This window comes from Triticum urartu, chromosome 6 (genome assembly GCF_003073215.2).
Source record: "Triticum urartu cultivar G1812 chromosome 6, Tu2.1, whole genome shotgun sequence".
Classification (NCBI taxonomy): domain Eukaryota; kingdom Viridiplantae; phylum Streptophyta; class Magnoliopsida; order Poales; family Poaceae; genus Triticum; species Triticum urartu.
Window position 1 is genome coordinate 466711852 of NC_053027.1, and position 72089 is coordinate 466783940.

The 72089-nt window shown below is 45.4% G+C and overlaps 3 protein-coding genes and 1 pseudogene across 4 annotated transcripts; 2 read left to right on the plus strand and 2 right to left on the minus strand.

Moving 5' to 3' along the window:
- Positions 1–7799: 7799 nt before the first annotated feature.
- LOC125516852 lies at positions 7800–31537 on the minus strand (annotated as a pseudogene).
- An 11697-nt stretch (positions 31538–43234) lies between these two features.
- On the plus strand, positions 43235–45631 carry LOC125514259 (3-dehydrosphinganine reductase TSC10A-like). Its single transcript, XM_048679553.1, has 3 exons — positions 43235–44035; positions 44144–44291; positions 45119–45631. Exons 1-3 carry the CDS (start codon positions 43499–43501, stop codon positions 45418–45420), a joined length of 987 nt encoding a protein of 328 aa, XP_048535510.1. The 5' UTR covers positions 43235–43498; the 3' UTR covers positions 45421–45631.
- A 1462-nt stretch (positions 45632–47093) lies between these two features.
- Positions 47094–50353, plus strand: LOC125514260 (pentatricopeptide repeat-containing protein OTP51, chloroplastic). Of its 2 annotated transcripts, XM_048679555.1 has the most exons (4): positions 47094–47715; positions 47879–49883; positions 49974–50147; positions 50232–50353. In XM_048679555.1, the coding sequence occupies exons 1-2, from the start codon at positions 47224–47226 to the stop codon at positions 49742–49744; spliced, it is 2358 nt and encodes a 785-aa protein (XP_048535512.1). In that variant the 5' UTR covers positions 47094–47223; the 3' UTR covers positions 49745–49883; positions 49974–50147; positions 50232–50353. The 2 variants fall into 2 exon arrangements, with proteins under 2 accessions (XP_048535512.1, XP_048535511.1); XM_048679554.1 differs by having other exon boundaries at positions 49974–50353.
- Positions 50354–50480: 127 nt separating this feature from the next.
- LOC125514261 (trihelix transcription factor GT-3b-like) lies at positions 50481–51961 on the minus strand. The gene has a single exon (XM_048679556.1). It carries the CDS (start codon positions 51525–51527, stop codon positions 50721–50723), a length of 807 nt encoding a protein of 268 aa, XP_048535513.1. The 5' UTR covers positions 51528–51961; the 3' UTR covers positions 50481–50720.
- Between the last annotated feature and the right edge of the window lie 20128 nt (positions 51962–72089).

Sequence of the window (72089 nt, forward strand, 5' to 3'; positions counted from 1 at the left end):
TTGGAAGATAGGTGACTCCATCAACTCCAACGGCATCACTGAGTATAGAACCACGGATAAAGGGTTTCGAGACGAAACTCTAGGTGCTTGAATCGCCTGATTCCGATAAACGAGCGAAAAGTTAAACTAAAACGAAAATCGAATCAGGAATCACGATCAGAAAAAAATCGCGGATTTAATCCAAGAAAAAGAAAAACGACGAATGCCGATTTTTTTCTCTCTTTTTTTTGGCAGGGAAATCGAGGCGCGACGAACCTCGGACGGCGGGATCGTCGGTGGCGGCAGCGGCGGCTCCGGCGGCGCGCGCGGATCGAGGCGGGGCTGATGGGCTGGGGCGGCTCGAGGCGGCGCTATTTAAAGGCTGCCCCCGGGCGGTGTCCCGCTCGGGTACGGCCCGAAGTCGGTTCGTTTTTTTTTAATTATTCCGCTCGGAAGAAAAATAAAAAGAAATACTAAACGGACTCCAAAAATTCCAAAATAAATTTTCACGGGCTTCTAAAATCAAGCCGCACAAGGTGAACATTTATTTGGGCCCTAAATGCAATTTTGAAAAACACACATTTTTCCTAAAATTCAAATAAAACACCGAAAAACTACGAAATAAAATCTTATTTGATTTTATTATTAAATCCTCAATATTTCTTTATTTTGGGAAGTCATTTTATTCCCTCTCTCATATTTTTGTAATAGAAATAATTGATGGTAAAATAAATAAAATCAAACGATCCTATTCTCAAAATTTGAGAAAACTCAAATATGAAAATAACGAAATCCCCAACTCTCTCCGTGGGTCACTGAGTTGCGTAGAATTTCTAGGATCAACCAAAATGCAAAATAAAATATGATATGCATGATGATCTAATGTATAACATTCCAAATTGAAAATTTGGGATGTTACATGCATACAGCATAGAGGCACGGGCGTTTACTCTGTGTTTTAGTGTCAAGGGTCACAAGCACGGGCATACAGCCCTCAAAGGTCTTCTAATTACATAGAGTCACGCACAGAGGTTTTCTAATTGTATTCACAATGAGTCGGTGGAGAGGCATGGTTTATTCTTACCCGGAGTCACGATTGTGCGATTATTACGGAAACCTAATAGAATCGGACGACTGTCCGTGTTACAATTGTTTTCGTTGTAAGATTTTAACTCAAATGCACGAACCATCAAGTGTGTCGGTGTTTCAAGTCAGAGGTCACCTTCGTGTCTCTTTGTGCTCCAAATGCATCCGTTGATCTATAACCAGGAGTGGCACGGTAAAGATGCTCGGGGAGGCATGCTTGTGTTTTACGTGGAGTCACGTTCATGCGTTAATTGCGGAAACCCAACGTGCGTGTTACAATTAAGTCACTAGAAGATTCAAGGCTGTGCCTCTGCTTTGCAGATGATTCTGCTAAAACGCGGACAAAACCAAGTGAATTAAGTGATGGCAGAACCACATCTTTTCAAGAACGAGACACACGGTCCTGCCTTCGGCATTGTAAAGCACTGTTCTACATGCCACACACAGGCACGGCCATGATTCCACGTGCGTTAGTAGCATGTAATGACGTGATTCTCTCACAGCAAACGCCGTGAACCTACTGCCAGGCACTATATCCATTCGTGGTATACAATCATGTTCACTTGATTCACTTGTGGTATTAAATAGAGTCATGTTCACTTGTGTTTGTGTTCTGAATGATTCACTCGACTCGTTCAGACGGAGAAGGACGGACGAGCAGCCCATGGAGGCACACTTTAGTATTAGGCAGGGTCACAATCATGCGTTTATTGCGCATGGTCGATGGTATTACACAGAGTCATGCTCGCCTGCGAGACTCGATCAGACAAAGATGCACTGGCGTCTAGCCCACGGAACTGAACCTTTATCTTACGCACAGCCACGGGCGTTTACTCTATGAAGCACAGAGTTGCCTATACGAGAGACGCTGATTTTAAAAGCTTATTTCCTTGTATTTAAAAGCACAGACATGAAGTCTATACAGACACGGTTCCGTACTGAGTTGCGTCACGCTTCTTTCTTGATAAAGTCTCTACAACCACGGTTATGTGCGTTTGTGACTTTTTGTATTTTAGTGATAAGGGTCGTAGACACGGGCATCAAATCCACAAAGGCATCATGTGGTATTATATAGAGTCATGTTCGCTTGTGTCTGTTTTCCGAATGATTGCGTCGAATCGTTTAGACGGAGAGGCACGGACGAGCAGCCCATGGAGGCATACTTGAGTATTAGGCAGAGTCACATTTGTGCGTTTACTACAAAAACATAACAGAATTGGATTCAAATGTGAACCCTCACTGTTTACTTTGTGAGGCATGTCCTTAAAAGCACGGGCAAGAACTCTCTGCAACCACGGTTCTGTACCAAAGAGCAACTGTCAAACGCATGGAAGTCATGCAACGAGGGCCGCACTTTTAGTAGTAGAAAAAGCACTTTATCAGCTGGCGTTGATCCTTTGCTACGCGCAAAGTAGGGTGGCTGTGGAAGGCACATTATACAAGCAGAGAACGAACATCACGATGCCAGGACAAGGTCAAAAGCATGGTTGTGAGTCTGCAGTGTCACGACTAGAATCCTCGAGACACATTTCGGTGTGGCCTGTTGAGTAGAAACTCGGTTGTGCGGTAACCAGAAGCACTAAGTAACGCCCCGCAAAACAGGTTTGGTTCACCATTGTGGTGGCTCTCTATGCTTTCAGCTCTTTTCATCTCTCCTGTGTCGCAGCAGAGACGCATGGTTGTATTGTTACACCATCCAACTTCATAAAGAAAGGGTTGCAAACATTTACAAACAAACCTATCACCCTTATAATATGTTCCCAGCTGAGTAATAAAAATACCTAAACAAGCAAAATCTGTTATGCTTACATTTGCTTTGTTTCTACAACTACACCAAATAAACTTACAAGCCGTTTTTTATAACCACAGTACGAGGACCAGAAACAGTGCAGCGGCTCAAATGCAGCTCTATTAGTGCAAGGCTCAACTGCAGCTCCTCAGTGTGTATGGCAGGTACATTAGAGAAGCACCGCTCTACCTGCAACACAGGCACGGTTGTGCATGCATTGTGTGCATGACAGGTACATATATAAGACAGGCACCGTCGTACATACAACACAGCACAGTTACACATGTAGCGCGCATCTCTCCACTGAAACATTAAATCTACTTTATGTCTCTTAACCTTGGTGCCACAGCATTTTATGGTCCTTCGGCCCGTACAAAGCCGCAAAGCCACACATTTCCTTCATGACTGCATGCAACACAAAAACAGACAAGCCTACACACGATGCAAAGACTACAACGGTTGTCTGATAAAGTTTACATAAAACCCAAGCTCAAAAGAACGCAACAACAAATAACTCCATACACCTGGACAACTAACACAAGGCCTGATTTCAGCATCCACACCTGAACAGAACCGTCAAATCCAGGTATTCAACACTCCTCTTTCTTAAATGCGGACGTGCGTGGCTGCAACTTGATGATAATCTTAGACGTGCACGTTTAGAAGCCCTTCTATGCCACTCCAGAGCCCTTTGTTGAATTTCGTAAAATAGTGCCGTGAACTCTGTGGGAGGGGAGGTAAACTTCATGGTCATGGTCTCGAGATCCTTTGCACTAAGAACAAAGAACATCGCAAATTCAGCGTAACTCCTGCAGCGAACATAATCTTCCAGCGTTACTGTCTTCAGACAAACGTCGTAATGTTTGAAAAACTGCCCGTACTTACGATGCCATTTGTTTTTTTCACCGTAAGAAATCAACGATCCCTAAAATATAAATGATAGGTTGAAAATACTTAGCGTCTATAAAAAGAGATACGGACCATCAAAAAACCAAATGAAACAATTAGTTCTACCACCTCTGTAACAAGAAGTTAGACATAGACTTGTCTATATATGGATGTATCCAACAATAAATCATGTGTAGATACGGGTGCATCAATTTCAGTCAAAATTAAGACAAGTATTTTGAAAAGGAACGAATACTACAGTATGCACATTTCTGAAGATCATCACCTCGACAAACAAGTTCTCCAGTTTTGGAAAGCATTGCAGCAAATCAACGACAATGTCCACCTTATAATCAATGTAGATAAGCAAGGTCTTGACAGATTGACGCATTGTTGTTAGACTGACTGCCTTAACACCCTTCATGAAAAATAGCAGAAGATGGATCACAAAACTAATAGAATAAAGGTTGGATGAAAAAAAACTTGTTTCCTCACAAACAAAGTGAGGCTAGAAGTATCGTGAAAACTCAATACCTCAAGACACGTGAGGCGACATGGATACGGTTCAGACGTAGAGACACCAGCTAACTCCAATTCCTGACTCTGCATGAATAATAGAACATAGACCATCAAATTAATAGAACAAACATCGGAACAAGTGCAGCTCTGTTCCAGTATGAAGGAAAGTTAGTACCTCAACACACGTCGAGGGAGACACGAACACGAATTCACCCAACGTCTCCAGTTTAGGTGCAGAGACAACGGTTATCGAACATTCATCAACCAGACAATCAACAATCAACCGTCGAAGCGAAGGGGCATCCTCAATAATGAGGTCTCCGTATGGACAACAAATGCCAATGCTTACAAGGTTACACGAGTTTATTGTGATGCGACGACCTCCTCTATTGCAAACAAGCAGGAGAGACTCAAGTGCAGGGCAACTAGAGTGGATTATGCTTTGCAGCGACGTGTCTGATATATCAACCTCCACAAGCGAGAGTCTTTTCACCAGTGTTAGCTTAAGTGTCCCTATGTAACTGTCTGATATTTGGCAAACAGCAAAGCCGAGGGTGTGGAGAGAGGAGGAAAACCGAAACACGGACTCCTGTGTACCTCTTGCGTCAAAAATCTTGGGAAGAGGTAGTAGAACTCAAGAACCTGGATATTGTCAAGCTTCCAGGATCGGAGCCAGGCATCAATGGTGGAGGGTCTGCACTGTAGGTTGCACGCCGGACATGGCCGGACAGAATGGATTTCGGAAGACTGACAACAGGATTTCGACAGATCCGCGTTCCTTAATAGCATTTGCGAGCGCGCTCCTTGGTGGAGGCGGACAGCTGAGGCATAGTCTCGATATGAACTGTTTCTAGGGCGTTAAAGAGATGTGGGACAGGGATCTCGCGGCAGTCAAGATTCAGAGGAGCGATGGGCCACAAAGGACGCCAGCGACGTGCGAGGATTCGAGTACGGATGCCATCCTTGATGGCAAGACAAGAGATGATCTCACCTAGGACGGCGTCGGAGAGATCGCCGGTGAGATCCGGACAACATCCCTCTTCTTCCTCCTCGGATCGAGAGGGAGCACGGTCGCCGCTTCCATCCCCTCCGACGACCAGCGCACCACCAGAAGGCGGCGTCGCCGGTGGCGCCACTCTTGACCTCTTGATGCTACGAGCAGCGCTTTCCATCTCCACCTCCGTTGCTGGGGTGGCGCCGCCCACGACCAGTGCTCACTGAGGTGGATCTGGAGAAATGGATTACAACCTGTCAATCCACGAGATGACTTAATTAAACACCCACAACGGGGAGCGGAGGGGTCCAGATTAATTACTTTCTGACAGGGGGGCCAGGTTAAGTACTACTCGTAGCAAGTCAATGGTAGGTGACTGCTTGAAACATTAAATAGAACCACGGCTTTCAAGGTATGAGATGCACTGTTGCACACGCAGACCAGGCACGGGGCGTGCCCGTCCGTGTATTAATTATTTATGGCACACATTCAATAGAAGAATCTGTTTGACGCCGGAAGCACGGTTCTACAGTCATCTTGCCTCTACGAGCAGCAAAATTTTCCACGGACACGTTCACATTTAAGTCAATAGAAGATTCAAGGCCATGCCTCTGCTTTGCAAATGATTCTGCTGAAACGCTCCTGTCACGGCTTATCACGTACCAGACACACGATCCGGCTTGGCATTGTCACGTACCAGACACACGGTCCTGCCTTTGGCATTGTGACGCACTGTTCTACATGCCACACAGGCATGTAGAATAATTCGTGTCTACTTTCGTGTCTCTTTGTGTTCCAGATGACTCCATTGACTCTAACACCAGGAGAGGCACGGTATGGAGGCCCAGAGAGGCATGCTTGCGTTTTACGCGGGATCACAATTATCACAGGCATGGGCATGAAGCGCGTAAAGGCATGGTTGGTGGTATTACATAGAGTCACGCTAACCTAAGTCTTACGCACAGCCACGGGTGTTTACTCTGTGAGGCACGGAATGGCCTATACGAGAGACCCTGTTTTTAAAAGCGTATTTCCTTGTACGGGCATAAGCACGTGCATACAGCATAGAGGCACGGGCGTTTACTCTGTGTTTTAGTGTCAAGGGTCACAAGCACGGGCATACAGCCCTCAAAGGTCTTCTAATTACATAGAGTCACGCATAGAGGTTTTCTAATTGTATTCACAATGAGTCGGTGGAGAGGCATGGTTTATTCTTACCCGGAGTCACGATTGTGCGATTATTACAGAAACCTAATAGAATCGGATGACTATCCGTGTTACAATTGTTTTCGTTGTAATATTTTAACTCAAATGCACGAACCGTCAAGTGTGTCAGTGTTTCAAGTCAGAGGTCACCTTCGTGTCTCTTTGTGCTCCAAATGCATCCGTTGATCTATAACCAGGAGTGGCACGGTAAAGATGCGGCATGCTTTTGTTTTACATGGAGCCACGTTCGTGCGTTAATTGCGGAAACCCAACATGCGTGTTAAAATTAATTCACTAGAAGATTCAAGGCCGTGCCTCTGCTTTGCAGATGATTCTGCTAAAACACGGACAAAACCAAGTGAATGAAGTGATGGCAGAACCACAGCTTTGCAAGAACGAGACACACGGTCCTGCCTTCGGCATTGTAAAGCACTGTTCTACATGCCACACACAGGCACAGCCGTGATTCCACGTGCCTTAGTAGCAACAGCAAACGCCGTGAACCTACTGCCAGGCACTATATCCATTTGTAACACAGAAACGCAAACACAACCGTGACCCGTTGTGTTTGAAATCTTTGCATCACAGAAGCACCGCGTGAAGGCACATGAGGCACGGTTGGACACGCATCGCAAGCACGGTTATTTGAACTACTTACAGTCATGCATTCATAACAGAAGAACATGCGTTAGAATAGGCAATGCACAGTTACCACGAAATCCACAGTTATGCAGCCCTAGAAGAACTACCCGGATTCTGTGCTTAAAAACGTTTTCGTTCCATAACGGCGGGCGTGACCATACAACCGTGAGAGTCATGGTTGAACACTCACCGGTGGCATGGCCGCGGCTGCCTGTGCCCTTAGGTTATTTTTATCTCTCTGTCGCGCAGCAGAGAAGCATGCTTGTATTCTTACAACATCCACGTTCAGAAACCGACGCGACTGCAGAAAATAACAAGGAAACCTGTGCCTCTGATATTTTCGTCCGCCGAGTAAAAAATACATAAAGAAGCTTTTGCGTTCTTATTTAAATTTGTTTTGTTTCTATAACTGCAGCAAATTAACTTACAAGCCATTCTTATAACCACAACACAAGAAAATAAACAATCCCCACCAATTTCTTGCTATTTCATCGCTCCACGTGCGGCCTTGTTTTTGAATGTTCAGCGATCCATTATTCCTTCTCGACCCTTGTGCAACCCCACCCTTCTGCGTAGCTATTCAACCTATTTACCTGTAAAATTAATATTCATACATAAAAACAAAGCAAAATATTGCGGTCATCACTATTTTTTGCTTACGTCCTGTTTAAGCCGCATTATTACCTTTTAACTTTTCTATTCGTACTGTTCTCCGGTACCAAAAAGTCTCCACTCAGACCTTTCCTTTCTGAAAATGGACTGCGCAGATTCCGTGCCTTGTCCCGGGCTTCCCTGCACGCATTTTGTGTGCCTGGCTTGTGTGATGTTTGATTCTGGCCTAGATGCAAGACTTTGGTAAATGCTCCCTGCTGCCAGTGGGGTCGTCGGTATTGCTGGCGTCTGACGTCTTCCTCCTGGGCTTGGAGTGCATTGTCCTAAGCCGTTTGATGTCCTCGATGGTGTTGTCAGCCATTTCATTGACCTTGCCCTCTTCTCCTGCTGCGATTTCCTCTTTTCCTCTTCAATCCTCATCCTCTCCTGCACTTCTGGGTTATCCGGGCAGTTTGTTTTCATGTGACCCTTTTCTCCACAACGGTCGCACTTGGTTGCGGCTTTGTAGCCTTTTCCTTTCTTCTCAGAACCAGCTTTGATTCGATCTCCTTTTTTCGTACCCTTTGAGCCACTCATGGGAGGGTTCTTGAGAGTTTCGACAAGAATGCCTGTGTCTGGTTCCTCGGCAAGTTCCGCCATGACTTTTATTTTCATATCTACCGTACACTCACGCAGCACACGGTATGCCTTCTCTTTTCTGCATGCATTTGAACAGATATCCGGCAACTCAGCGTAAGCGAGGCCGAATCTCATAGTTTCGTCGTCTTGTATGGTCATGCTATCACCTTGACTTGTAGACAGAACTTTTAGACTCTCTGATAGATTCCTGGTCCATCTGGGGATGACAAAGGATTTTGGAAGTTGATCGATCATGCTTGTTTGGTCCATCACCTTAAGCACATGGCGGCACTGAATGCCATCCATACTCATTTTCTTGCAGCTGCAACTGTATATTTCTTTTTGCTCATCCACATCTACCCTGAACTCAGACCTGTCAAATTCCTCGCCGGGATATGGTCTCCACACTTTATCTCCAGGATCAATAATCTTTTTAAAAAAATACTGCCTCCCCTTTGCCAGATCAGAGCACTTGAAGTAAGTCCGGTTCCGTAGTTCCAGCTGGAATTTCCTGAAAATTTCATTCGTGTATACTTGACTTGCTTGTCTTTCAATCGGAAAACCCATCTCTAGTGATGGCGCCTTCTCTTCTGTTCGGTATCTTTTCTTGTCAAGCGTGGCGAGGCAATTTTGCTGAATTGTGTGATACGCATCGACAAACCTTTTTATAGTGTCCTTGTGGTCGACGTAATTCTTCCACATCGAATTCTTGCTCTCACTGTGAGTGGTTGTTGACGAGAAAGGACAGAAATAGTCCTTGAAGTAGGCCGGCACCCAAAAATTTCAGAGTTCCCATAGCATGTTCAGATGTTTGTTGCCTTCCGCCTTGTGCAGAGAAATTGCTGCTTTCCAGGCACGCTCAAACTCGTCTTGATCTAGTGAGTTTTTGACGATTCAAAATATATCATCAGACATCCCTGGGTGCTGCGCAAACACTGCTGCGTTATTTTCCTTCAGGTTCTTCCTAATATGCCACCAGCAGAACATGTGCCTCGTCCTCGAAAGAGCTTCCTTTATTGCAGTCTTCATCGCCTGGTCCTGGTCTGTTATTATGTATTTCGGCTCTTTACCTCCCATTGCCTCGACAAACATGCTTAGGAGCCACTTGAATGACCCTATTTTCTCATCCTTCAAAAGGCCTACTCCAAATAGGACGGTCGACCTGTGGTTGTCGACACCTATAATTGGTGCAAATGGCAAGCCATATATATTCATAGAGAATGTGGTGTCAAAAGACACGAAATCTCCATATAGATCATAATTCATCTTACACAAGGAGTCTGTCCAGAACAGGCTGCGCACTACATTGTTCTCTGTCTCTTCCACATGGTGGAATCCCGGCCTCCGCCTCTACATATCAGCAAACAGTTTTATGGTGTCTGCGATATCAGTGCCGCGCTCTCCAGCCCTGTCCCGGCATGCAATGTTGCTTATGTCAATCGTGTCGAACATAATTTCTCGCCTCGATTTCCCCATGGCAGCAAAAATCTGCATGACCTTCCTTGGTTCTAACCTCGTCTTCTGCAGCACTTGTATAAAGAATTTCTCCTGAGGTGTCATCTTCTTATAGCATCTCATGAACTTCAGCATCCAATCAGATGGGTGAAGCTCGTGGTTGTGCTCTAGACGCACGTTCTTCAGATACCATTTCCTCCTATCTGTATCCCTCTTGGCTGTTATTTGGACTGGGCAGCTTGTCCGGATCAAGCAGTTGCTCCTTCTCTCCTTAACATGTCTCCTAGTTATTTTATTCTGCCCTTCCTTGGTGCACTGAAGAACCTGCTTGTCAAGCTGCTGATCATATGTCGATCTTCTGCTCGTTGATCGCTTGGTAGAAAAATCAACCTTTCTAGCATATCTGCAGAAAAAGGAAAAACACTCATCCAATGATCCGAATACCATACCACCTTCTGGTTCGACCGCTTCGGTGACCTCCTGAATCGTTGGGTATCTGCCTTCTTTAAACATGTCATCCATTTCTTTCTCTACAATGGTCGGCAGCGCCATGATGATTCTGTCTACCGTGTCTTCATTCGTCTGATCGCATTCACTTCTGACGACATCAGTCTCATCACCAGCCACAGGTCCACTTACAGCGGAGCTGCTGCTGCTCTCTTGTTTGTCACACGCAGCGGCATCGTTTCTGCATGACACGGACAAATCCATAAATGAGTTTGCCTCTCCAATGTTGCATTGTGCAATGTTGCTCCCTGTTTCTCCGGCACTCGTGCAACCAAGGGATTGTGCTACTTCTACCATGCAATCCGTGTTGGCGCTGTACGCTACTTGCTCCTGTGAACATTGCATTTACTTCGAAATGGGTGGAGAACTATGATATTTCTTTCCCTCATCTGCTATCCCCTCCACCAAATCCTGAACACATGGCAAGAAACAGAATTAGATGTCCAGAGCAGCATATGCATTTTTTAATTTCTAAACAAAAGATTTATATGACTCATCAGGGCTCATCTGGTATACCAAAACCAGACCGTGCCTCTTCACCGAGTATAAGCGGTACACCAGAGGCATTGTTCACATCACGAATGTGACCATGCTACACACATCTGCACAAAGAGGCACATATGTGCTTCTGTTTACACCATACAATCGGAGACGCATAACAACATCCTATATAAAAGAACACAACTGCACATACAGCCGTACAAGACGGACAGCCGTCCTCCTGTTTTCCACTTTACCTTGTTCTCCCATAAAACTGTTTGTGTGTTGAATTGAAAAGCATAGTTCCGACGTCACCTTTGTTTTCCCATGCCTCTCTTGTCCAGCAAATCTTGCAACAACCTCCGTGCATTGATGATTTCGCTGACGATTTTAAATGCCATCGGAGATTCTTTGGAAGGACCCCTCATGTTGAACGCCATAGGTGATCCTTTCAAAGGACCTTGCCTTATGTTTTCATCGATTCGTGGACTACCGGGATACTTGCTTCCTTCCTCATACACCTGCGTGTGGAAGATACTGCAATTTAAATATACCAGACGAAGACAAAGAAAAAATTGCTCACAAAAAAATATACATTTACTTTAAATGTTGTTGCACGTTCGTATATGTTGTCACCTGTATTGCTTTCTGATGCTGCTGTATGGTAGAGCTTATTGCTCCTATGTTTGATTTTGTCGTTGGGCTCTTCTTGCTTGTGCAAACCGTTTCGAATCCTTGAACACCAATGCTTTTGTTGCCAATGATCCTTCTGCTTGCATCAAAGGAAATCCTGTTACCCTGCACCTCTTCATTATGACCGCCTACAAACGCTGGGCCGTCACAACGCCCGCTCTGCGCCTTTGTGGGCATCTGTGTCTTCAAACCAAAAAATAATTAGAGGCACGTGCGACTAAAACTTCCACATACGTTAAAACCAGCGTTTGAAATTTTTGTCGTTACCTGCACAATCTGCTTAGTGGAGTCTCTGCTGCTTAGAATGCTCCTCTTGGCAGGTGTCTGTTGCACACCATGCTCCTAGTTGGGGCGTTTGCCAAGAACTTGTATCTCACTCTTGACTCCAATTATTCCAGCCCGCATAGCATGTGCGTGTTTGACAGCATCTGCATCCTTGATCTTCCTCTCGTTTTGTAGTAATTTTTTTCTTCCACCTCTCGATACTCAACTGCAGAGTAGATGCACATGATAAATAGATATTATAGCATTCATCCAGGATATATAAATCATTTTTGTTGTTGTTAATGATCTACTATTTCGTGTTCTCAGTGGTGACACCTTGACAGCAAACGTCCCAGAAATAAAAGACCAAACACTAATGTTCAACTACCTTACTATTACCTGCCTCCCATAATCCTTGTCGATGTCGTTCAAAGACCGACCGTCCCTGTTGTCCTGACCAGATGATGCACTCCTGAACATCTGCCCCGAAAAAGAGACGTAATAAATATAAAGGTTATAAACCTGCAGTATCAGTGTTGAAACTTTTCGAAGTCGATATCAATAGAGATATATTTTTAGTTCTATATAATTAACATATATAAATATATACATATATTAATTTTTCATTAAACTACAGCCTCAACCAAAGTGAGATCCTCTCATGCTAATTTGCTTGTGCAACACTTAACACAAAGATAACCATGAAACCTAACAAAAGTAACAACCTCGTATTACAAGGACGAGAGGATACAAAACAAAAAACAAATTCAAAACAAAGCTACAGTGTAAAACTAAACAGTTTTATTCTATGAAACCCGACCACAACAAATTCATCAATGAATTGAATCTCGTGTATCAGGAATCGCCGCGCAAAAGGTGCGTTGATATTTTTTTTTACTAACCTTTGATTGTCAAATCTTATGCGCTGATTGTTCGGAAGACACACCTTTCTAAATTGTGTGGGGGGGGGTCTCCTTCCCTGTAGTTTGTCAGCGATCCCCTTCAATGATTTTGAATATCGTAGAGAGAGAAAAGAGAAAGAGAGAGGGAGAGAGAGAGAAAGAAAGAGAGAGGCTACTTCGTTTTTTGCGTGCAGGAGAAGAATAACCTGATAGGTGGGGTGTGTTTTGCGACGCATGAAAGATGGGCATGTTTCTTGGGTGTGACGAGATGCGGTAGGTCTACTTCACTTGGTCGTCTATGACACTGACAAGTGGGCTCTCAGTTACTAATTCCTCTAAGTCTCTCACTAACTTGTGGGGTCGGCCTTATATGAGTCCTACGAGGAGTACCTCCATCTGAGGTGAGAAAATGTGGTAGGTGGACTTCAAACTCATACTGACATGTGGGCTCTCAAATAGTTCCTCCAAGTATTTGACTAACTTGTGGGGTCATCCGCAGATGAGTTCCAGATCTCTCTCCATCTAGCATCGGTGGCGACAGGCGAGCTCTCGAAAGGAAAGCCAACCCTGATCCCTCCGCAGAGTTCGCTCGTCACTGAAAAATTATCGGTCTCCTTCATCTCACTCACCGTGGATCTCCTGTTCAGGTAATCCATTGCATCCTCACCATGATTATGCCACCGATTCAACGTTTGAACAAAAAAAATACCAGTGCTAGCAATTTCGTGGGCTGCGTACACACCGCATGTACGCAACATAGCAGGTGGGGCGCAATTTGAATATCGGTTCCGCATCCAATTATCTTCAGCTGGTCCGTGCTCAAACTGTTGTGCCGTCTTAACAGCAGAGGGGTTATGGATTTAAAATTAGGACTCAGCTAACCTCACTTTAACCATGCCAACTTCATGCTTGCGTCGTGGTTTTGCTAACTTGAGTTATATCTCCAGCCATGCAAAACTTAACCACTCGTCTTAGCTAACCAACTAGAGACAGGTCAAATTATTTGTATAGATCCGCAATCTATAGCAGAGATCCAAAGGATTTACGTCTGTTTTTGCAAAACACTTACTAACTCAGAGTTAGAACCCGTCTTAGCTAACCAACCTGTTGATGATGGTCTCACATGGACTGCTAACAACTATCTTACATAGCTGGCCTGGTAACGATGATGTCTCATGACCTCTTATGTAGAGTTCAATGAGATGGATTCCACCCCACAGCTGTCGGAGACTCAGTCTCAGTCTGTCGATGGCACGGAGATTGTCACCCAAGATTTCATGGTTCATGACCAACTAGAGGTAGAGAGACTAAGGATCGAGTTAAAACATGCAGCGCACAAAAAGCTTGTTGAGGAGTACAGGACAAAGAAGCAGCTTGCTGCCTCGAAGTAGGTGTTTTTTATCATGCATCTCGCGTGTGTCGTTGAAATTTCTTTGGAAATCAATGCCTCTCATTCTAGCTGCATTTTTAATCACGGCTTAAATATTTATCTCTGTTTTGCTGACTCAGCGTTTATATGTAAGCTTCTGCCAGAAAAGCATGTGGTTCAACAATACATTTGCTAAAGGTCATTTCTTATCTTTGTCCATAGAGCTGCTGCAATGGGTGAATACGAAGAAGAGTTCAGCACAAAACTTAGCTTCCAAAAATTCATTTTTCATCTGTGAAAAGCTAACAGAACCACAAAAACAGCTAGTTAGAGATATTGGTTTTGGGTACCTTCTAGATCTATGTTGTCACGAGCTTCCAAGGTGTTTCATTCGCTGGCTTGTCCGCTATTTTGATTGCCCTTCCAGGTGTTTCATACTGCCTAGCGGATACAGATTCCTTATCAACTCATACACCGTGCACCGGATCTTAGGAATTCTACTGGGCGGGCACATTATCCCTAGAAAATGCTCAGAAGCTTTCAGATGTCAGGTTAAGTCTGAAATTCGGTGTGCTAGGCATGCTCCAAACATCAGAGAGTTAACTGATCTCATAACCCCAGAGCTGACAGGAGAAGTGTTTCAACGGGTTTTCGTGATGTTTGCAACAGCGGTATTTCTATGCCCAACGACATATGATTGCGTTAGCCTTGACTATTTAGCCGCTCTAGAAGGACCAGCAAGTAACATATCATCATATGATTGGTCCGATGTTGTCACAGAGAAACTGGTGACATCACTCCAGACCTTCAAGGACAAAGGATTCGCAAGCGCCCTGTGTGGCTGCCTTCTGATTCCAGTGGTTCGTTCACTAACTTGTACACTTCTTTATACCCACAAGCTACAAGAACATGATTAAATTTTACCTCTTCCTCACTTGTAGATAACGTATTTTGAGTACCTAGATACGGAGATTATGGACTTGGAACCTGACACTCCTGCAAGACTTGTCATGTGGGACACAGAGGCCATTAAGAATTATGCTAACATAGACAGCCTGTCAACAGAGGACGGAATTTTTGGGAAACACACGGTGAGTCAACTTTTCATCATTTTCCTTTGGTGAACTTTTCGACTCAACATAATGACTTAGCTGCCATATATTAATTTGACTTGACTGTAATTCTTTCCTTCCACATGGCAGCTGAAAGACATTAGGCGCACGCCTTTCCAACCATCGCCTGGCTTTCAGGCGCCATTTTTCCAAATGAGTCCCAGACTAGAAGCCTACATAGAAGAATTTGTGCCTCAATAAAAACTTTGTTCCGTAAGTGATTTCCAGCTTCTGCACCTGATTTTATGTTTGAAATGATGTTCCCTAAGTTTTTACGAAATAGATACATGTCCTACTGTGTTCATCCAGACAGTTTCCTATAGTACGTTAGTTGTGCTTTTGTGTTAAAACCAGAAGTGCTTCCTATAGGACGTTAGCTCTGCTTTTGTGTTAAAACAGAAGTGCTTCCTATAGGACGTTAGTTGTGCTTTTGTGTTAAAACCAGAAGTGCTTCCTATAGTACGTTAGATGTGCTTTTGTGTTAAAACTAGAAGTGCTTCCTACAGTACGTTAGTTGTGCTTTTGTGTTAAATATAAAAGTGCTTCCTATAGTACCTTAGCTGTGCCTTTATGTTAAAACCAGAAGTGCTTCCTATAGGACATTAGTCGTACTTTTGTGTTAAATATAGAAGTGCTTCCTATAGTACGTTAGCTGTGCTTTTGTGTTAAATATAAAAGTGCTTCCTATAGTACCTTAGCTGTGCCTTTATGTTAAAACCAGAAGTGCTTCCTATAGGACGTTAGCCGTACTTTTGTGTTAAATATAGAAGTGCTTCCTATACTACGTTAGCTGTGCTTTTGTGTTAAATATAAAAGTGCTTCCTATAGGACGTTATCTGTGCCTTTGTGTTAAAACCAGAAGTACTTCCTATAGGACGTTATCTGTGCTTTTGTGTTAAAACCAGAACTGCTTCCTATAATACGTTAGCCGTGCTTTTGTGTTAAATATAAAAGTGCTTCCTATAGTACATTAACTGCGCATTTGTGTTAGATATACAAGTGTCTCCTATAGTACATTAGCTGTGGTTTGGTGTTAAAACTATAAGTGCTTCCTATAATACGTTAGCCATGCCTTTGCGTTAAAACTAACAGTGCTTCGTAAAGTACGTTAGCTGTGCTTTTGTGTTAAAACAAGAAGTGCTTTCATATAATATGTTACCTGTGCCTTTGCGTTAAAACTAACAGTGCTTCCTATATATAGTACGCTAGCTGTAATTTTGTGTTAAAACTAGAAGTGCTTCCTATAATACGTTAGCTGTGCCTTTGCGTTAAATATAGAAGTGCTCCCTATAGTATGTTACCTGTGCTTTTCTGTTAAAAATACAGGTACTTCCTATAGAACGTTAACTGTGCCTTTGTGTTAAATATAGAAGTGCTCCCTATAGTATGTCATCAGTGCTTTTTGTGTTAAAACTACAAGTGCTTCCTATAGTACGTTAACTGTGCCTTTGTATTAAACATAGAAGTGCTTCATATAGTACGTTAGCTGTGCCTTTGTGTTAATTGTAACACTGCTTCCCTACGACGGTAGATCAACCATGCTTCGTAAGGTAGGTCGACTGCGCTCTTTCAAGGAATGTGTTCACCATGATTCATGTACTTTGTTAGCCGCGCTTCCCGCAACACACCATGTGTCCTTCTGCGCATATTATTCCATGCCCTTTCTGCAATTGTTGACACAACGTACAGTAGTTCACAAGATATTTTTCATTTTCGATATTAATAACTTCTTTCATTCTCGGTCTTAATAATATCTGATGGTTTTCTTTCAATTCCAATCCAAGATGAAAATTGCCAAAGTTATCAATGAAATGTACAAAGAACTTTTCTCGCAGTTTCAACCAGTTCTCGAGCAGAAATTGAAGAAGCTCCTTTCACTTGGTAGGGATCTTAGTGCAAAAGAAACCAAGACCAAAGACCAGGACGTTTATTGCAACTTGCAACATGACAACTCAAATGAAAAAGAAACTTTTTCATCACTCCCGTCAACATATTCTACGCTTCCAAGTTCTAGCACGACAAGCAGTCAAAGTTCTTCCAGCAGTGGCTCAACCAGTGTCCTTCACGCCACATCATACTCCCTGGAAAATTTAAAGGGTTGCTGCGATACCCCTGACCCAAAATCCCAGAATCCGTACGACAGAGAGCAGTCCCAAATTCATCTATCTTCACACGTAAAATATCAACCCAGATTAAGTTGCTACTGGAAGTGAACAGGATCGACCACAACAAAGAGGACATTGATGAACAAGCCAAGATTCATCTGGACAAAGTTCATAACCATCTGCACAACTGCCTTGATGGCTTGCCGGTCCATGAGCCCTCCGTGTCAACATCCGAGATGCTGGAGAGCGGGGCAATTATAATGACAGGTGAAAATTCATCTGAGTGTTCTGTACCGATTGAAACCCAAAATTCTGCTGGAGGATCTGCAGACCACAACTCTCTGACAAGCCCACTAGAAAAACTCTTGGAGGAAACAGCAAAACCTACTGCAACAGAAACATTAGCCTCGCACTCTGCGGTTGACAAACAATTACTGACTGATCCAATCTCAGCAGATACACTTGGAGCACCTGTTTATCACGTTGGGAAAACGTCACCAACTACTGCACGGTCCAGCGGTTCTGACAGCGCTCACAACAACTCTTCAACCAACACAAAAAGCCTCATTGTATCCCAGTCTGCACAAAAATCAAACAATGTCACTGGACAACGTTCTTCTTCGCTATAGGAATATAAGGTCCATCTTGTTTCAACTTTGAGTGACGAGAAGAACATTGCTGAAACAGAACGCACAAGAGCTACTTCCTCCCTTCCTCCTACAATAGAAGTCCCCAATGATTCTGCCAGCGGTTCTGGCTCAGTACTGGACACGGGAAAAGCAATTCCATCCACTAGTTATGCTCCACTGGTTGCTGCACCATCTGTCAATGCAGAAGACAATAACATTGCAGAAGAACATGAACAGTGTACGAAGCAACCACCTATTGATCCCACAGACAGCGTCCCTATTACCACAAGCGCACATCCGCCAGAACCGGAACCACAAATGGCACCTCACAAGAGGTCCTTAAAGCAGTCAGAAGATCCAGGTAACAAGTGTACAGTGCCTCCTATGAAAAGAGTTAGGATACTGGATCCTCCACATAATTCAACAGAAACTGCAAACAACCAGTCTCTACAAGCTGACAACCATAAAATCCTCCTTAATTGTGGATTCATTAATGATGATCAAATATGGTCTGACCCATCTATCTATGAACAACTTGACAGAGTCATTGAACAAAAAAAGAAACAACCCTTTCATAACCAAGTAACATCACAACAATGCCAACCTGATACTATCTCACACTTGGCCAATAATTCAAGCTCGTCAGCTAGATCTTCCCTTTCTAACTATTCAGAGCCACCTATACCTAGCAGATCAGGATCAATGTCAGGAGGTAGCCACCCCACACAGGCCTTTGATACGTCATACTCTATAGGTTTAACTCAAACTGTCTTGTCCCAAAGTTTACCAGCAACTCCCTTGTCCCAACACTACAACCAACCAGCTCCTAGTATCAAAAACCACTTCTACCGACATCCTGGTGCTCAGAATAATGACGGTTCAAACAAAATCCAGCGCTCACCATATGCGATGAACAACCAAAGTCACAAGCAGTACCAGCAACAAACCACTGTCCGTGATGCCCACTACCCCCAACACAATGATGCTCAGAACAACAGCACAACACGGTGCCAACAACGCCAACCTCAAGAGCAGAACAATCAGCAACCACACAGAGGTGGGTCTAATGGGCAAAGTTATAGTGCCTTGCAACAACAGTTCAACATCATGCAGTATTCCGGCCATCCTCTCCAGCATTTCCCAACAGATATTCTTTCAAGCTCAACCGGTAATCCAACTGTCAGAACATTAAAACTGCACATGCAACACCAACCACAACGCCTAATGTTCCAAAGAAACAACAATTATAATGAGGGTCGTCTGCAAATTAGTAATGGTCAATTGAACTCCGGTGGTCATGTCTTCCAGCCTCACCACATCATTCTGAGCTAGAACAGACTCTATTCACTGACCAAGGGAATGACCATCAAGATCACTGCCAACTTTTGGAAATAAGAGATTCCACAAACGAGGAGAAAGAAGTGTATGAAACAATCGTCGACAATACGCCAGGTATCAAGCAAAATGATAGGTAATGAATTCGTTGTTCCTGTTACAGTAAAGTTTTGGTCCCTTCGTTTAATAATGCTAATCGTTTCATCTTATGTTTAAAAAGAAATCCTACGATTTAAAATTCATTTGTTTTTTTATAGCAAGAGGATATTCTACGTCGATCGACGTTGGGCTGATCATCGAACTTTAGGTTTGTCAATGAAGGTATACGGATATATCCACTCATTCGTGGTCGATGCTTACTCAGCGTTGCTGATGAAAGAACAATTCTACGCAACGCCAACATTTGTGCACAAGCATATAATGTACATGGACGCTTCTGTAAGTTCTTGCTTCTCATAAATAATAATAACAAATCACAGTTACTACTACTACCACACTGAGTGACACAGCTACAATTTTCTGCAGGATAAATTTAAAGTTCTAGGAGCAAGCACAAAACTACTCAAGGAACAGATTGTGGAAAAAACTATTAGGTACAGGCTGCCCAAAAAATGTAACATCGTGAGTTCACCCTACTCACTCTATCTGCCCAGTGTTCATCTTTGATTCTACAAGTTTTTCTTGTTACAATGATATTATTCCCTGTCAATTGTTTTAGGTCTTAATACCTGTGAGAAAAGATCCACATTTTATCTACCTCATCATCGTGAATCTTGCAATGCGTCGCTTCGAAATTCTGTGTCCTTATATCAATTGCGATGGTATAAAGGAACACTCGGACATTGTCATCGAAAACTTCAAGAGAGCTTACCATTCTGCTTACAACAACTATCCTCACACCATGGCCTCCTTTCATGTCAAACATGTGCAGAGTGTATGTAACTCAGACAGTGAGTAAGTTTCTTTTAACTGTAGCTCTACCTCATTTAAACCATGCATCTTTTTGTTCCACTACACATCCCATACCTACTATTCACCTTCTAATCACAGACATTAATGCTCTCAATTTTCAAGGATGACAGTGCTATTTACACCATGCATTTGATGCCGCTCATTAATATGAATAATAATTCATTTTTTATCAATAATGTAAGTTCACTCTCATTGACAACACATCAACATACGTTCATCCAAGCCAGCTGAACATTAAGTTTTGCAATAAATTTTATTAATTTGCACGGTTATGTGTTTGCAGATCCATGTGAAACCAATGAGAGAACAACTAACTTACAAAATGATAACATCCAACCACAACACAGGCCATGTATTTGAGGCACTGAGCATCGTCCTCGACAAGTACAATATCCGGCGCGAAAGAAGAAGAGTTGGAAGAAGATGACTACTGCTTAAATTTGCATTAATTTAGCTGGAGCCATCCGAACATTGTTTCAGACAGCCATATCGACTCATATGTAATCACAACAACATTTCACCTATTTTTGTGTCCGTCCAAGATATCTGCTATGGATCCCGTTAAACACAGTTGTGCGTTCAAATGGTCAAGTCTTAAATTCCTGAACAACAAACATTTACAAATAAGAATCATATTTTTTCCAAAAGTTCTAAACATGATATTCAACACATCACTTCCTTGCACTAGAACACCACTCAATGACTCACCTCAATGACTCACCTCCAGTAATCCGGGTCACGGAGGCACTGTCGTGCCTCTTTCCACGTAGAACGTGCTTCTCTAACCACGGATTGTTGGAAATATGCCCTAGAGGCAATAATAAATTGATTATTATTATATTTCCTTGTTCATGATAATCGTTTATTATCCATGCTAGAATTGTATTGATAGGAAACTCAGATACATGTGTGGATACATACACAACACCATGTCCCTAGTAAGCCTCTAGTTGACTAGCTTGTTGATCAATAGATGGTTACGGTTTCCTAACCATGGACATTGGATGTCGTTGATAACGGGATCACATCATTAGGAGAATGATGTGATGGACAAGACCCAATCCTAAGCATAGCACTAGATCGTGTAGTTCGTATGCTAAAGCTTTTCTAATGTCAAGTATCAATTCCTTAGACCATGAGATTGTGCAACTCCCGGATACCGTAGGAGTGATTTGGGTGTGCCAAACGTCACAACGTAACTGGGTGACTATAAAGGTGCACTATGGGTATCTCCGAAAGTGTCTGTTGGGTTGGCACGAATCGAGACTGGGATTTGTCACTCCGTGTGACGGAGAGGTATCTCTGGGCCCACTCGGTAGGACATCATCATAATGTGCACAATGTGATCAAGGAGTTGATCACGGGATGATGTGTTACGGAACGAGTAAAGAGACTTGCCGGTAACGAGATTGAACAAGGTATCGGGATACCGACGATCGAATCTCGGGCAAGTATCGTACCGATAGACAAAGGGAATTGTATACGGGATTGATTAAGTCCTTGACATCGTGGTTCATCCGATGAGATCATCGTGGAACATGTGGGAGCCAACATGGGTATCCAGATCCCGCTGTTGGTTATTGACCGGAGAACGTCTCGATCATGTCTGCATGGTTCCCGAACCCGCAGGGTCTACACACTTAAGGTTCGATGACGCTAGGGTTATAAAGGAAGTTTGTATGTGGTTACCGAATGTTGTTCGGAGTCCCGGATGAGATCCCGGACGTCACGAGGAGTTCCGGAATGGTCCGGAGGTAAAGATTTATATATGGGAAGTCCTGTTTTGGTCCACCGGAAAAGTTTCGGGTTTTATCGGTAACGTACCGGGACCACCGGGAGGGTCCCGGGGGTCCACCAAGTGGGGCCACCAGCCCCGGAGGCTTGCATGGGCCAAGAGTGGTAAAGGACCAGCCCCTGAGTGGGCTGGTGCGCCTCCCACAAGGCCCAAGGTGCAAGGGAGTGGGAAGGGGGGGCAAACCCTAGGGCAGATGGGCCCTAAGGCCCACCCTGGTGCGCCTCCCCCTCTCCCCTCCCCTTGGCCGCCCCTAGATGGGATCTAGGGGGCTGCCGCCACCCCTAGGGAGGGAACCCTAGGTGGGGGCGCAGCCCCTCCCCTTCCCCTATATATAGTTGAGGTTTGGGCTGCCCAATACACACGAGTTCCTCTCCCCGTTGGTGCATCCCTACCTCTCTTTCTCCCCGTCTCTCGTAGTGCTTGGCGACGCCCTGCTGGAGTACCACGCTCCTCCACCACCACCACGCCGTTGTGCTGCTGTTGGATGGAGTCTTCCTCAACCTCTCCCTCTCTCCTTGCTGGATCAAGGCATGGGAGACGTCACCGGGCTGTACGTGTGTTGAACGCGGAGGTGTCGTCCGTTCGGCACTAGGATCTTCGGTGATTTGGATCATGACGAGTACGACTCCTTCAACCCCGTTCTCTTGAATGCTTCTGCGTAGCGATCTACAAGGGTATGTAGATGCACTCTCCTTCCCCTCGTTGCTAGTTTCTCCATAGATAGATCTTGGTGACACGTAGGAAAATTTTGAATTTCTGCTACGTTCCCCAACAGTGGCATCATGAGCTAGGTCTATGCGTAGTTTCTATGCACGAGTAGAACACAAAGTAGTTGTGGGCATTGATTTTGTTCAATATGCTTACCGTTACTAGTCCAATCTTGATTCGGCGGCATTGTGGGATGAAGCGGCCCGGACCAACCTTACACGTACGCTTACGTGAGACCGGTTCCACCAACAAACATGCACTAGTTGCATAAGGTGGCTGGCGGGTGTCTGTCTCTCCCACTTTACTCGGATCGGATTCGATGAAAAGGGTCCTTATGAAGGGTAAATAGCAATTGACATATCACATTGTGGTTTTGCGTAGGTAAGAAACGTTCTTGCTAGAAACCCATAGCAGCCACGTAAAACATGCAAACAATAATTAGAGGACGTCTAACTTGTTTTTGCAGGATATGCTATGTGATGTGATATGGCCAAAGGATGTGATGAATGATATATGTGATGTATGAGATGATCATGTTCTTGTAATAGGAATCACGACTTGCATGTCGATGAGTATGACAACCGGCAGGAGCCATAGGAGTTGTCTTTATTTATTTATGACCTGTGTGTCAACTTAAACGTCGTGTAATTACTTTACTTTATTGCTAACCGTTAGCTGTAGAAGTAGAAGTAATAGTTGGCGAGACAACTTCATGAAGACACGATGATGGAGATCATGATGATGGAGATCATGGTGTCATGCCGGTGACGATGATGATCATGGAGCCCCGAAGATGGAGATCAAAAGGAGCAATATGATATTGGCCATATCATGTCACCATTTGATTGCATGTGATGTTTATCATGTTTATACATCTTATTTGCTTAGAACGACGGTAGTAAATAAGATGATCCCTCATTAAAATTTCAAGAAAGTGTTCCCCCTAACTGTGCACCGTTGCGACAGTTCATTCGTTTCTAAGCACCACGTGATGATCGGGTGTGATAGATTCCAACGTTCACATACAACGGGTGTAAGACAGATTTACACATGCAAACACTTAGGTTGACTTGACGAGCCTAGCATGTACAGACATGGCCTCGGAACACAGAAGACCGAAAGGTCGAGCATGAGTCGTATAGAAGATACGATCAACATGAAGATGTTCACCGATGTTGACTAGTCCGTCTCACGTGATGATCGGACACGGCCTAGTTGACTCGGATCATGTAATCACTTAGATGACTAGAGGGATGTCTATTTGAGTGGGAGTTCATAAGATGAACTTAATTATCCTGGACATAGTCAAAAGGTCTTCGCAAATTATGTCATAGCTCGCGCTTTAGTTCTACTGTTTAGATATGTTCCTAGAGAAAAAATTAGTTGAAAGTTGATAGTAGCAATTATGCGGACTAGGTCCGTAAACTGAGGATTGTCCTCATTGCTTCTTAGAAGGCTTATGTCCTTAATGCATTGCTCAGTGTGCTGAACCTCGAACGTCGTCTGTGGATGTTGCGAACATCTGATATACACATTTTGATAACTACGTGATAGTTCAGTTAAACGGTTTAGAGTTGAGGCACCGAAGACGTTTTTGAAATGTCGCGAAACATATGAGATGTTTCGAGGGCTGAAATTGGGATTTCAGGCTTGTGCCCACGTCAAGAGGTATAAGACCTCCGACGATTTTCTTAACCTGCAAACTAAGGGAGAAAAGCTCAATTGTTGAACTTGTGCTCAGATTTTCTGAGTACAACAATCATTTGAATCAAGTGGGAGTTGATCTTCCAGATGAGATAGTGATGTTTCTCCGAAGTCATTACCACCAAGCTGCTAGAGCTTCGTGATGAACTATAATATATCAGGGACATATATGATGATCCTTGAGATATTCGCGATGTTTGACACCACAAAAGTAGAAATCAAGAAGGAGCATCAATTGTTGATGGTTGGTGAAACCACTAGTTTCAAGAAGGGCAAGGGCACGAAGGGATACTTCATGAAACGGCAATTCAGCTGCTGCTCTAGTGAAGAAACCCAAAGTTGAACCCAAACCCGAGACTAAGTGCTTCTGTAATAAGGGGAACAGCCACTGGAGCAAAATTACCCTAGATACTTGGTAGATTAGAAGGCTGGCAAGGTCGATAGAAGTATATTGGATATACATTGTGTTGATGTGTACTTTACTAGTACTCCTAGTAGCACCAGGGTATTAGATACCGGTTCGGTTGCTAAGTGTTAGTAACTCGAAATAAAAGCTACGGAATAAGCGGAGACTAGCTAAAGGTGAGCTGACGATATGTGTTGGAAGTGTTTCCAATGTTGATATGATCAAGCATCGCACGCTCCCTCTACCATCGAGATTGGTGTTAAACCTAAATAATTGTTATTTGGTGTTTGCGTTGAACATAGACATGATTGGATTATGTCTATCGCAATACGGTTATTCATTTAAGGAGAATAATGGTTACTTTGTTTATTTGAATAATACCTTCAATGGTCTTGCACCTAAAATGAATGGTTTATTGAATCTCGATCGTAGTGATACACATGTTCATGCCAAAAGATAGTAATGATAGTACCACCTACTTGTGGCACTGCCACGTAAGTCATATCGGTATAAAACGCATGAGGAAGCTCCATGTTGATGGATCTTTGGACTCACTCATTTTTGAAAAGTTTGAGACATGCGAACCATGTCTATTGGTGTATATGCATGAAGAAACTCCATGCAAATGGACCGTTTGGACTCACTTGATTTTGAATCACTTGAGACATGCAAATCATACCGCATGGGCAAGATGACTGAAAGCCTCGTTTTCAGTAAAATGGAACTAGAAAGCAACTTGTTGGAAGTAATACATTTTGATGTGTGCAGTCCAATGAGTGCTGAGGCATGTAGTGGATGTCGTTATGTTCTTACTTCACAGATGATTTGAGTAGATGTTGAGTATATTTACTTGATGAATCACGAGCCTGAATTATTGAAAGGTTCAAGTAATTTCAGGGTGAAGTTGAAAGATCGTCGTGACAAGAGGATAAAATATCTATGATATGATCATAGAGATGAATATCTGAATTACGAGTTTGGCACAGAATTAAGACATTGTGGAAATTGTTTCACAACTAATACATCCTGGAACACCATAGTGTGATGGTGTATCCGAACATCATAACTGCACCCTATTGGATATGATGCATACCATGATGTCTCTTATCGAATTACCACGATAGTTTATGGGTTAGGCATTAGAGACAACCACATTCACTTTAAATAGGGCACCACGAAGTTCCGATGAGATGACACCGTATGAACTATGGTTTAGAGAAACCTAAGCTGTCATTTCTTAAAAGTTTGGGGCTGCGACGCTTATGTGAAAAAGTTTCAGGCTGATCAGCTCGAACCCAAAGCGGATAAATGCATCTTCATAGGACACCCAAAACAGTTGGGTATACCTCCTGTCTCAGATCTAAAAGAAATAAGGGATTGTTTCTTGAATCAGGTCCTTTCTCGAGGAAAAGTTTCTCTCGGAAGAATTGAGTGGGAGGATGGTGGAGACTTGATGAGGTTATTGAACCGTCTCTTCAACTAGTGTGTGACAGGGCACAGGAAGTTGTTCCTGTGGCACCTACACCAATTGAAGTGGAAGCTTATGATAGTGATCATGAAACTTCAGATCAAGTCACTACCAAACCTCGTGGGATGACAAGGATGCGTGCTACTTCAGAGTGGTACGTAATCCTATCTTGGAAGTCATGTTGCTAGACAACAATGAACCTACGAGCTATGGAGAAGCGGTGGTGGGCCTGGATTCCAAAATGGCTCGAGGCCATATAATCCGAGAGAGGATCCATATATGAAAACAAAGTGTAGACTGTGGAAGAACTACTTGATGGTCGTAAGGCTATTAGGTACATATGGATTTTAAAAGGAAGACAGACAATGATGGTAAGTATCACCATTAAGAAAGCTTGACTTGTCGTTAAGATGTTTTCCGACAAGTTCAAGGAGTTGACTATGATGAGACTTTCTCACTCGTAGCGATGCTAAAAGTCTGTTGGAATTGTGTTAGTAGTTACTGCATTATTTATGAAATCTTGCAGATAGGATGTCAAAACATTGTTTCCTCGACGATTTTCTTGAGGAAAGGTTGTATGTGATACAACCGGAAGGTTTTGTCAATCCTGAAAGATGCTAATAAGTATGCAAAGCTCCAGCATCCTTCTGAGGACTGGAGTAAGCATCTCAGAGTTGGAATGTATGCTTTGATGAGATGATCAAAGTTTTGGGTGTATACAAAGTTTATGAGAAACCTGTATTTCCAAAGAAGTGAATGGGAGCACTATAGAATTTCTGATGAGTATATGTTGTTGACATATTGTTGATCAGAAATGATGTAGAATTTCTGGAAAGAATGCAGAGTTATTTGAAAAGTGTTTTTCGATGGAAAACCTGGATTAAGCTACTTGAGCATTGAGCATCAAGATCTATAAGGATAGATCAAAACGCTTAATGGTACTTTCAAATGAGCACATACCTTGACATGATCTTGAAGGTGTTCAAGGTGGACCAGTCAAAGAAGGAGTTCTTGCCTGAGTTGTAAGGTACGAAGTTAAGACTTAAAGCTCGACCACAGCAGAATAGAGAGAAAGGACGAAGGTCGTCCCCTATGCTTAAGACATAGGCTCTACAGTATGCTATGCTATGTACCACACCTGAAGTGTGCCTTGCCATGAGTCAGTCAAGGGGTACAAGAGTGATCCAAGAATGGATCACATGACAGCGGTCAAAGTTATCCTTAGTAACTAGTGGACTAAGGAATTTTCTCGATTATGGAGGTGGTAAAAGAGTTCGTCGTAAAGGGTTACGCCGATGCAAACTTTGACACTAATCCAGATTATTCTGAGTAGTAAACTGGATTCGTATAGTAGAACAGTTATTTGGAATAGCTCCAAATAGAGCGTGGTAGCTGCATCTAGGAGATGACATAGAGATTTGTAAAGCACACACGGATCTGAAAGGTTCAGACCCGTTGACTATAACCTCTCTCACAAGCATAACATGATCAAACCCAGAACTCATCGAGTGTTAATCACATGGTAAATGTGAACTAGATTATTGACTCTAGTAAACTCTTTGGGTGTTAGTCACATGGGGATGTGACCTTGAGTGTTAATCACATATCGACGTGAACTAGATTATTGACTCTAGTGCAAGTGGGAGACTGTTGGAAATATGCCCTAGAGGCAATAATAAATTGATTATTATTATATTTCCTTGTTCATGATAATCGTTTATTATCCATGCTAGAATTGTATTGTTAGGAAAGTCAGATACATGTGTGGATACATAGACAACACCATGTCCCTAGTAAGCCTCTAGTTGACTAGCTCGTTGATCAATAGATGGTTACGGTTTCCTAACCATGGACATTGGATGTCGTTGATAATGGGATCACATCATTAGGAGAATGATGTGATGGACAAGACCCAATCCTAAGCATAGCACTAGATCGTGTAGTTCGTATGCTAAAGCTTTTCTAATGTCAAGTATCATTTCCTTAGACCATGAGATTGTGCAACTCCCGGATACCGTAGGAGTGCTTTGGGTGTGCCAAATGTCACAACGTAACTGGGTGACTATAAAGGTGCACTACGGGTATCTCCGAAAGTGTCTGTTGGGTTGGCACGAATCGAGACTGGGATTTGTCACTCCGTGTGACGGAGAGGTATCTCTGGGCCCACTCGGTAGGACATCATCATAATGTGCACAATGTGATCAAGGAGTTGATCATGGGATGATGTGTTACGGAATGAGTAAAGAGACTTGCCGGTAACGAGATTGAACAAGGTATCGGGATACCGACGATCGAATCTCGGGCAAGTATCGTACCGATAGACAAAGGGAATTGTATACGGGATTGATTAAGTCCTTGACATCGTGGTTCATCCGATGAGATCATCGTGGAACATGTGGGAGCCAACATGGGTATCCAGATCCCGCTGTTGGTTATTGACCGGAGAACGTCTCGATCATGTCTGCATGGTTCCCGAACCCGCAGGGTCTACACACTTAAGGTTCGATGACGCTAGGGTTATAAAGGAAGCTTGTATGTGGTTACCGAATGTTGTTGGGAGTCCCGGATGAGATCTTGGACGTCACGAGGAGTTCCGGAATGGTCCGGAGGTAAAGATTTATATATGGGAAGTCCTGTTTTGGTCACCGGAAAAGTTTCGGGTTTTATCGGTAACGTACCGGGACCACCGGGAGGGTCCCGGGGGTCCACCAAGTGGGGCCACCAGCCCCGGAGGCTTGCATGGTCCAAGAGTGGTAAAGGACCAGCCCCTGAGTGGGCTGGTGCGCCTCCCACAAGGCCCAAGGCGCAAGGGAGTGGGAAGGGGGGGCAAACCCTAGGGCAGATGGGCCCTAAGGCCCACCCTGGTGCGCCTCCCCCTCTCCCCTCCCCTTGGCCGCCCCTAGATGGGATCTAGGGGGCTGCCGCCACCCCTAGGGAGGGAACCCTAGGTGGGGGCGCAGCCCCTCCCCTTCCCCTATATATAGTTGAGGTTTGGGCTGCCCAATACACACGAGTTCCTCTCCCCGTTGGTGCAGCCCTACCTCTCTTTCTCCTCGTCTCTCGTGGTGCTTGGCGAAGCCCTGCTGGAGTACCACGCTCCTCCACCACCACCACGCCGTTGTGCTGCTTCTGGATGGAGTCTTCCTCAACCTCTCCCTCTCTCCTTGCTGGATCAAGGCATGGGAGACGTCACCGGGCTGTACGTGTGTTGAACGCGGAGGTGCCGTCCGTTCGGCACTAGGATCTCCGATGATTTGGATCACGACGAGTACGACTCCTTCAACCCCGTTCTCTTGAATGCTTCCGCGTAGAGATCTACAAGGGTATGTAGATGCACTCTCCTTCCCCTCGTTGCTAGTTTCTCCATAGATAGATCTTGGTGACACGTAGGAAAATTTTGAATTTCTACTACGTTCCCCAACACGGATAACTAAGCTGACACACACAAGTGCGCCACCAGTTACCACAGGACCGTCCCCTCTCGACTGCTTAACACCGGTCCCTCTCCAAGCCAAATGAGTCATGGAAGCACGACCATGGCTCAAGTTAACGAAAGAAGAACCATCCTCTGTGATAGACGACTAAACTGAAAAAATACCAAAACAGAAGAACAACCGTGACTTGAACTGTAAAAGGTTCGTGACCTCACAAGTTTCAACGACGAGTCTCTCTCAGCAAATAAGTGAAAGCAAACGTTTCGAAAGAAAGGCACGACCATGCCTTTGAGTAACATCGTAGACGTGCCTCTCCGAGCGAACGTGTAAGAGAAAGCATTTGCGAACAACAGACAGAACTCTAACTCAACATAACATAGCACATGGCTCCACTAACTAGACAGACGTGACTTCACTAGCAGACTAACTAGAAATATTACAGAACATACAACCATGACAGTGACTCATACTAACATAATGCAACTGTCGATAACACAATACTCCCACAGCAAGTATCACACTGGATTACCGTCCCTAAAACAGACAACATATACTGAAACAAACAACATATATTGAAACAGATAGCAAAGTGAGAAAATCTGAAGAATCTTAAACACACTCAAGCTCTGCATAAAACCATTTCAAACACACAATCACAGCCATATATTCAATATAAAAACAACTGTGCCAAACACAGTACAAACACAAAGCAAAAGTAAAGCCCCTAACTATCAGTGAAGAAGCTAGCAAACTAATAAGACCAGAGCGTGCCTTGCCTAAAACAAAATCAATGCCTCCCTGAACAGATGACTGTGCGCTGCCTAGAATCACAAAAGTGCACATCTGAGTGCTCCTCTTAATACATCTCATCTTATACCAACTCGTAGCGACAAATCATACAGGAAAATATTCTTGAAGGCACCCAATCAAGAAAAACATAATGGAACGAAAATAAACTTAAATTTCCAAACTAGTCAACTCCATCCGGTTCAAAATAAAACAACCACAATTACAAATTCATCAGTCTATGTAATACTACCCCATACAATAACCAATTCATCACACAATCCATCTTGTCGGCATTTCCACCTGGACTACTCCTCAGAAACGTCCTCGCCATCTGAGATCAGGAAGACCGCGACGATGCAGGATGTCCCTCATCGACAGAAACCGGCGGTATAGCTCATAGCTCACATACCCTTCCTAAAGGAAAATCAAATTAAAACATGAATATACAAAAAAACAAGTACTGTTCTGGCAACAAAGGCAAAAACTAACGAAAATGAAATCTTCACTTAAAGTAGCTCCATATTTTAGGTGATCAAAAGTAAGTGGCTTCCAATCCCAGTAGTGACGAAGAAGTTCTGGAAAAGATGACTCCAGCTTCGAATAAGATTCGTCAATGATGGCTCCTGCTAAGTCCTCCATGGAGTCCCTTTCTTCGCCGCCTTTGATCATAAACTTCTCTTGGATGTCGATATGGTACCCTTCTGGAATTCTGATGAAATCTTGAAAAGGAGCATCTCTAATATTCCTGACGCCCACACTAGAGAAAGTTATACCTCTATTCTCAAGGAAATTCTTCAGGGCAGGGCACTCCGTCCTGGCCCTGCAGAAGTGATAGAGCAAAACATGATTCCGCATAGCCAGTTGCATGACAGCGAATTTTCTACGCCCATAACAATCTTTTCGCGTGAACTCCATGCCGAGACCAACAAACTTGTGCTTCTCCTCGCGCAACCAGTCCTCGTACAAGCGAATGATCTCATCCACCTTACCAGGCTCGTTGGTGTACCACACGTCGAGCTTCGTGTTACCATCGGCAACTATAGAATGGTACTTAGTGGTGTTCAAAAAGTCGTCCATGGCAACGAGTAGCAAGGTGCCAATGGAGATTCCTAAGACCCTGCGACAAGGTTGGGGAGTGGCGAGGAGGCTGGGAACTGACTGATGTTCTGTGGCTACAATACGACATGAAAACCTCACAAACACGGCCAGTATTTAACCTTGGCAAGGGACCTTTGAGTTACAATGCGCATTAACGTGTGAACTAGGAACAACGAATAGACGGTTGTGCTTCCGAAGCACATAAAACCATGCACTTCGTAAAGTCACGGCTGTGCACAAATATTTGATGCCGTGGAGAAATCGAGGAGCCTCTAACTTTATTTTACGGTAACTGACACACTGAATAGTCACATCGAACAGCCGGCAGATAGGTCATCAATTCCTCCTTTGAAAGAAGACCACCAATGGAAGAATCCAATGAAGAAAACAAACAACCAGCCGTACGCCTTAGATCTGAAGGCCAAAACTCATCTGTGCCTCATCTAGCTAGATTCACAACATCTGTCCCTCGATAGTCAAGGCTGGTTTCAGGTGAGGCCCGGGTATGCAGGCACAACACGCACATACGTGTCTATCAGGCACGGGTATGTAGGCACAGGACGCACATACGTGTCTATTCCACAGGCACGGGTATCACCACAGGCACGTAGAGATACAAGCAGCAACTCGCCGGAAACACGTGAATGCAGGCAACAAAGGCACGAAAACATAGCCTCTACATGCACGTGCTTCGGCTTGGCAAGGCACAAATATGACCTTGCAATTAACGTTCTCGAGCCACCGCTAGACACCCTCTGCATACAGACATGGAATTGCAGCTTCTCTGACGCACAAGCACAGTTTTCGAATTGGCATTATCGAGGCACAAATACAAATCCTCTGGATGAAAAAAAGAGAGGTGGCAGAGGCATCGGTAAGAACACTCTGTTCGAGAGGCACGGTTGCAAACTCTCAAGAGGGACAGCCATGTGACACCGCAGACACATAGACACGTGAAGTTTATCACATGAGGATACATCAAATACAAGCAACGAATCAATGGTAGAAGTGAAAGAGCCACAGTTTTAAAGTGTCTAGAGGCACGGGCGTGTAGAAGCATGGGCACGACGAGTCACGGCCACCGCATCCCCTCACGGACTGGCATCTGGCACCACAGGCACGTAGAGTCACAGTCAGTGTGTCTCCTGAGACAAGCGAATGTAGGTACAGGACGCACAGAACTGCAGCGTATACAGGCACGGAATTGCGACTTTTGTCGCACAGGTACGGCTTTCGAATTGGCGTTCTCGAGGCACGGGTACAAACCACCTGAACGCACAAAAGAGTGGTGGCAGAGGCACGGTTGTGTAGTCTGAAGAGAAACTGCCATGTGACACCACCACATAGAGACATCGCGTGTGTCACGTGAGGTACATGAATAGCGGAAAAGAATCCACGGAAGTGCAGCCTCCACAGACACGGATGCGAGCTTCTAGAGGCACGGTCCCGAAGAACACAAAGACAAAAAACTGAAAATGTTGACTCGTACGTTACCAGAAGTGCATCTCTTGTGCGAATGTGTAAAACACAACAATACAAACACAAACAAACAGCGGTGAATATAAGCCAAACAAAAAACACGCTTCTCCCAAACAATACATATGCGTCCCCTCACGGACGGGCGTCTAGCACCAGAGGCACGTACAGTCACAGCCAGCATGACGCCTGAGACACGCAAATGCACGTATAGGAGACATCGAATTAAAGCGTATACAGGCACGGAATTGCGGCTTCTCATAGTTATCGAAGCACGGGTACAAACAATCTGGACGCATAAAAGAGTGGTGGCAAAGGCACAGTCGTGTAGTGTCAAGAGGAACTGCCATGTGAAACCAGCACGTTACAGACATGGCGTGTGTCACGGATGTACATGCATAGACGGAAAGAAGCCACGGAAGTGAAGCCTGAACATACACGGATGCCCGGATTCTCGAGGCACGGTCCTAAAGCACACAAAGACACGAAACTAAAATGTTGCCTCGTATGTTAGCAGACGTGCCTCTCTTGTGCGAACGTGTAAAAGACAACAATACAAACACAAACAAACGACACTGAATAAAAGCCAAACACAAAACGTGCTTCTCCCAAACAATACATATGCGCCACTTCAATAGGTTCTCTAAATATACATGACCACGCGCAAACGTCAACAATGAACTTGTAACATGAAAAAACATAAGAAATTATATTCACATAACATGAGACGGTACTCCATAGGATTGAACTAAAAGTACTCATTAATTATACAAAAAAAAGAAATGAAAGTCTTCCAGGAGTCCATTTTGCTCAGACCACCGGGACAATTCTACTCAATTGGAGTTCTGCTCAAAAGCATCAACGGCGTCCGGGGTCGGGAAGACAACGAGGATGCATCATGTCCTTCATAGACAGAACTCGGTGGTAGAGCTCGTAGCTGACATACCCATCCTAAAATAAAAAGCGGATGAGAATGAAGATATACGTAAAGGACAAAAAGTACTATTGTTGCAATAAAACAAAAATATAAAAACGAAATTTTCACTTACAATTGCCGCATATTTTAGGTGTTTAAGGGAAAGCGGCTTCCATTCCCAGTAGTCATGCAGACCTTGTGGAAAAGACGACTTCATACTCAAGTAAGATTTGTTTATGACGGATCCTGCCAAATCTGCCATTGAATCACTTAGATTGCCTCCTTTGATCATGAGCTCCTCTTGAAGGTCGATGTGACACTCTCTTGGGATTTTGAGGCAACTGTTTGCGAGAACATCCCTATCGTTCCTGACGTCGACACTAGCGAAGATTATACCTTTGTTCCGAAGGAAATCCTTCAGAGCAGCGCACTCCATCCTGGACTTGCACAAGTGATAAACAAGAACATGCTTGCGCATCGCCAGTTGCATAACGGCAACTTTTCTACTACGATCAAAATAATCCTCTCGTGTGTACTCCAGATCAAGACCAACAAACTTGTACCTGTCCTCACGCAGCCATTCCTCATAGAGAGTAAGAATCTCCTCCACCTTGTGGGGCTCGTTGGTGTACAACAATCGAGCTTGGTATTACCATCAGCATCTATAGAGAGACGCTCAGTATTGTTCCTGAAGTCGTCCATGGAACCAAGGCTGAGACGACAATGGAGTTTGACTATGCTTCTTGTACGAGGCGAGGATGACGGGAGCTACCTGCACTTCTCTGGAGGGAATAAGACGCCATAACCTCCAGGAATAGACCACTACTTAACCTTTGGGGAGAGACGACTCAGTTACCATGCCCATTTAATTGCTAAGGAAACGGTGAATGGACGATTGTGCTTCTGCAGCTCGTGAAACCATGCACTTCAAAAGTCACGACTGCCACGCTGTAATCGAGGAGCCTCTAGGTTAACTCTAGCACGGTATCTGGCACAATAAATACTAACAATAAATAGCCATCCCATCAGTCACCGGTACATCTTTTGACCGAGAGAACAATGCGAAGAGGCAAACGAGATGACCCTGTCGTACAAATACTACACTGGGAGTGAACAAAAATGGAAGCACGGTTCGCCAGAACAAAAGCCACACGTGTGCATCCACTTTGGTTAAAGACAAACCTTACTAACAACAACGCACGTCTGTGTACCACCAGAAACATTGACAAAACAAAAGCACGTCCATACTTCTGACATACATATAACCGTGGGCTATCATACATAATCCCGCCTGAAGCCAGCGTACATAAAAACAGTGACTCACTTGGGTCAACGACTACGTGAAAAAAATGCAATACCAAAGTCACGAACCGTGACTCAATTTCAGATGCAAACGTGCCTCTCATTATTCAATTTTCATCCCCTGACATATCGACCATGCCTCTCCTGTTACAACGACCGTGCATCTAATAACATCATCACCGGTCCTCGCCTAAAGAAACACCCAACCATATCTGATTAAACATGTGATTAAAAAAACACAGAAGCACGAGCATGCTTTTGAACATGTATAACCGTGCCTTACAAAAAGTATGTGAGGCAGGATAGGCACGTAAAAGACTCCGCTCGGAGGCAGCACAGCTGGACAACTATAATGGGAGGCGGCTGAACGAGTCAAACATCTCGTTTCCTCATAACACCTCGAAATGCACGCACACCATCTACAACCAGCATTCATTCCATTTCGCAGAATAAAAAATAAAACAAGAAGCACTCATTACTACTCTTGCTCTCTCCTGTCTCCTTTATATTTCCATAAGCTCTGACTCCCTCAGCCACAACACAACTCATTTGCCTTCTCCGTCGCCTGCTTCTAGGTTTCGTGCTTCTTCTCCGTCTCCTGCTTCTAGGGTTCGTGCTTCTAACCCGCACACAATCGATTAATTTCTAAGCCATACTTCTCTCATAGATTGCTGGCCGTGGGTGCTTGCCCTAAGCTTCCCATCACAAGCCATCTGCCTTATCCATCCGCCTACTTCTAGGGTTTGTGCTTCTTCCCCGCACACAGTCTCATTTCAAACAAGTTATTGTAGAGTTTTTATTGGGTCTCTTGAATAACTTCCAAGCCGTGCTTCTCTCGTAGATTTTGCTAGCCGTGTGCGCTTGCCCTAAGATTCCCCTACCCAAATCTCTGTTCATCAACCCTCGTTCTTCTTCTGTCCCAGGTAAAAAGCATATGCGTAAGCAGCATGCTCCGATCCGTATTTACATTTTATGTTTAGGTTTTTCATTTGATAGTTATTGAAGCATCAGATCCGGTACAACGACTTCATTCTCTAAAGGAATATAAAAACCATTTGAAAATCTAAACAAGTGTTATATACTGGTAAATTCATAGTTGTTGCCTGCCTTCAATATGGCTAACATATTTGAAGCTAGTCGTTGTCTACCTTCCACGTTGAAGCTTGTTTTTAAATTGTTATGATATTCTTATTTTCTTAACATAGTTTTTCTGAAATATTTAGGTATGATTTGCCCTGCCTGCCGCCAACCAGGCGGCCCTTGCGAACCACACCCTGAAGTTATCCAGGAGTTTGAGGTTATTCTTGATGAAAATTGCTGGAGCCGGATGGTTAGTAAGCATCACTAACAAATTAGTTGCTTACGACACAGTAAAAATCGTCACTGTCACTCATACCCCCTTGCACCTACACTAGGCCCCCCTGCTGCCACTTCTTCGCACCTGCCTTGTGTTTTCATTTTCCATTAGTTTGCTTGCTTATGCCCTGATTAATATAGTCCATTAATTTATAATAATTATGTTGTTATCTATAATTCTTATCAAAAATTCATATCCAATTTAAGAAAACTTTTAACATTAATAGTACGCGAGTTCAAATTTATACTTACATGTTGTTATTTGCACTATTTTTTCCAGTATGTACCTTGTAATGTCAGAGCTTTTCTCGCCGAATACATTGAAGAAGAGAAGAAAGAAGCAAGAAAATTGCATAAACAACAGGTAGAGCCAGCGCTTCTTACACATGAAGGAAGGTCTTACAATGCTTTGTTTAAGCATAGGGCGAACTACACAAAGTTCTGCCGTGGTGAGTGGAACATCTTTGCGGCTGATTATGAACTTCGTGCTGGAGACCGCATAGAATTTGAACTACCAGACGAGGGTCTCAATCTCGAAATACAAACATATCGAGATAACAAAAGGCTGCTTCCATTACCCCACATTGTTAGGTATTTAATATTACAAACATTACAAACTTATCTTCTTTCGCTGTAATTTTATATGCATGAATTGAACTGAATAATATTAACCCCGTGTTGGATATAACTTTATCTAACTTTAAAAGCTTTTTTTCTAGCTCTCGACGATCTTTCTTCTAACGATTTCGACCATGTTCACTGCTGTGTCTACTCTAAGGATATTGAGTTACCTACGACCAGACACGATTCTTTCTACAACGCCTTTTTGGAGATACTTTCATCTATTGCCGTCCATTTGTCCATGTCCTGACTCACACTAACACCAAAGACTACGTCATGGTTGGTTACAACTGTCCTTGTTAAAATACAAAACGTATTTTGCTCATATGTAATATAAACAATACTGACGTAATATTGCTTATATGTAAAATTATAAAGAACCTATTTATTCAAACCTAAAACAACAAAACTTTCGTTGTTCTCTTAATATGTTGTTTTATCTGTTTACACACAAACCTGAACATGCCAGGAACTATATTACTTCCAATATGGAATTTCTTAATGTTTGTGCACTCACCATATTCAGACATTCCTTTATTTATTGTCCAAGTGACAAATCAACGGTTTTAATTTCTATTTAATTTCGATTTTATTCTAGAAAATTCCGAGGAGCGTTGTCTCAACACTGAAGAGATGGGTGGACATGCCAACCAATGGCAGGGTAACCCTTGAAGCTCCTGATGAACCTACACATGTCATCACTCCTTCATCATACTACATCTCCAAAAACGACGGCATGATGGTAATACAAAAGTCTTCTTTCAGAGACTTCATATCAGCTGCATCCTTCGTTGAAAAGAACATTGTTCTAATCACTTTCAAAGAGCGAAATGATCGTTCTGTGTCCATCATCATTCAACGCATTATGTAGATTCCGTCGGAACTAGCACCTAAAATGGAAGCAAACAGTGTATCTCCTAGAATGTTCAACGCTCGTTTCATCATGATGTCTCCAGGAGCAAAAAACTGATTACTATAAGTTTGCTAGTTAGGATGGTAGAGTAATTTAACTATTATGGACCATGTGCTTGCTTGAACTATCAGAATAATCTTTTGCAACTTATGTAGCTCTTACGGACACTCAACTTGCTGTTTCAACCATCGGAATGATCCTTTAAAACAGATGTTGTTTGAACCATCGAAATGATTCATTCGAAAAAATGTAGTTCTTATCCTTTGAAAAGTTCACAATTCAAAAAACCAAAAAAAAGACTCATTTTCAAAAATGAAACGAAACAAGAATCAGTTTGTGATTCAAAACCTCTAGCAATGCGATGTTATCAAACTTATTCAAACCATCTAGTGAAACATATCTGAATTAAAAAACAAACAGGACTCCATTTTCAAGTCCAAACTATATTTACTTCAACTTTTCCTAAACACACACTTGTGCACCGAATAACATAAAAACCGTGCCTCCCTAACCAAGGAAGATTATTAATTGAAAAAAACGTTTCACAACAAAGGCACGACCATGCATCTGCTGAGTGTTCTACCGTTTACACGACTACTTTCACAGCCAAAGATGCATCACGCAGGCAACACGCAACGAATAAAAAAAATTCAATGAACAAGACAAGTGAAAATCTTAAAAAAACAGATAAAACAAACCCCTGTTTCTGAAATTCTATGCCTGGAACCACCGCGTGAGTAGCAATTGCTCTTTGGCGGTTTCCTTTTTTGCACGACAAAACAACCCTTTCACTTTTCCGACTCCATTTCATCCTTCACCACCGCACACCTCTAGCCATGGATGACGGGAAACTAACAACATTCACGGAACACATCACTACCCACGGTACAGCCGTGCTCGAGGTGGTGTACACCAACGACCCAAGGACCGTGGAGTGGATCATCAACAAGTACGAAGAATGGCTAAAGAAGGAGAAGAACAAGTTCGCCGGCCTCGACCTCGAGTATACACGTAAGAGCAGTTACATACGACAAGGGATCGCCGTCGTCCAACTTTCCATGCGTGAGCATGTCCTTGTATACCACTACTGCAGATCCGAGCGCTCCCAGGCGTTAGTTGACTTCCTGCAATGGAAAGCTGTAACTTTCACTAGCGTTGACACCAGGAACGACAAGACCATGCTTGCTCGTGCATGCATCAGAATTCCAGACGAGCACCACGTCGACATCCAGAGGCTATTCTGCATCAAGGGTGGTGGAGAAAGGGACTCCATGGGTGACCTTGCAGCGGCCATCATCGACCCCTCATACAAGAACATGAAGAACTCATTCCCAAAGGAGAAGCACCAGTTCTGGGAGTGGAAGCCACTTTCCCCGATACACCTTGAGTACGCGGCAAAGGACGGGTATGTTAGCTACGAGTTGTACCGTAGAATCCTAATCATCAAGAACGGGTTACGTCACCTCCACCAACAACCAATGAAAGAAAGACTCCGCCCACGTAAGAGCAATGACGAGGGATCTTCCAGCGGCTGGAAGCGCCGGAAGGGAAACAGTGGTTGGTAAATTGCGAGAAAATGGATGTCTACATTAAACTAGTAGGAACTACTATTATCATAATTTGGATTGTATGAACCTATGTTGTAAATATGTTTGTTGTTGCTCAAAGATGTTGTGTGTATTGTATTACTATTTTACGTTTGAACTTTGAACACAATGGTGTGCTCATGTACTAATTTGGATTGTATGAACCTATGTTGTAAATATGTTTGTTGTTGCTCAAAGATACTATGTGTATTGTATTACTATTTTACGTTTGAACTTTAAACACAATGGTGTGCTCATGTACAAATGCATACTACGTTTTGCATGTCTAAATGCAATTAGTAAGTTATGTCCCAGTACTGAGCAAGCATATATTGTATCCATGATTATAGAACGAGAGATATCTCGCACGATAATTTTCATACTCAACCTTTACAAGATGCATCGTGCATTTACAAGAATATGTGATGATATCGTTGTAAATTTTCAATACAATACTTATTAAACATTGGCGTGAACAATTCATAAATATTGCAGAAGATCATTCGGTACACAGTCACAAGCGACGAGAACTTTCTTACCTTAACCACATTGAAAAAAAATCCTTGCCTCCATTTCACATCAAACACCGCTCCGTCCATTCAGAACATCCTTGCTATTGTACACAGGTTCCTCTCCGTACACCAGTTCTGCACGATGACACAAAACTACACTACTGTGTGCAACTGACCTATGTACAAGCGTGACTCACTAAGTGTCTACTCAATCCATGCCTGTGGTGCCACGCACCCGTGACCCTAGAGACTACACGCCTGTGCATCATTAACCGAGCCCCTCTAACCAGATATTCGAACCGATGCCTCTACTGCCGTACATCCGTGCCTCTAGAATCTTGACAGCAGCAAGAGGGTTCAAAACCGTGCCTCCACACAACCGTGCTTGTACTGACTGCACTTTCGTGCCTCTGTTTTCTTGATCAACGTGCCTCACTTGAAACCCATAGTAACTCTACGTGCTCCGCATGCGTAATCGCCAATGCAACTTTGGTGTTGCACACACGCGTCTCTCAGTATACCTGTACCTCCACAACCATGCTTGTACTAACTATAATTCCATGCCTCCGTTTGCTCAATCCACGTGCCTCGCATAAAACCAACAGTAACTCTACGTCCTACACACACACACACGTGCCTCTCGCATGAAACCCATAGTATCTCGCCCGTACAACTTTGGCGCCGCACACACGTAGCTCTCAGTATACCCGTGCCTCCTCATGACCGTGCCTGCACTGACTTCAATTTCGTGCCTTCATTTGCTTGATCCACGTGCCTCACATAAAAGAGATGCACGGCCGTGCCTCAGAGTAAACAACACACGTGCCTCTACTGTATTGATAACTATGACCCCAATTAAATAACATCCATCCAAAAGAACATGTTTAAAAGAGATGCACAGCCATACCTCTTCTATAAACATACAACAACAATGAACACTTAGGTTCTTAGGTTCATATTGTTTCATATATCTAGACAACATTAACCCGTAGCATAGATTTTTAAACAAAATCCATTTATGTTCAAAGGCTATAACTAACATCACTGCGGCAGAAGATTGAAGATAACAACAAGCCTCCCATCACGCTCTTTGAAAGTTATCAGCACCAAGTTGTTTACTTCAATAGACGATGCCTGGAGAAAATCACTGAGACCTTCCTGTTTGAACACCATTCTACTACCCAAGCCAATGAAGTAGGAGCAAGGAGTGCTCACATATATATCATCATCACCAGATTCCAAAGTAACTTCAAGGGTTAAAACGCCAGTCCTAGGAAAAGTCACAAACTCCTTCAAACTCCTCACAACAATACCAGGAATAACCTGACAAAAAACATCAAGCTATCAGAAATAGAACAAAAATTTAATAAACAGAAACAAAGAAAAAATAGTGGAAAAAATCTGACCATATGATGACCATTAACATTCATGGAATCAATCCTGTGAACAAAAGGACAACACGGTATGTAGACATCATCAAAGAGTTGACACCTCATGAAATACATCTGCTGATAATTAAAAAAAACACCACGGGTGTAATAACAACTCCCAACAAGTTTCATCTCGGAGTCGCTCAAACCATCAAGAGCTACAAAATATAATTACATAGGCTCAAGGGAACAGGAAAATCATCATATGCAATAAAACAAGCTAAAAACTTCCTTAAAAATAAACCTTACCAACAGACGGTAAAGGAGACAACGCATCTCCACGACCAACACGATAAAAATCACCAATCCATGTTCCATAGTGTTCAAGCCTAATGGTCATTATATCACGAGGACGAACATCATAATCACTGACCAATCGTTCCCAGGAAGGACCATGGAATTTGCTCCTCAACCGACCATGACTAAACAGAACACCATACAAATAACCCTCATTGCACTGAAAAGCAAGATCAGTATCTTCGTCACCCCTCCTTATGGCTAAAGCCCTACACTCCTCGATGTAACGAGCAAGATGAGCTCTAACACTGCACGGAACATACTGCACAACAAATCAAAACAAGGATCATAATCAAAACCTAAACAACATGAGCAACACCAAAAGAAATAAACGTGTGTGCCAAAAATTGAACAATTATAAAATGATATTCTTACAACACGCCTCCAACAACGCCGATCCAGGACCACACTGAACCCATCTACAGAAGAATCAACAGAAGAACACGGGCCACCAGGCATACGGCAAAAAGGACAAGCCATAACTGCAAGAAACACAATGATTATCAAGAACTAATCCCACAAAACCCAGTTGAAACTTGACATCTGATAGTGTTGGTAGTCCCTACCCGTAACTACCCCATAAATCTCCATATCCCGGAAATATAATGGGAACAAAAAGAGAAACGAGAAAGGGAAACAGGGAACCCACGAAGGCAACCGGTAGGGAACGAAGATCACGCGAACGGGGAAGCGCAGGCGACGCTAAAGAAGGACCGCCGTAAAAGCAGGCAACAAGCGCGGCGGCCGGGACAGGGGCCGCCGTAACCACGCGACAAGAGCGGCGGCCGCGACGGACGGAGACGATGGCAAAGAAAGAACAGTGCTCCACGACGGTTCGCCCACACCAGAGAGAAAACAGATCTCAAAACAGATCAACAGGTTTTACTAAACATTAAAAGTATAAGAACTAAAGTGAAAAAAAGGAAAAACCAGAAAGAAAAAACCAAAAACCGAAAAACACGGGAGACGCCGTATGCGCGACAAGTGTCACGCGCAGAGCGCTTTGAAAAAGTCTTTCGACCGCTCCGCGCATGACACTTGACGCACAGTGAGCGCTCCTCGACTAATCGAGACGAGGAGCGCTCCTCAATTAGTGATTTCGGGCCAACGCACACGGGCGTCCAATAGGATTCGCCCACAAACATAGCGGTGAACCCGGCAAAGTCGCTTCAGCCCACGTGAGGGTGGATGGGCCGCCTCCATGTCGCCCGGTCAGATCTGCCGTCGCCCGCCGGGCGCCGGCCTTCGGCCTTCCCACCACTCGCGCACCCAAATCAAAGCCCCTCCTCGTATCCGATACGCGCGAGGCCGGGGAACCCCACACCTGAAGTCCAAGTCCAGGCGAGTGTGCTAGCTTGTCTCGACGGTCGCCGTCCTAGATCTGCACCCGTCAGGCGGCGACCTTTCCTCCTCCGTTGCTGCCCTCGCCCTGGTCCACTCCGGCGGCCCCTTCGCCCTCTTTAAACCCTAGCGCCTCAATCACCTCTTCACTCCACCGTCCACGGAACCCAGGCCCTAGTGCGACTTCGCCATGGCCGCAGCACTCCTCCTCCTGCTCCTCCTCCTGGTGCCGCCCGTCGGCCTCCTCGCCGCGCTCGCCTTCCTGACCCGGCCCCGGGCCGCGCGAATCCCGCTCAAGGGCCGCCACTTCTTCATCACCGGCGGGTCCAGCGGCATCGGGCTCGCCCTCGCCACGGCCGCCGCGCGGGAGGGCGCGCGGGTCTCCATCCTCGCGCGCAACGCCGCCCGCCTCGAGGACGCGCGCGCCGCCATCAGGCTTGCCACGGGACAGGACGTCGGGGTCCACCAGGCCGACGTGCGGGATGCCGCCGCCGTGGCAAGTGCACTCGACGCGGCCGGGCCGGTCGACGTGCTCGTCTGCAACCACGGCGTGTTCGTGGCGCAGGAGCTGGAGAAGCAGGACATGGAGGAGGTCAAGTGGATGGTGGACATCAACCTCATGGGGACCTTCCACCTCATCAAGGCCGCGCTCCCTGCCATGAAGGCACGCACCCGCGAGACCAGTCTCCCGGCGTCCATTGCCATCATGTCATCGCAGGCTGGTCAGGTATACAGTATACAGGGTTCTTTCGCTGCTTTGCCAACAATGCAGCTAAAGTGTTTGATGTAATGTCTCATGATGGGAGATAAAGCTCAATTGATATCTTTGCTGTAGGTTGGTGTTTATGGGTATACTGCTTACTCCGCGAGCAAGTTCGCACTAACTGGACTTGCAGAGTCGCTGCAGCATGAGGTCGTTTCGGACGATATTCACGTGTCGCTGATCTTCCCTCCTGACACAGAGACACCGGGTCTTGTCGAGGGTATGCATTGATAATATATGTTTTAAATTTGAAGTGATTGCTGAATTATCTAACTAACTTATGTGGCAATCTTCTTTCCTGTTGAATTTCTCACATGATACAAAAATTATTAGATGATTTACATATCTGAAGATTGTGACACGAAAAACTATTGAGTACTTGGTGTAGTTGAGACGCTTTTTAGATTCTCAAAATTTCAAGCTTATGTAATGGTGAAAATGTAATGCAAACAGTTTACTTGAAGGATCATAAGACCAGCACAACCGAAACCATTTGATTAGTTATGCCTACCAGTAAATTTGCATTGACAAAGTGATGAACTGATCTTATGTAGATATAATTTCACTTCTAGTTAAATAACCTTATTTGATTCTTGCAAGCTGCACTGTCCTGACGGAAGAATGGAAAAAAAATCTAGTTCTGATTTTTGTTACGATTTTGAAGACCATGTACATTTCATTTTTCTAGAATATGCACAAGCATGCATATCACATATTGATAGGAGAAAATGGGTGGGAGAACCCTCCACAGTAGTTCTTAACAGCCCCAGTTCTGGAGCTACTCTTATTTTGTGGCATTTCATTCTGGATAGTGGACCAGCTATGCACATTAGTGTCGTACTCCCTCTATTCAGAAATAAGTTGCGTGGTTTTAGTTCAAAGTTCAAATTTGAACTATAACCATGCCACTTATGTCCGAACGGAGGGAATATTCAGTTCAACATTCATTTCACACTTTACTCTCAAAAATAAAAATAAAAACAGTACATATTCATACAGTGAAACTGAAGCATGACGTGTACTTGGCTGTTTTCTTATTGGTTGCAGAGAAGAAAAAGAGGCCAGAGCTTACCACTATCATAGCAGATTCATCTGGTGGAATGAAGGCTGATGATGTTGCTATGAAGGCTCTAACCGGCATCAAATCTGGGAGGTTTATTATCCCCTGCAATTTCGAGGGAGCAATGTTAGCTATAGCCACTTCTGGTCTAACCCCCCAGAGTTCCCCGTTAATTGCATTCGTGGAGGTGATCGGTGCTGGACTGATGCGATTTGTAGCACTATGTTTCCAGTGGAATTGGTTCTCTACTATTGAGAACTGGTGCGCCAAGAACAAGAAACATGGGTGAAAGCCCAACCCTGGGATTCCCAGATTTTCAAGGGCTTACAATTTATATACAACCAATAATGTACCTTGTTATCCCTGGACTGAATGTATATCCCACTTGTACTTTGGGATACAATGTATATCTGGGTTATTGTTTTTGACCAGTTATACTTAGCACGTTGTACACTTGTACTGGACAGACAGTTAAAAATTCCCTTTTGCCTGTGTTTTAATCTTTCTGTTATTGCTTGAAGTAATATAGGAACAGTATATGTACTAGGTAGAGGAACAAATATGGTTGAGGCGTTTTGGCTCCCGGGCTCAAATGAGCCCGGGAGTGAGCAAAAAAATTGTGAAAAATATGAAATAAAATTTTAAAAAACCGTTTTTTTGTGTGTGGAGAAAGATGACTGAGTGCCTGATGTATGTGCCAGATTTCAGAACATTTGGATATGTAAGTTGCTTTATTTTTTGAGAGCTACCTGGATGCCCAAATGCTTTGAAATTTGGCACGCACCTAATGCACTCAAACGTCTTACATAAAACAGAATTCAGATTATTTTTTTAGTTTTTCTAGTATTTTTTAGAATTTACTGTTCACCGGGTGCAATTCGTACAAATATATATTGCTACCTCTGTTCCTAAATATAAGACATTTTGGCAGTCTTATATTTACTTCGCGTCCGGCTCCTCTCCGCTCCCTCCACTCCGGTCCGGAGCGGACCAGGCTCTAGCTCATTTTCACAAACGTTTTGGCAGTGAGCTCCACAACTCCGCGGAGTCAGAGCAGGGATGAGGGATTCCGAACAAGGCCTTGGGAATGGAAGTAGTAGTACTATATATCAGTGCCAATTTTCTGATGCCATTTCTAAATGAAAAATGTATCCACAGATGTTATTTAGAAATGGAGGTAGTAGTACTATGTATCAGTGCCAACTTTCTGGTGCCATTTCTAAATGAAAAATGCATCCACAGATCTTCGATGGTCTTCGGGCCATGGAGGTGAGGAGCACCTCGGCCCCTGTCGGCGGGAGGGACCATGTTCTTATTTTTGTTAGATTCATTGTGTTGGTTGGGCTGTGTGACGGCGGCGACGTCCCTCAGTAGAAATAATGTCTCTTACGTTCTATTCCCGTCCAGATGGTGCGTCTAGCTTTGTCGGAGGGCATGTGGGATTCGTTCAGGGCTGGTCTTTGGTGGACCCTTTTGGATCTGGTCTTCGTTCGTCTTTCTTTGGGTTTTACAGGTTTGATCCTTCCGATCTACGACTTCTTTCATCGGCGATGGTTGCTGCTTCAGTGCGCTGGTCCTATGGGGTCTTAACACGACGACTTTCTGATTGTCTACTACAACAAAGTTTGTTCGGCTCCGACGAGGGATGGGTGATGACGGCGGTGCACTTTCAGCTCGCTCCAGTGCTTCTTCTAGACTCTAGTCGTCGCTAGGTGGTCCACGGAGCTAGTTGTAATTTTTATTATGTCTGGCTTTTTTGTGCTGGCATGATTGAAGTTGAATAGGTTGGAAGTTTCTAAAAAAATGCATCCACACAGTTTCGTGTGTTTGATGAGGCAAAATCCATGATATCTGAAGCTTCGTAAACAGCAGAAGCTTTGCCGTGGATCGTCGAAATAAAGATCGACGGAGGAGATCACTTGGACTGCCCTGGAAGGTCACGGAGGGGGTCCCAGTCCTCGCCCCGCTCCCCCCAAAATCCCAATCCAGGCTCCTCGGAGATGTACACGGCAATCCGCGGAGACGATGAGGCAGGCCGAGTGAGATAGAAGCAGCACAGCTTCCGCTTCCGGTCCTCGCCATCGATTCGCTCATGGCCTCCACCTCCTACTGCGCCACTCCATCTCCGTCCCTACGATGCTCTGCCGCCTTCTTCCCCACCTTCGCCTCTCCGCCTCCCGCCCTCCGCTTCGCCGTCCCTCCGCTCCTCCCCCGCCGTCTCGCCATATCCCCACCGAGAGTTCGAATTCCGGCGGTGGCGTCAGCGCTGGAGTCCCTAGTGCATGAGTCCGATGACGAGGACGAGGAGGACGACGGGTCTGGGCTGTTCAAGGACGAGGCGTGGGCGTCGGCGGACGAGAGGGACGCGGTGCGGTCCCCGGAGCTGGTGGTGCCCGAGCTGGAGGAGCTGCCCGAGCAGTGGCGCCGCTCCAGGATTGCCTGGCTCTGCAAGGAGCTCCCCGCCTACAAGCACTCCACCTTCACCCGCATCCTCAACGCCCAGCGCAAGTGGCTCACCCAGGAGGACGCCACCTACGTCGCCGTACACTGCCTCCGCATCCGCGACAACGACGCCGCCTTCCGGGTCAGTACCCTCGCAGGCTCACCACACGCCCACCTCCCTCCCATAACATGTTCGACTAGTGATCTCTGTAGACGTATGTTCATTTGGTTTCTTCCTGCCCATGAACTGTTCGACGAATTGCCATAGCTGATGGATCATAGATGTACTCGTTGGTTGTTTTCAGGTGTTTAGCTGGATGGAGCGGCAGCACTGGTACCGCTTCAACTTTGCGCTTGCCACAAGGGTGGCGGATTTTCTCGGCAGGGAAGGCAAGGTTGAGAAATGCCGGGAGATGTTTGAGGCAATGGTCAAGCAGGGCCGTGTGCCTGCCGAGTCCACCTTCCACATACTGACCGTTGCGTACCTCAGTACGCCCAGGGGACGGTGCCTCGAGCACGCTTGCACTATCTACAACCAGATGATACAGATGGGCGGCTACAAGCCTCGCCTCAGCCTTCACAACTCATTGTTCCGCGCACTTGTGAGTAAGACAGGAGGAACTGCAAAGCACAACCTCAGGCAGGCTGAGTTTGTCTACCACAATCTTGTCACCACCAATCTTGAGGTGCACAAGGAGGTCTATGCTGGGCTCATCTGGCTTCACAGCTACCAAGATGTCATTGATAGAGACAGGATCATAGCTCTTAGGAAGGAAATGAAGCAGGCTGGTTTTGATGAGAGTATTGATGTGCTGGTGTCAGTCATGCGGGCTTTCTCCAAAGAAGGGAGGGTTCAAGAAACAGAGGCAACATGGCATGAAATTCTCCAGAGGGGTTCAGAACTTCCTGCTCAGGCCTATGTCTGCCGAATGGAGGTTTATGCTCGAACTGGTGAGCCTATGAAATCCCTGGATATATTCAGAGAAATGAAGAGGCAAAGTATACCCCCAAACGTTGCAACTTATCATAAGATAATTGAGATAATGGCAAATGCTGAGGAGATAGATGTTGCGGAACAACTTATGGATGAATTTTCTGAGAGTCATATGAAGCATCTGATGCCAGCATTTCTTGCCCTGATGTACATGTATTTGGATCTTGATATGCATGAGAAATTAGAATTAACATTCTCGAAATGCCTTGCTAGGTGCCGTCCAAATAGAATCTTGTACATCATCTATCTAGAATCACTGATAAGGGCTGGAAATGTCGAGAAAGCTGAGGAGGTCTTCGATGAAATGCACAAAAAAGGGACGATAGGTACTAATGCAAAATCTTGCAACATCATGCTAAGAGGTTATATTTCTGCAGAAGACTATCAGAAAGCTGAAAAGGTTTATGATATGATGTGTAAAAAGAAGTATGATGTACAAGAGGATTTGTTGGAAGAACTTCAGACTGGCCTCCGTCTTGGTAAGAAAGTCGCTGTTAAGCCAAAACCCGTGAGCATCAAATTGGATCAAGAGCAGCGTGAGATTTTGATTGGTTTGCTTCTGGGAGGCACACAGATTGAATCTCATGCACAGAGAGGGGTCCATATTGTCCATTTTAAGTTCCAGGAAGATTCTGATGCCCATTCGGTCTTAAGGGTGCACATTCATGAGCGTTTCTTTGAATGGCTGACTTCAGCAAGCAGATCATTTGAGGATGAGAGCAAGATACCTTATGAGTTCTCAACCATACCTCATTTACATTTCGGTTTCTTTGCTGACCAGTTCTTTCTAAAAGGCCAGCCTGTTCTCCCAAAGCTTATCCACAGGTGGTTATCTCCACGTGTTCTAGCGTATTGGTTCATGTTTGGAGGCCTCAAACTCTCGTCAGGTGATATCGTTCTCAAGGTCAGTGGTGGGAACAGTGAGGGTGTTGAAAGAATTGTAAACTCCTTGCATGCACAGTCCTTACCTAGTAAAGTGAAGAGGAAAGGGCAATTCTTCTGGATAGGTTTTCAGGGGAGCAATGCCGATTCTTTCTGGAAAGTTATAGAACCTTATGTATTGGACGGTTTCTTGGGTTTGACAACACAGGAAAGCGGCACTGCAGGTTCTGGTGATGACCAAGAAACTGATACTGATTCTGATGATGATGCTCATAAGTATGGAAGTGAAGAGTGAATACCAGGGAGCAGGAGATGTCTGGTGACAGGAGGTACTTCATCAACGTCAAGTTCTTGCTGCGAACAGATGTGCTATATTTTAGTGGTTTGGTGGTAGAGCTTGAAAAGTCTCCAAGTGGCGGTTTTCGCTTGTAAAGGTTATTTTCTGCCAAACTTGCTCACCCTTTATGGCGATGGCCTGTGACCGCTGTGAACTGACATCAATTTTTTTGATTTTTTTTTCACAGTGGAAAAGTGAACCGGGGCTCTGCCCTTATAGCCTGCAACGTAGACTGAAGACAATATTCAGGAAGTAGTTCATTACAATCTGAACATCGGAAGGAACACAACTTCACAAGCCTACAGATTGATCAGGGTTTTGTTACGTATACTTTTACTTTGTTGTTCACCTTCTTAGTACAGTAAGTACTAACAACATGTTGCCTGTATTGATCTACCCCCTCCGTAAAAAGTAGTGATCTAAACACTCTTATATTTCTTTACAGAGGGAGTACCTATGTAGCCATCTGCATGATAGATTTGCACACTAGACTAGACAGAAAATTTGTGGATTTCTGTCGACCACTTACAGTACGTTATATGTTGTGCATTTAATCACCTGTTCTCATTTGCCAAATCTTTTTTTTATTTCTTTGTGAAATTTTCATGGATTGTCGCTAATGGCAGTACATAATAAGCTGTAAAAACATATATTTGTCCCATGATGTCTGGCAGCAAAAAAAAAACATTTACCCTTCCAGAAAGAAACTCAGCATGGCATTTGGCAGCATCTTAGCTAGTGATTACATTACATGTGTATGCAACTGAGATTTATAGACTACTAAAGAGGCTTAACATTCCTACGGATTAATCTATGATCAGGTGACGACAAAGCAAACAAAGAATTTCTACTGATCCACCGCCATAACCTACGCTACCAGTGAAACATTTTTTGTTGATCATCAGGCACGCGTCGTGGAGCCACGTGTCCCTCCCTAAAAGTCATCGCGCGAGAGTTTGTTGAGCAGGCTGGTGAGGAGCGCGTCCCTCCGCTCGGCCCTGGCCTCCTCCCTCATCCTCCTCTGCTCCTCGCGCTCCCGCCACGCCTGCTCCAGCATCAGCCGCTCCCGCTCCAGCCTCTGCATCTCCTGCCGCCACTGCTGCTCCAAGGCCAGCCGCTCCTGCGCGTGCCGCGCCGCCGCCTCCTGCCGCTGCGCGTCCAGCCGCTGCTGCTGCTCCAGGAAGTCCTGCAGCACGGCGCGGACGGAGGACGCCGACGCCGCGCCGGCCGCGGGGCTGCCGCTCGGCCTCGTCTTCTGCTGCGCGTCCTTCATCTTCCTCCTGGTTCCCGGGGGCAGGTCGTCGTCGTCGCCGCCGGCGGTCTCCTCGGACTCGGTCGCGGGTCTCTTGAGCCTCCTCTCCTCGGCGGGGTTCCGTCCCGGCCCTTCGTCAGACCCGAAGCGCTGCCGTTGCATGCTCCCGCCGCGCACCGTGGAAGACTGCGTGATGTGATTGTGATTGTGCTCGCTCGTGCTCTCGCCGGCCTGCCGCACGCAGCGTTCGTTCACCATCGGCCGTTGCAGAGGCTGCGGGTTGATAAAGGGTGCGCCTACGCGGCTACGCGTGTTGGTGCTGGTGGGTGTGGAAGGGGTCGCCAGGGCCAGCTTTTGCATGCAGCAGCCGTTGGTCTCCTTCGCGCTCGTGTTCTCTTTTGCGACGCCTCTCGAACTCCCTCGCCGGTTCACACCCGCCGGCTGGTGAGAACGGCTTTGCCCCCGTCCACACTGGCGACGCCACGTCATGCCCTGCGAACGGATGCCTCATGCCTTTTCAGGTGCTGCTCGTATCGCTGTCCGTTTGACCGGTTTCTCCCTGGATAGCGATGACGTGCACGCACGCGCGAGCGCGACGCTGTGCCCGCGGCCTCCGGCAGCGCCGCTGTCAGCCTGACGTGCCGTGTCGAAGGAAAAAAATAAGACAAGACTTGCTCGCGGTCGCAGGATAATGTTGACATACATTCTCATGCTGCCATTGGTCGCCTTAGGATTTGTTTGATTGATTGATTTTCTGCCGTCGGTGGTCAATCACATTCTCAAGGGCACCGCGCGCCGGAATGCGCTCTGGGATTTGCAGCCCACGCTTTTTTGAGCACGCTGGTTTCATTCGCGTGCTGATCTCCTGTTCGGGACGGCGGCGGGGCTAGGAGCAACTCTATGAGATCATGTAAAACAACCCGTCAGCCATAATAATCGTCGATATAGCACACGAGAACGAATTTTCTGTCCAGAACATATCCGTATATTTGACCAGCCGTTACTTTTTTGGAAAACGTTTAGGCCCGGTGCACCGGCTGAAGCATTGGCCGGTCGCGTCCACATGCTCACGCTTCTAGCGAAGCAACTTGCGACATGTAGGATGCGAGCCCCCATCTACGCTGCCTCTCTCCTATTTCTTCCATCTCCCGCATCTCTGCTCTCCAGCGCGCCTGCGCCTATTCCGCTTCTTCCCATGCCCCCTCTTTGCTGATCCTCGCTGCTCTCTAGTGCGCTCGCGGCTATTTCGCTCCACCCCTCTGCTGATCCCCGCGCGTGTTGCTCATGCCGGAGACCATGAACGACGACGAGGAAGGCACCGCGGCGTACTTTCGTCCATGTCCTCGTTTCCTCTCATGCGGTCAAGTGCTGCGACCGGATAGACCCGGAGCTGCAACCACGCCCGATTTTGGCTGGAACCGGTGACCGCGGCGAAGTGTCGGGTCACGGCGGCAATTTTGATTGGTGGACCGGGGGTGTTGCAACCGCGACATGTTTTGCTGGAACCAGCACCCAAAAATGCTACTACTGGAGTTTGTCCTACTGGACCAGCGACACCTATTGTAACACCCCAGATGTAAAACTTCCATATTTGGCAATATATCCATGTTGATCTCCATCCAATTTCATTTGGGGTTCCATCTTCCGGGCTCTTTGTTTTGTTATGTTGTTCTACTCATTGCATTGCCATGCTTACCTTGTCATATTGCATTTGTGCTTGTGTCTGTTTGCATTCTCATAATCATCATGTGCATTGTCATATTCATGCGTGTTGTATTGTTGCATGCTCCATGTGTGGTTCTTGCACCATCACTCCTCCTTCCTTCCATTTCTTCCCTTTCTGCAAGTGCCATTTTCCCTTCTCTTTTGATGTTCATCTTTCCCCAATATTCTAACACCATGTACCTAGCCTTCTGTCAAATTTCATCTCAATTGGAATTGTCTTGGTTAGGGTTTAAAATGGTTCAAGTTTGAATTTAATTCAAACTTGAATTATTTTTACTTCCTTTAAAATCTCCAAACCAATTTTTTTAAATAGAGCACATTTTCAGGATCATGACAATATTTTTATATTTCTCTAGATCCTCTCCTTTTCCCCCTGCTCTTTCCTTTTTGTATTTCTGTCTGAAGAAATGGAAAAAAAGAAAGCAGCAGCAGTAGACCCCAGCCCAGCCCCCGCAAGCCACTAGTCCAGGCCGGCCCACCAAACCCCAGAGGCCCAGCCGGCAACCTCAAGGCCTCAACCCTAGGCCGAAACCCCCATCTCCCCAAACCCTTGTCCTCTCCCTCGTTCCCTTGCGCCGCCTCTCCCTTCTGCTCGATCTCTTCCTCACCTTCTCCCCTCACGCCGCCAGAGGAGCCCCTCTGCTCGCCCTTCCCCGCTCGTCCTCCAGGCAGCCAACTCCGGCGGCCCCATCGCCCGTTCCTCCCTCCTCTCGCTCGCCTACACCACCCCGACCATGCCCGGCCTCCCCGCTCGCCTCCTCTCGTTTGGATCGAGAAGGAGCTCTTCCCGAGCGGAGCGCTCGCTTCAGCCGTCGACCGCGAGCCGCAGGTCACCGGAGCAGCTCCAGGAAGCAACCACGCACGCTGTGGACCCCCCTCTACCGCGCCGTGCTCCTTCCCCGAGCTCCACCTCGCCGTCCTTCTGCATATCGTCGCCGGCCCCATCTCCACCTCGCCGGACCGCCCCAACCCCGTCGTCATCCATGTGACCTTGCAGTAGGCAGCCTTGCACCGAGCTCCACCACCGTCGTCATCCACCGCGCCTGCTTTGCCTCTGAGCCCGCCTTGCACCGCGCTCCACCACCGTTCGATCTCCACCTCGCCATGGACGGGGCTGTCCCCAGTAGCAGGCTATCTTCCTCACCTCCTATGTCGCCTGCCTTGGTCGGTTGGTTGCCACACGCTGCTGCCTCCAAGCACCATCTATGCATCTCTGTGGTTAGCGCCTTCGTCGAATCCTCAGGGGTCACCTTCAATAAGTGGTACCCGAAGTGCAACAATGACCGGTGAAGACCCCTGCCCCCTGTACCATCCTGTTGCTGTCGCTGGACACCGAGTATCCATCGTCGTGTTCCGTTTCTTCTATGTCAAGCCCAAGAGGGTGCCAAGATACCAAGTACCACGACGTCGACGACCCTCAAGTTCAACTACATCGACTATGAACGGTGACGACCCGGAACATCTATGGAGAGTGTACGACAACAAACCGTGTACGACTACCGTCGCCAAAGACCGTCGAGTGAATAAATACCATCATGTGGGTTCGACAAGACGCCGAGTACCACGACACTACCGTCGACCCTCGGAGGACTCGGACCCGTCAAGTTCCCTTTGGATGCGCCAAGTTCCACGGCGTCGCATAAGTTTCTTCGTGAACCTGTTCGACCACTTGGATTCGCAAGTACCACAACGTCCGGAGTCCTCGGATGCGTCAAGTCCCTCTCCGACCGTGTACCACTACCCTCGCGAGAACGACTATATCTCGCGACGAACCATGAACAACTACCATTGAATCCGAACCGTCTCGAACGCACGCTTCGAAGGTATAACCCCGAGACGACGTCTGTGAACGAATGCATGAGTTGTATGAGATGCATGTTTGGATGTTGTATCCGCCTGTGAACGTTAGTTGTTCTTTCTCGTTGCCACGCCGTCGATCCGTGGGAACCCGGTAACCGGGATTACCCCACCATCTTTGCACGCTCCCGCCACACTTCCTTTGCACCGGTATCTCCATGAGCTACTGGAACCGATATGTTACCATGGCATCATTTTCGGATTCGTTGCCATGGCACCCCTTTCGTTTCCGCCACGATGACAAATGCTTCATATCATGCTCTTATCAACATTTTCATAAAAACTTGCATAAACTTGCATATTTCATCCGCATCATGATAACAACTTCTAAAATGTTTAAATTGTTGTTGCATTAAATTGCTAAATGCATATGGGGATTTACCGGAATGGTTGTTTGTTGTTCCGGCCTCATTTAAACTTGCCTAAATAGTTAGATTACTTATGCTTCACCTCTTGCCATGTCAATCAACATCTAATATTGTGGGGTACATAAACGGGAGTGAACTAAATAATTGAATGTGGTGTTTCGTCAATATGCAACTCGTTCCATATTGAGCTCCACTTAATTTGTAGTATTGTTTGTGCACTTTGCCATATCATGCCTCTTTAAACCGGACATGCATCATACTTGGTTGTGCATCATGCCATGTTTATGTGATGGTTGTTTACTATGTTGCCTGCTTCTTTCCGGGTTGCTTCTCTCGTTAGTTTCGGTTTCGTTCCGGAGTTGTGAGGATCCGTTCGACTATGTCCGTTTGTCTTCTTCACGGGCTTGTTCTTCTTCCTTGCGGGATCTTAGGCAAGATGACCATACCCTCGAAATCACTTCTATCTTTGCTTACTAGTTGTTCGCTCTATTGCTATGTCGCGCTACCTACCACTTGCTATATCATGCCTCCCATATTGCCATGTCAAGCCTCTAACCCACCTTTTCCTAGCAAACCGTTGTTTGGCTATGTTACCGCTTTTGCTCAGCCCCTCTTAGACGCTTTTGCTCACCCCCTCTTAGAGCGTTGCTAGTTGCAGGTGAAGATGAAATTTGTTCCATGTTGGAACATGGATATGTTGGGATATCACAATATCTCTTGTTTAATTTAATGCATCTATATACTTGGTAAAGGGTGGAAGGCTCGGCCTTATGCCTGGTGTTTTGTTCCACTCTTGCCGCCCTAGTTTCCGTCATAGCAGTGTTATGTTCCTTGATTTTGCGTTCCTTACGCGGTTGGGTGTTATGGGAACCCCTTGACAGTTCGCTTTGAATAAAACTTCTCCAGCAAGGCCCAACTTTGGTTTTACATTTGCCTAACAATCTATAACCTTCCCTTGGGTTTTCGCGAGCCCGAGGGTCATCTGTATTTTAACCCCCCTGGGTCAGTGCTCCTCTGAGTGTTGGTCCAACCAGTCAGTCGCCGGTGGCCACCAGGGGCAACTCTGGGCTGGCCTACCGGAAGCTTGGACAATCCGGTGTGCCCTAAGAACGAGATATGTGCAGCTCCTATCGGGATTTGTCGGCACATCCGGGCGGCCTTGCTGGTCTTGTTTTACCATTGTCGAAATGTCTTGTAACCGGGATTCCGAGACTGATCGGGTCTTCCCGGGAGAAGGAATATCCTTCTTTGACCGTGAGAGCTTGTGATGGGCTAAGTTGGGACACCCCTGCAGGGTATAAACTTTCGAAAGCCGTGCCCGCGGTTATGTGGCAGATGGGAATTTGTTAATGTCCGGTTGTAGAGAACTTGACACTTAACTTAATTAAAATGCATCAACCGCGTGTGTAGCCGTGATGGTCTCTTCTCGGCGGAGTTCGGGAAGTGAACACCGTTCTTGTGTTATGCTTGAACGTAAGTGTAACACCCACGATGCGGCTATATCTCCCACGTGTCAGAGCACGACTTAGAGGCATAACCGCATAGTAGGCATGTCGCAAGAGGGGCAATCTTTACACATCCCATGTACTGAACAAGAGAGGGATAAATAGTTGGCTTACAATCGCCACTTCACACAATACATAAATATAGCATTACATCATCCAGAATACAATCAAGGTCCGACTACGGAACCAAAATAAAGAAAGACAACCCCAATTGCTAGATCCCCGATCGTCCCGACTGGGCTCCACTACTGATCAATAGGAAAGGAAACAAAACAATGAACACGATCTTCATCGAGCTCCCACTTGAGTTGGGTTGCGTCACCTGCACTGGTATCATCGCAACCTGCAACTGATTTGGAAGTATCTGTGAGTCACGAGGACTCAGCAATCTCACACCCGCGAGATCAAGACTATTTAAGCTTATGGGTAGGAAAGGGGTAGTGAGGTGGAGCTGCAACAAGCACTAACCATATATGGTGGCTAACATACGCAAATAAGAGCGAGAAGAGAAGCAACGCAACGGTCGTGGAACTAGAAGTGATCCTGAAACTACTTACGTTCAAGCATAACACAAGAATCGTGTTCACTTCCCGGACTCCGCCAAGAAGAGACCATCATGGCTACACACGCGGTTGATGCATTTTAATTAAGTCAAGTGTCAAGTTCTCTACAACCGAATATTAACAAATTCCCATCTGCCACATAACCGCGGGCACGGCTTTCAAAAGTTCAAACCCTGCAGGGGTGTCCCAACTTAGCCCATCACAAGCTCTCACGGTCAACGAAGGATATTCCTTCTCCCGAGAAGACCCGATCAGTCTCGGAATCCCGGTTACAAGACATTTCCACAATGGTAAAACAAGACCAGCAAGACCGCCCGATGTGCCAACACCCCGATAGGAGCTGCACATATCTCGTTCTCAGGGCAACACCGGGTGAGCGCTCCGTACAACTAAAACCAGCCATCAAGTTTCCCCGAGGTGGCGCTGCAAAGGACTCTAGTTCGGACCAACACTTAGACAAGCACTGGCCCGGGGGGCTTAAAATAAAGATGACCCTCGGGAGTGCGACTCCCAAGGGAAAAGTAGGTGGTGGTGAGGCAAATGGTAAAACCAAGGTTGGGCCTTGCTGGAGGAGTTTTATTCAAAGCGAACTGTCAAGGGGTCCCCATAACACCCAACCGGGTAAGGAATGCAAAATCAAGGAGCATAACACCCGTATGATGGAAATTAGGGCGGCAAGAGTGGAACAAAACACCAGGCATAAGGCCGAGCCTTCCACCCTTTACCAAGTGTATAGATGCATTAATTAAATAAGAGATATTGTGATATCCCAACATGTCCATGTTCCAAACATGGAACAAACTTCAGCTTCACCTGCAACTAGCAACGCTATAAGAGGGGCTGAGCAAAAGCGGTAACATAGCCAAACAACGGTTTGCTAGGAAAGGAGGGTTAGAGGCTTGACATGGCAATATGGGAGGCATGATATAGCAAGTGGTAGGTATCGCGGCATAGCAATAGAGCGATCAACTAGCAAGCAAAGATAGAAGTGATTTCGAGGGTATGGTCATCTTGCCTGAGATCCCGCAAGGAAGAAGAACGAGTCCATGAAGAAGACAAACGGACGTAGTCGAACGAATCCTCACAAACGTGACGTTATTGGTACCAACCGAAGAAGCAACACCGGAAAGAAGCAAACAACATGGTAAACAACCATCACATCAACATGGCATGATGCACAACCAAGTATGATGCATGTCCGGTTTAAAGAAACATGGCATGGCAAAGTGCACAAGCAAAACTACAAATTAAGGGGAGCTCAATATGCAACGAGTTGCATATTGACGGAACACCACATTCAAGTTATTTAGTTCGATCTCGTTTATGTACTCAACAAAATTAAATGTTGGTTAGCATGGCAAGGGGTGAAGCATAATTAAACTAACTATCTAGTCAAGTTTAAATGAGGCCGGAAACAACAACAACAATTCCGAAAAAAATCCTCATATGCATATTTATGGATTTGGCACTGTTCTGCCCTAAACCATATTTTAGAGTTGTTAAACATGCAAAGTAAAGCCACCATGTTAAACTAGGCATTTTTCTACCCCATTTACATATAAAGTTTATTAAGTTTGGAGCTGCGGTTGTTTAGTTATGAATTAAAGCATTTTAACATGGCATTTGAACAAATTTAAACAAACAACAATTTAAACATCTCGAACATGGATGAAAATTGCATATTATGAAACTAGACAAGATTCTAAGCATTTTACATATATAAGTTATTTACATATGATGCACGGTTGTGGAGTTATTAAATGCATGAAACATGAGGTTTTTTCTGTAAAACTGGAGTCTCCAGATAATTACTAAAATCGCTGGACAGGGGAAAAACAAGAATGGGCCGAATCCGGCTAGCCCAACAGTGCACATGGGGGCTCAGGTGTTGGATCACCACGGGCTGAGGCCCAGGTCGATGGCGAGAGAGGCGGCAAGGTGCGCGCTGGGCCGGCCTGCTTGTGGCCCACGCGCGCAGGAGACAGGCGTCTGGAGATGGGCTTCACGCGGTCGACGCTAGAGGTCAACGCGCTCCTGGACGAGCGGATGAGGCAGAGGTTTGCGGGCGCGCTCCTCTGCTCTAGAAGAAGCAAAGCAGAGCGGCGGCGTCACGGATCTCCGGCGCTGCGGCGAAGGGCGGAGGGCGTGGAACCGGCGCGATGCAGATCTGGGTCGTGGGATGGCCGGTCCTCGCCGGATGCATGGCCGGATGCGGGCGAATGCTTCTCGTAGATGGACTTGGCGTGGGCGAGCAGGAACTTGGAGCTTAGTTCCCATGGCGGTGGCTGTGGAACGATTGACAGAAAAATTAGAGAAAAGAGAGAGTCACGGGGAGGAGGAAGGAGAGATGGGCGGTGCGGGGCTAGCCTAGTTCCCTGCTGCTGGTTGGCGCGACGAGGGATGGCGCAGAAGCGGCTCGGGGCGGCGTCGCGGTTGACCTGTTGCTCACCGGAGCTCTCCGGCGGTTTGCGTGCTCGGGGATGGGAGGATACAGGAGGCGGGGAAGCTGCGGGTAAGGAGCTTGGGGCCCTCCTGGTCGAGATCGAGCAGGGGCATGGTCTTGGGCTCCAAGAGGGAGGAGGCTGCGGCACGGGCCTGCTAGAGATGGTCGTCGACGGAGGTCAGCTGCCGGTGGAGGAGGGCGGCTGTGGAGCTGCTGGTGATTGGATCGATGGAGGCTGGTGGAGTGCGGTGGAAGCTGAACGAGGAAGAAAGGTGGGTGGCTGAAGACAAGGTGGATGCGGGATGGATCCCGATGTGGATGGTGAGTGGGTGGCGGCGGCGCGATGGGAAAAGATGGATGGGACAGATCCTATGACTAGGGTTTGGACGCATATATACATCGCGTGGATTAGATTAGGGGCTACCTCGTCCCTCCGATCGTAATCGGGCGGACAAGAATAAATAGCTTAGGGGAGCCCAACAAAGAATCGGAGATGTTTTGTAGATGTTTGGGGATGATCCGAATCCAACGGTGATGACTGCCCGGGTCGGGTCCGGGACAGCTTTCGGACGCGCGCGCGAGGAGGTCCGCGGGCTAACGAGAGAGCTTAGGTTAGGCATGGCGGTAGGTAGTGGACTGTGTAGACAGTCTAGGGAGGAAAGAGATGGAAAGCCCGGCATATGTTTCTGGATACCGGAAACGTCCGACGATTTGACCGACTATATTGCCGCTATAGTTATCCGTTGGGGCATCAAACGAACTCCGAATGCGATGAAACTTGGCGGGCGACCTACTAACAACATAACAACACTGCATGCCAACTTTCAACCCATTCCAAGAACATTTTCCGGCCACTTATAAAATACTATTTCGGACGTGCTGCGGGCGCGTGCGAGTGTGGTTGGGCTCAGAACGGACAACGGAGAGAACAGGGAGACCGGGACAGATGCACATTTTGAAAACATGATGATGCAATGCACATGATGACATGGCAAGATGAAACACGCAGGCAGAAAGACATTGCAACGACGGCGAATAACTGGAAGACACCTGGCGCAACGGTCTCGGGGCGTCACAGTAAGTAGTTCAGGATCACTTCTAGTTCACGACCACTGTGTTGCTTCTCTTCTCGCTCTTATTTGCGCATGTTAGCCACCATATATGCTTAGTGCTTGCTGCAGCTCCACCTCATTACCCTATCCTACCCATAAGCTTAAATAGTCTTGATCTCGCGGGTGTGAGATTGCTGAGTCCTCGTGACTCACGGATACTTCCAAATAGTTGCAGGTGCCGATGATACCAGTGCAGGTGACGCAACTGAGCTCAAGTGGGAGCTTGATGAAGATCTTGTTCGTTGTTTTGTTTCGTTTCCTTTTGATCAGTAGTGGAGCCCAGTTGGGACGATCGGGGATCTAGCATTAGGGGTTGTCTTCCTTTATTTTGGTTCCGTAGTCGGACCTTGATTGTATTCTGGACGATGTATGTTTAACTTGTATTTGTGTGAAGTGGCGATTGTAAGCCAACTCTTTATCCCTTTCTTATTCAGTACATGGGATTGTGTGAAGATTACCCCTCTTGCGACAAACCTACCATGCGGCTATGCCTCTAAGTCGTGCCCCGACACGTGGGAGATATAGCCGCATTGTGGGTGTTACAAGTTGGTAATCAGAGCCATCCCCGACTTAGGAGCCCCCTACTTGATCGAATCACTGACGTTGTTGAGTCTAGAACAAAATGTTTTGAGTCTTAGGATTTTATATATCGGAGAGTAGGATTCTTTTTACTCCTCAGTCCCTTCGTCGCTCTGATGAGGCCTCCTGACGTAGAAGTTTTGACTCTCCTCTCCTCAAATTTCATGAAAAAAATTAGGATCACGCGGGTATCTTGGAATCGTTCCGATAGTCTTGTGATGAGAACATTGTTCTTGGTGCCTCCTGACATTTAGGGGTTGTGGCAGTGTCCTGGGGAGTTGAGCTCCAAGGTGTTGTCGTCACAATTTTATCGTTGCAGTTCTGGAATACCTGAGTTTCACCGACATCGAAAATCTCTTTTATGCAGTTGTTGGTGAGATAACCTCGATGCCACCCAGTACTGGGGCGGGAGTTCGGGAGTATTGCCATAACTCGTATAACGGATGCTTTTCGAAGGTTGAGGTACGTGATTTTCGAAGGTTTCTTGGTTATGTGTTGAAGGATGGATACAGCTGGATGTAGGAATTGTTAGTTTGGGTGAGATATTATGCTTCCACTGTATCCCCAACACCTGATTGCATAACCAGAAAGTTTCGGGAGTTTATAAGTGGGAATTCAAGTATATCGTAGAATATCTTTTCAACAGACACATGATACGATATGGGATCTATCATATGTTTGTTTCCGGCTTATTTTGCAAGCCAATCCTTTGTTTTGTTTTGAGTTGTGGTATTCGAGTTGCTTCAATGTCAAGTGTTGATTCCATACCTTTCCTAAGCGGTGTTCTCATATTTCTATGTGAATACTAATCCTTCATAATAATCGAGATTGTCATGTCAATCCTTTTCAACCGGCGTGTTTCCCTTTAAGTGAATCCGATCATTTTCAACATCCACAAGATCAACTCTAAGTTTTCTCATCGGTGTTTGTTTCATCCGCCCCAAGTTGCCTTTATTTTCCCACCCTCCCACCCTTTTTCTTCAAGGATTCAGATTTCTTAATCAAGTATCCTTTTATTGATGGGAAGCCTCTCCATTCTTTTCCGTCAATGTTCTTTTCCGATGATTCTCAGGAAGATACTAACGGAGCTTCAAGTTTATTATTTGTTGTTCTCTTTTCTTCTTTGATGGATTCAATTCAAGCTTTCGGTGTTGATCATATCTTTTCCTCGTTTCAAATGCTTTCTCATGTCGGTGCACCTCTCAATCATTCACTTCTTGCTATTTCATTTGTTCTGGAGTGCTGAAGATATCTCAGAAGGCTCGTCTTTTCATTCAAGATCCGTTCAACCTATTTTGAGGTTGTTATCTCATTCAAGCCATTTAATTCAACCGGTGCAATCTCTCTTCTAAATCATTTCAACGGTGTTTTTTTTGAGTGGGCCCTAACCCACAGGTCTTTTCCCAGGATCTTACCCGACTCTTTTATTTTCCCAGAGTTACTCTCAAATTCTTCTTCAAGTTTGACGTAAGAATGAATTATCATCAGTCTTATGTCTTTCTCCAAGTTCTTTCAAATTCTTTTCATTGTTGATTCAACCTTTATATTCCTCATTATTCGCGAGTGCCTCAACAATTCATGGTGTTCTTTCTCGTCGTCATTCTCGGATTTTGCAGACCAAAGAAGAGTTTCTCTGCAATCATATCCGTTCTCTTGAAGATTCTTGGTGCTAGCTTTATGCCAATCTCTCATAATTGTTTTCGATTGTGAGAATTATTTTCACCCATCCGGAACTATTCAGGGGTCTTTTCAGTTTGATTCTCCGGAGCACATCATCTCAGAATTATTCATTCTCAGCGTGTAGCTATCGTTCTCCAAATCTTACCGGTGCATCGTTCAAGTAATCTCTAGTACGCTCGTGATATCTTCGTTCTCATGTATCCAAATCCCCTAAAGTTTCTTCATTGTTTTCCAATTATTCCCGGTGAACTGTGCCTTTTCTACTTTATTTTTCAATTCTTACGATGGTCCATTCAAGATTACTCTTCTCTGGGGTATCTTATCAATTCATTCGTTTTTTCCAATCCTAACGGCGGATCGTTGAAGACCTTTCTCAAGTTTGCGCTATATCTATCTTAATCCTTTCTACGAGAATAAGTAGTATGCCAAATCCGTCGCTTGTCATCAATTTAAATTGGTGAAGGATACACATAACGTAATTCTTATTGTTGTTTCATCCAAGTTGTAAGGACATATTTATCCCTAAGGTGTTTTGGTGATTGATGACAATGCATTTGCGGACTAATCGTGTGCCTCAAGTATTTTAGGTATTAAAAAACAGTATGAGTTAGCTAGCTAGGAGCCCCCACAGCGTTTTGACACTCTCAGCCGTTGGATCACTCTTAGGTATGCTCGGGATTAGGTTGGTCGTCTCACACGTCATTTGAGCCAGTTTTTTACCACTCTGCCCGCTTGGGCCATTTAGGGCACCGTTGTCTGGGCCGCTGCTCCTCAGAACGAGTTAGAAGTGCGGTGCGTGATCGGGCCGAACAGGTCGAAGGCCCAAAAGGCCTGTCGAACATGCTACCTTGCCCAGTCCGTGATTTGTGCAGCTTCCTGATCCGTACGTCATACCCGTTCAACATCTGTATCCCCAAGCAACTCGCGTGTTCCTCCGTGTTGCGCCGCCGCCGCCGTCCCGAGTCCCGACAGTGAGCTTCTACTGCACGTGTGTGTGAGTGTCGGTGCCCTCTTCTCTTCCTCCGCTGGCCCGCATAGTGAGTCCCTTCTCTCCTACTATGTCTTACCCTGTTGTGTTCCTCCATTGCGGCTGCGACGGCCGCATGCGCCATCGACGTCCATTCCCAGCTGTCCTCGGCATGTATCGGCCGCCATGCCATTGCGGCTATACCGCCACATCATGACCGCATCCTTTCCCATTCCGTAACTGAAATGTTAGAACGTGGAAGCTGAAACCGTCGCCAGCGCATAAAGGTCTGAGTGTTTCCCTCGTGTAATGATGGTAATTGATTTCCGTTATCACTTCGTTATCACAATCTCCCGTTCTCCCTCATATATTATTCTTGGCAACCTCTACTCCTTCCTCGCTTCCGTGTTGTTTCTCACCATTCGTCAGGCATGCCCGTTGCTTAGTTTTGCTATTGCAGACCATCCATCTAGCTCTTCCCCATGTCTACAAATCTATGGAAATGACTTACTATTCCTCCTTATAGGGTTGCAGTGCTGACTCGATGGAGTTTCTGTGTTGGAATTTCTCAGAGCGTGTGTCGCACATCCAATTATGACCATGGCTGCTGGACAAGGCAAGTACTAACAAATTCTCCTCCTGTTCATATTTGTTTTCTTTATTACTGCGAGTTTAGTTCTGCATTATATGCAATTTGTTCAACTTTTATTCCAACTGGACGCTCCCTTTCCCTCAATTTGTTTCAGATTTGATATAATCTGGCTATGGCATGAGCTGGACCTATGCATATTGGTTTATTTGGTATGGCGGCCCCACCTAGGTATGTAAGACTGAATAACGCTTCTTGGCTTTCTTCTTTTCCTGTGCTACTACCATCAACACTTCAAAATTGTTCTAGCTAAAAAATTTCCGTCAGTCTCAAATGAGTGGGAATGGGTAGAATATCCCCGATGCATGAATCATGATACACATCATTTGTTGACCATGCATTATGTTATTCTGGATCATCTGGAAATAAAGTGCCGTATCCAAATGCTGATAATTTCAAGTCTATCCATTAGGATGGAAGGTGTGTAATCTTGATGCCGCATATTGTTGAATGACACATTCCTTGTCCTATCCATGCTCTTATCTTCACTCATATTTTCACTTTATTTGGTCCCTATTCTGTTGCAACATACAGATGTTTCCTATTGATTGCTTTCTGAATCTATTCAGGAGTACTTTCCTGGGAGTCTCTATTATTAGTACTTTGCTTGCAGCACGGTTCTATTTGTGCAATTATCAGCATGAATAATTTTAATTTTGGCTTATCCGTGGATTGTACAAGCTGCTTGGGAATTATTTAGTTTTCAATAATGTTTGAATACTGGATGGAGTTAACATTCAGAGATATTTTATTTGTGAAGTTTGACGTCTTTGCTGAATGCCTTTGTGATAACACACTCATAGGCGCTTGCTTCTCATAGTAGCCAAATATGATGTCTTACTTTCTCCAGTGTTAAGATGATAAACTGACCAACTTGACATTTGACAGAAGGGATTGTTACAAATAAATTGTGATAACATATGTGTTTTCTGAATCATTAGTCCATCGTATCACCCATCATAATGCATATATCTATACTTTCTCAATATGGGCGGGCGCGGCAATGCGCGTCTTCATGATCTAGTTCATTACTAGGCACAAGACAGTTAGGAACCCCCCTCGAAGATTATTGAAGACGGTGCTTTTTCTATGTTCCTTTTTCGGTGGATTTGAGTCGTAGGAAATTCGTACTATTAAGAGGGGTCCGCTTTGGAAAGGTTTGGGTGGAATCGTTACGTACACGTTTACTCCTCTTTGCACCGCCTTTCCCTTAGCACTTTGGAGCATCCTCCGTTTCTTCATGTTTGCGCAAAAAGAAGAATTCCTAATGTTGTTGTTCTGAGGCTTGCGGTAGTACTCCTCTTCGGAGCGGTAGTACCGCAGGCCCCTGCGGTAGTACCGCAGGCCCCTGCGGTAGTACCGCAGGTGGTCACGGTAGTACCGCTCCTTGGGAGCCGTAGTACCGTGAGTCCTGGTCTGGCGCAGCACCATTAGCGGAAGTAGGGGCGGATGTAATTTTTTACATCCGCTCCCTGCGCGGTAGTACCGCTTGCTTTCAGCGGTAGTATCGTGTTGGATTTTTGCACTATTTGAAAATCAGCGGAAGTTGCCACGGACGTTTCTTTATTTGTCCACGGCCTTCCCAGGCTGGTCCAAGCCTGCCTTGCGGTAGTACCGCTCCAGCTTCGTCGCTACAGGCCTGGGCTAGCTCCTGCCGTGGCCACGGTAGTACCGCGGTTCGCTGCGGTAGTACCGTGAGCCCTTGCGGTAGTACCGCTTGGCTGGCGCGGTAGTACCGCATGTCGCGGGCTGGTTAAGTGGATAACGGTTGGATTTGTCTCTCCACTATATAAGGGGTGTCTTCTTCTCCGAGTTGACTATCTCTTCCAGCCCTAAGCTCCATTGTTGCTCCAAGCTCCATTTTCACCCGATCTCTCTCCCTAGCCAATCAAACTTGTTGATTTTCAAGGGATTGGTTGAGAAGGCATCGATCTACACTTCCACCAAGAGAAATTCGATTCCCCCCACTAATCCCTTGCGGATCTTGTTACTCTTGGGTGTTTGAGCATCCTAGACGGTTGAGGTCACCGCGGAGCCATATTCCATTGTGGTGAAGCTTCGTGGTGTTGTTGGGAGCCTCCGATTAAGTTGTGGAGATTGCCCCAACCTTGTTTGTAAAGGTCCGGTCGCCGCCACCAAGGGCACCAATAGTGGAATCACGACATCTCGCATTGCGTGAGGGCGTGAGGAGAATACGGTGGCCCTAGTGGCTTCTTGGGGAGCATTGTGCCTCCACACCGCTCCAACGGAGACGTACTTCCCCTCAAAAGGAAGGAAATTCGGTAACACACCCTCGTATTCACCGGCTCCACTCTTGGTTATCTCGTACCTTTACTTGTGCAAGCTTATTTGTGTTATTTCTCTTGCTTGCTTGTGTGCTTGTTGTTGTTGCATCATATAGGTTGCTCACATAGTTGCATGTCTAGACAACCTACTTTGATGCAAAGTTTAATTTGGTAAAGAAAAGTTAAAAATTGTTAGTTGCCTATTCACCCCCCTCTCTAGTCAACTATATCGATCCTTTCAATTGGTATCAGAGCCTCGTCTCTTTACTAAGGACTTTGCCGTCCAAAGAGTATGGTTGACACCGTAGACGGTGTGGAGGAGCACTCCGGTGTGAATCCGATCTCGTCTATGGGCGATGGGGGAACCTCGGTCTCTCGTGAGGAATTCAATGTGGCTTTGGAAACATTCAAAACCTCCATGACGACCGAGGTTGAAAGCATGTTTAATAAATTCATAGAAGGGCTTAAACTTTCCATCGCACCATTGAAAGTGAGTGATCCCACTAACAAGGTGACGGATGCTAACTCCGACAAGGGGGAAGCTACGAGTGAAAAGGCTCCTTCTTCTAGTGGTAAAAATGGCACCGACATCTTTGCCCATGTGGAACCTCCACTTGTTTATGGTGGATCGATTCCTTCCACTCATTTGAATCATGCCGGTCCTCCCCCTAAGATTGTGAAAAATGAGGACTTTGATTCTTGGGTCTATCATTTCAAGCGTCATTAAAATCATGTGAATACTAATCTTTGGAGAATCATTTAAGAAGGTTTCTATCTGCATGACCGAAGCAACTTCACTCCTAGAGAAGCCGCGGATAATCAATTCAATGAGAATGCTCTCTTCATCATCAAAGATGCAATTCCACTCGAAAATCTTCCTCACCTCCGGCCCTTCGCCATGGACAAAGATGCATGGCAACAAGTTGTTTCCGTCTACAGGGGAAGCGCAAGCATTCAACGCTCCAACTATGAAGTGGCGCAAGATGAAGCCGATGAGTTTGCAAGGAAAGAAGATGAAGAACCTCGTGAGATTTATCGGAGAGTAACCAAACTCGCGGTCTCACTCCGACATCATGGGAGCAAGGATACAGATGACAATTGTATCAAGCGCAAATTCCTCAAGGCAATGATGCCTTACCACAAGGCCATGTCCTCCGTCATTCGTCAAAGGCCGGACTTCCACACCTTGTCCTCAAGTGAAGTGTTGGATGAGTTTGTGGCTATGAGCATCTTGGACAAAACCGCCGACAATGCGGTGCTATGTTCTCAAAGAGCAAAGAAGCCCAACCTTGCATTAAAAGCCAAGGTTAGGGTGGAAGAAGAGGACGAAGAGGAAGAAGAGGAGAGCAACCCTGAAGATACAAAGTATGCCTATCATGAACACATGGCTCTTGCTTCAAGGCAATTTTGGAGCAAGAAGAACTCAAGGCCCAACTTCAACAAGAACAACTCAAGTGGCGCGAAGGTCAATCAACGTATGAGGACTTGCTATAATTGTGGCAACGTGAGTCATTTCGTTGCGGAATGCCCTTATGAGAAGATGGAAGACAATGGTGGCAAGCTCATCTGAAAGGACAAAGTCAAGTCTTTCCCCAACAAGAGCAACTTCACTAAGAAGACTCCTCCCAAGGCGTTGGTGGTACAAGAAGAGTACAATGAGGATGATGATGATGATGATGATGATGGTGAGTCAGTTGCCATGGCCTCCGTTGCCATTGCGACAACTCCACGGGTGTCACTCTTTGACTCACCCAATGAGAACATCACCGCCAAGTGCCTCATGGCTAAAGCCACCAACAAGGTAACCCCCAACATCAAAACTACCATCATTAATAATCCTTCTTTGACGGATTGCATTGATGAATATGAGGGATCTAATGTGGAGGAAAATGAGTTTGAGTCCTTTATGGGTAAACTCAAGGGTAAATGCAAGAAGCATTTCGTTGCTCTCTTGGAACAACTTGGTGAAGCCAATGACATGATCGAGGCTCACGAAGATACTATCTCCAAGATGGAGGGGCATAGTCGTGACTATGCGGATGAGATTTCGGATTTTTCCAATGCTCTTGAGGAAGAGCGTGGTCTTCGTTTGGCTCTTGTGGAGTCACACAACGTTGATCACGCTAAGTTAAAGAAAAAGATTTTGATCATGCTCTTGTTGTTTCTCGTGTGCTAAACTCCGAGAAGGCCAAGCTTGGGGTTGATCTTGCTAGACTCAAAGAGGAGTTTGACTTACTTGACAAGGCTCACAAGGTCTTGAAGGGTGCTCATGCTAGCCTCAAAGAGTCTCATGATCAACTTCAAGTAAAGCTGACCAAGGAGAAAGCCACTTTTCCTCGTATGATGTTAATTGATAATGCAAATGCTACTAACCCATGTTGTGAGCATGTGCATCTTGTGGAGGAGAACGCTGAGTTGAAGGAGTAACTTGAGAAAGGTCTTGTGTGTTGCATACAAGGCGAGAAGAACCTCAACGACCTTTTGAGCAACCAAAAGGAAGTTGTGGCCAAAGAAGGGATTGGGTAGTGCCCAAGTCCACGAACAAGAAGAAGAATGACAAGGCCAAACGACCTCCTCCTCTCAAGCAAACCTTCATGAAGGAGGGAGAGGGTGCTACTAAGGAGAAGGAGAAGAACACCGTGAGGGGTAGTGATGCCAAGAAGGGCAACGCTTCCCTTCCCAACAAAGTGGGCGACTTTAACCCTTCTTATGTGTTGTGCCGTGCTAGTGATGGGCATGTTTACGCCAAATTTGTTGGTTCTCCTTATGAGTACATTGAATGGTCTATTTGGGTTCCTAAGACCCTTGTTACTAACATCAAAGGACCCATTACAAAATGGGTACCTAAAACCAAGCATTGATCTCTTGTAGGTGTTTGCTTTCGGTGGGGGATCATGTTTGCTCGATAGTGGAGCTACTAATCATATGACCGGAAGCAAGGACTTGGTGGTGGACGTGCAAAAGATTCCACCCATGCCCGCCAACGTCGAGTGGGGTTACGCCTCATCCTCTAAGGTATTGGGAATCAGCAGGGTTGTCATTTCTCACGATCTTACGATCGAGAAGGTCATGCTTGTTGAGTCCCTTGCATACAATTTACTTTCCGTTCGTCAACTAGCACTCATGGGTTTTGCCACCTTCTTTGATGATTGATACCGTGGCCCTCTTGTGCAGCAAGACTCTTATAGTAGCCTTTGTTGGGCATGTCGAAAATGGCCTCTATGTGATTAACTGTTCGGAGCGACTCACTAAGACCGCGACATGCCTAATGGCTAAAGTTGACGTGGGATGGCTTTGGCATCGCCGTCTAGCCCATGTCAATATGAGATCTTTGCAAAGTCTTCTCAAGGGGGACCATGTCCGTGGACTAACAGATGTTAGTTTTGCCAAAGATCGTGCTTGCAGTACTTGTATCGAAGGAAAGCTACATGAAAAGGCTCACCCTCCCACGACTATCATTTACTCTAAGAGGTCTTTGGAGCTCCTTCACATGGATCTCTTTGGGCCTCCATCTTTTGATAGTCTTGGGGGTAGGAAGTATTGCTTAGTGATTGTGGATGATTATTCAAGATACACTTGGGTATATTTCTTCAAGAGGAAGAGTGAGACCCAACAAACCGTCATTGACTTTGCAAATGAAGCTCAACGTCAACACAATGCAAAGATCTTGACAATAAGAAGTGACAACGGCACCAAGTTCAAGAACTACACCATGGATAAGTTTCTTAGTGATGAGTGGATCAAGCATCAATATTCCGCACCTTACACCCCTCAACAAAATGGTGTAGTGGAGAGGAAGAACCGGACGTTGATGGATGCGGCAAGGACCATGATGGTGGAGTTCAAGTCTCCATACAACTTTTGGGCCGAAGCCATCAACACCGCGTGTCATGCATCAAATAGGCTCTACCTCCGCAAAGGCTTGAACAAGACTCCATATGAGATACTCACTGGGAACAAGCCCAACCTCAAGTACTTCCAGGTGTTCGGGTGTATGTGTTTCATTCTCAAGAAAGGTGTTCATTTGTCTAAATTTGAGGCTAGAGCTCATGAGGGCATATTTGTTGGTTATGTTACAAACTCCCATGCTTACCGTGTCCTCAATCAGTCCACGGGACTTATTGAGGAGACATGTAACGTGGAGTTTGATGAGAATAATGGCTCCCAAGTGGAGCAAAGAGGCACTTGTGATGTAGGTGATGAAATTCCTCCCCAAGCCATAAGAAGAATGGGTGTTGGTTTTATCTTACCCATTGAGGAACCCCTTGTGGCCGAAGGAGAAGGACAATGCTCCACTCAAGTGGAGCCATCACCAACCCAAGGCCCACACGCTTCCGAAGAAAAAAGTGAAGGCCCTCAACCTCAAGAACAAGACCAAGGGCAAGGTCAATCTCAAGATGGTGTTGTAACATCAAGTGATGCCCAAGGTCAAGTTCCCTCCTCCGAGCAAGTTCAAGATCAAGAGCTTCCTCGAGATCAAGAACAAGCTCAAGACGGCGCTCAAGATGATCAAGTGGCCGCTCCTCGACTCACCCTCGAGGAGGAATTGGAGCGTCGTGCCGCCAAGATTGCTTCCAAGCTCTCCACCAAAGATCACCTCATGACAAATGTGCTTGGAAGCTTAAGAAAGGGGGTAAGCACTCGTAGACAATTAGCAAACTATTGTGAACATCACGCGTTTGTCTCTTGTGTTGAACCCCAAAAGGTCTATGAGGCGCTCGAAGATCCGGATTGGCTCAATGCCATGCATGAAGAACTCAACAACTTTGAGCACAACAAGGTGTGGAGATTGGTGCCAAGTCCAACGGGGAACCACAATGTCATTGGGACCAAGTGGATATTCAAGAACAAGCAAGATGCTCATGGGATTATCATTCGCAACAAGGCTCGTTTGGTAGCACAAGGCTACTCCCAAGTCGAGGGTATCGACTACGGTGAAACCTTTGCTCCCGTTGCTCGCCTTGAATCCATTCGCATGTTGATTGCATATGCTTCTCATCATAACTTTAAGTTACAACAAATGGATGTGAAGAGTGCTTTTCTTAATGGTCCTATTAATGAGTTGGTATATGTCAAGCAACCTCCCGGGTTCGAGGATCCCTACTTTCCCGATCATGTGTATGATACGTCTCCAACGTATCTATAATTTTTGGTTGCTCCATGCTATATTATCTACTGTTTTGGACATTATTGAGCTTTATTATCTACTTTTATATTATTTTTGGGACTAACCTATTAACCGGAGGCCCAACCCAGAATTGTTATGTTTTGCCTGTTTTAGGGTTTCGAAGAAAAGGAATATCAAACGGAGTCCAAAC

Bases quoted from the DNA above. Each gene is read 5' to 3' on its own strand.
- LOC125514260 (XM_048679554.1), top strand. From the start codon at position 47,224: ATGGCCTCCACCTCCTACTGCGCCACTCCATCTCCGTCCCTACGATGC. The intron at 47,716-47,878 runs GTCAGTACCCTC...GGTTGTTTTCAG, and splicing joins ACAACGACGCCGCCTTCCGG to GTGTTTAGCTGGATGGAGCG.
- LOC125514261 (XM_048679556.1), bottom strand. From the start codon at position 51,527: ATGACGTGGCGTCGCCAGTGTGGACGGGGGCAAAGCCGTTCTCACCAG.
- LOC125514259 (XM_048679553.1), top strand. From the start codon at position 43,499: ATGGCCGCAGCACTCCTCCTCCTGCTCCTCCTCCTGGTGCCGCCCGTC. The intron at 44,036-44,143 runs GTATACAGTATA...TCTTTGCTGTAG, and splicing joins TGTCATCGCAGGCTGGTCAG to GTTGGTGTTTATGGGTATAC. The intron at 44,292-45,118 runs GTATGCATTGAT...TATTGGTTGCAG, and splicing joins GACACCGGGTCTTGTCGAGG to AGAAGAAAAAGAGGCCAGAG.